At 40.3% G+C, this 60,948-nt stretch overlaps 1 protein-coding gene across 1 annotated transcript; it reads right to left on the reverse strand.

Moving 5' to 3' along the window:
- Positions 1 to 6,200: 6,200 nt before the first annotated feature.
- TSPAN31 (tetraspanin 31) lies at positions 6,201 to 39,524 on the reverse strand. The gene is made up of 7 exons (XM_039347735.1): positions 39,279 to 39,524; positions 26,792 to 26,959; positions 20,252 to 20,332; positions 18,584 to 18,724; positions 11,697 to 11,810; positions 7,955 to 10,388; positions 6,201 to 7,823 (listed from the first exon to the last, which is right to left on the reverse strand). The coding sequence occupies exons 1-6, from the start codon at positions 39,339 to 39,341 to the stop codon at positions 10,314 to 10,316; spliced, it is 642 nt and encodes a 213-aa protein (XP_039203669.1). The 5' UTR covers positions 39,342 to 39,524; the 3' UTR covers positions 6,201 to 7,823; positions 7,955 to 10,313.
- Between the last annotated feature and the right edge of the window lie 21,424 nt (positions 39,525 to 60,948).

Consider the following 60,948-nt stretch of genomic DNA (forward strand, 5'->3'; position numbering starts at 1 on the left):
TAATTGTTATAATAATTATAATAATTTATAATAAATTATAATAAATTATTATAATTTATAATTTATTATAATTTATTATAACTGATAAATTATAATAAATTATTATAATTAATTGTAATAATAATTATTATAATTTATAATTTATTATAATTAATTATAATTAATAAATTATAATAATTTAACAATTAATTATTATAATTTATAATTTATTATAATTAATTATAAATTATTAAAATTAATTATAATTAATTATAATTATAATAATTATAATAAATTATAATAATTATAATAAATTATACAGCTTCAGATCATCCATGTAAAGGAGGTGGGATAGTCTAGCAGATGTTTTTGATGTTTGATAACCATGTCCTGAGTTATTCAGTATTGTTGACAGAGGAAACAGTGCAATAACAAATAGTAATGGTGATAATGCATCTCCTTGAAATATTCCTCTGTTAATATTAACCTCTCCCAGCTTCTCACCATTGATCTGCAACTGTGTCTTCCATTGTGCCATCGATTTTTGCACAAATTTTCTGATGTTTCTACTTACTCCTGTTATTTCTAGGCACTTAATTATCATGTGGCAGAGAACCAAAAGCCTTTTTGTAGTCAATCCATGCCACATTCAGGTTGGTCTTCCTTCTCTTGCAGTTTTCCAAGATCATTTTGTCTATTAGGAGTTGATCTTTTGTTCCTCTGCTATTGGGGCGGTTTCCTTTCTGCTCAGGTGGAAAGAGATTGTTTTCAACTAGATGCTGTTGTACTGCATCAGCTACCACACCAGTTAGTAATTTGAAAGTTGTTGGTAAGCAGGTAATTGGCCTGTAGTTACCTGGTGTTGCCCCTTTTGCTGGATTTTTCATTATTAGGTAGGTTTTCCCAGTTGTTAGCCACTTTTCAATTTCTCCTCCTTGTAGTATATTGTTGAATTGCTTGGCAATGAGTGGGTGTATAACAGTTAGATGTTTCAACCAAAACCCATGCAGTTCATCTTCACCTGGTGCTGACCAATTTTTGATTTTCTTTGCTCTTTTTTCTACCATTTTTGTTGTTATTACTAGTTCTTTCATTTCAACTTCTGTTTTATTTGCATCCACCTCTTTTAACCAAGCTGCATCCTTGTTGTATTTCTTTGGGTTATCCCATATCTGCTTCCAGAACTGCACTGTTTCTTCCTTGTCAGGTACTGACTGATTCCTTGCAGTTTCTCCATTGATGGATTGGTAGAAACGTTTCTGATTGGATTGAAATTGGAGGTTCTGCCTATAGTTTGCAATTCGAGCTTCATATCTACTGATTTTCCTGGCTATAGCTGTTATTTGTTGCTTTATTATTTCCAGTGCTTCCTTGATCTTCCTTGTTTCTAAGTGGTATTTCTTGATTAGGTATTCTTTGGTCTTCTTGTTCTTCAGCTTCTTTTCTTTCATCTGTTCTAGCTTGCTTGCATGTGATCTTAACTTGCTGATCTTATTTTCTAGTCTAACCTTCCATTTTTCTGGTGCACTGTTTGTTTGTTTTTCTTTTTGTTGATTTTGCATCCCAGGTATTCTGTTATAACTGCAGCTGTGCTGTACATTAGTTGGTTTGTTTCTTGCAGTGAATTGGTGCTTATACTTGATATTGCAGTATTTGCATCTTTTAATGCTTGTGCTAGCTGTTTCTTTGGAACAAGCTTCAATGCAGGCAGCCTTATTCTGTTGTTTTTGTGCTGTTCTAGATGCTCAATTATTCTTTGTTTCAATTCTTTTATTTCTTTAGTTAGAGGGTTTTGTTCTTCCTGAGGAAGAGGTGCCTGGTTTCCAAATGAGAATAGTTGTATATCTCTACTGGATTCTTTCACTGCCAACTCCCCCTGGTTTGCCTCTACATTCTGAATTACCTCTGGTAAGGCTTTGATTTCTTTGCCCTGGGTAAACCTTTGCAGTTCGTCCAATTCTGTTTCTGTAAATACTTTATTTCGTGTTATAAATCGGCGTTGATCTGCTAGTCTCTGTTCTGTTATTTCTGATTCTGGATGTTGTTCTTTCCAGAACTGTTGCATTCGTTTTAGATATCCTCTTCTTGTTGGACTTGATCTGTAGTAACAGATCGTTGTTTCTTTGTTTTCCATCACTGTGTATCTGCGATGGGTAAACACCTTTTCTTCCAGTAGTTCTGCAGCTGCTGGCCCTGGTTGCTCAGCCAACAGTCCTGAGTCCTGTAACCCATTTTTCACCAGATATCCAGGAACTCCAATATCTAGCCACGGACCTTGTTAACCCGGGCGACGTCCGAGCCGGTATGGCATTCTGCAATTTATTTTTTATGGGAGAGACACTCTTTGTCTGACTCCTCTGATGAGACCTGTCCAGTATGGTTGAACCTCTGGCATAGCTCTCATCTTCCTCAGAGTACACAAGCCCCACAACCACATCAAGGTAGTGCCTCACTGGGGGTCAAGGTAGTGCCTCACTGGAGGTCAAGGTAGTGCCTCACTGGGGGATTATTATTATTATTATTTGTCTGACAGGCAACTTTAGATAATAAAAAAATGAATGGCTGCAGCCCATTTCTTTGTTTGAAATACAGGTGGTCCTTGACATACAACTGTTAATACAACGGCACTGAAAAAAAATGACGTATGAACATTTTTGCACACTTACGACCCTTGCAACATCCCACAGTCACGTGATCAAGCTTCAAGTACTTGGCAACCGGCATGTACTTACAATTGTTGCAGTGTCCTGAGGTCCTGGGATTGTCATTTACAATCTTCTTAGGGAATCTCTGACAAGCAAAGTCCATGGAGGGGCGGGAAACCAGATTCACGTAATGACTGCATGATTCACTTGACTTAACGATCATAGCAAAAAAGGCCATAAAATTGAGCAGGACTCACTTAACCACTGTCTTGCTTAGCTCCATTGCGGTTGTAAGTTGAGGATTACCTGTAAGCTCTCCTGCCTGGGGGGAGGGAAAAGGGAAAGAAGAAAGGTAGGAAGAAAAGGCTATATTTGTGCCATTGCCTTCTAGGAAATGGGTATGTTGTAACTGGCTATATTCAGCACCACAACAGCTATTTGGAGTTTAGGGCAGGATTGGGCCGCCCTCATGGTAAGTATTTTGGGACCAAACCCACAATAATCTTTAACATTCCCAAGGGACCCACCACCAGCCCCCCAAATGTACCTATCTTGAGTTGCCAGAAAGAAGGTGAAGCCTCTTATCCATTGGTGGAAGCCGAAGTGATCCTGACCCACTGATAACTCTGCACTTTCATGTTTAGAAGGATTATTTAAGGGAATTATTTCCCCTTGCATCATTTGCTCAAGTGTTGATTCATCTACACCTCGAAGGGCTTTCAGGAAGAGAAAGTCATATTGCCAAACCTTTTGCTTTTCAAATTGGAAATCTGATGCTTTATGTTGTGTGTTCTACGATGTGTACCGATTTTTCAGAATCTTCCGAAAGTAAGAAGAGTTATTGTAAGTCCCATCTCTTGCCTGATCTATTAATGAGATTCCTGACAATCTGACTCTGCAATAGCCTCTCTGGAACATTCTTGAGCTTTGCTTAGTGCCTTTTCCTTTCCTTTCCCCAAGTTCCTTCCCTTTCCCTTTCCCATTTTCTTTTCCTTTTCTCTTACCTCTTCTCCCTTTCCTTACATATTTTACTTTCTATTACATAGTTCTCTTTTTTTTCTTTTCACATCTCGCTTTCTTCCTGGGGGGCTACTTCGCCCTTTTGCTATTGGCCTTACGAACGATGTAATTCTACCAAATCTAACGGTCTCCTTTAGGAAGTATGTTAGATGTGGTAGAAGCTCTTGTCAACATACAGATTTGCCTTAATATCTTGGAAAAGGGTGAAAAGCCAACTCTTTCTCCTGTTGGACAGGGAAGATAGCCATGGTGAGGTGCACCTCTTTCTTTAAAAACAACAACCCCTAATTCAACTCTTAAAGCTTTGAAAGGACTTCTAGGAAAGGGCCTGAGGAATCTTGATGTGAAACCCCAAAAAACGGTTGCCAATGCTTCATGAATGTATGATTTAGCCAAGTAAAAGATACTTTGTTTATATTTTTACTTGCAGAAAATATGCCTTTGTTCTAAATAATTTGCTTTCGCTGATGGAAGTTGAAGGAAATTGTTTATACGGCAGCTCATACGTCAACTTCCAGGTAACCTCCGACAAACTGCTTTTTGTGTGTTCTAGTTTTGCCAAGATAAGCTGGAGTCTGACTACATGGGATGGCTAGCCAATTCAAACAACGTTTAGTGCATTTTGCTATTTCTTGGAGAGAAGGGAGTGACTGTTTTAGGAAAAGAAAAAAAAACCTTGACAGAAGTGCCACATCACAACCAACCTGGAATCTAAGCCATTCAAGTTTAATTTAAAACTCAATTGGGAGCTCGGTTTATTTTCACCATGCTATGAGAATATCATGTTCACCATTACTATAAGTAACAACCATCTTTTTTTGCTAATACGTTCCTCCAGTTTTAGCTAAATTTTGGAGTAAACTGCTATAATGCTTCATTTGAATAGGGTTCTGTCTCTTCCTCACTGATGTATTAATCAACTATTTCTCTAACCCGAAATATTTTTTTTAGAGAGTTTCCTCATAAAAATATATTTCCTGATTTGTGGGTACTCAAAACTGGAGAGATTTGACTTTTTTTTTTTTTTTTTTTTTAACAAATCAAAGCTATTTCTAAGTTAATAGTACGTGTGATGTATCCAAGTCTCAGAGACTCTGGGCAGCAAACTGCATGTTCACTGCATTGTAATCAATTCAGGGGCATATCTTATGTATTCTGTTCAAGGATCTGTGCTTCATAATTGATTTTGCTGTATACAGAAATGACAGTACATCATATGTATTCTTTTGAAACATACACGATTCTGGTACATGTGTGTGCTTGGGCAGCTATTGTATGTGCCTTATATATTGAACTTTATTTCCATTTGTATAGCTCAAGACACCCATCTATATGTTGCTATTTTGATAAAAGAAATATACAATCGATAGCATGGCTATCACTGAACTTTTCTTCAGTAAGGAAACGCAGAATCAAAACCAACGTATATTTTAAGCACCATACATGCAACCTGCTCTCTCGTTTTCTGTTGCTAATCTTGTCTTGATGCATGCTCTCTTGGCTCCTTTTTAACATCTAAATCAGGGATCCTCAACCTTGGCAACTTTAAGACTTGTGGACTTCAACTCCCAGAATTCCTCAGCCAGCAAAGCAAAGCTGGCTGAGGAATTCTGGGAGTTGAAGTTCACAAGTCTTAAAGTTGCCAAGACTGAGGACCCCTGATCTAAATGAAACCACTGGGTGAGATTATCCATCACCAGAGGATGAGATATCATAAGCAGGTGAATGATGATCAGTTGTACATGAACTAAGGGATGCCATGGGTGTTCTTTTGTGGTGGCTTTGGAGGTCTGAATGAAGAACAAGAGTTTCAACTATACCCTGGGAAGACAGAGTGGCTGTGGTGCTCTTCTGTATCAGGGACCTTATTATCTTTGATCCTGGATGGGATTGAACTGGCTCAGCTGGACCCAGTGCATAATCTGAGGGTCCTCCAAGACTCATAACTGCTACTCAAGGAGGTAGCAGACATGGCTAGGAGGGCCTGTGTTGAACTTCGTGCTGTATACCAGTTGTCCCTTCTCCTGGTTCTCTCACTCATTCCCTGACCATCCCCTGCAGTGAACTACTGTAATACTTGTCACAGTGCTACCGTTGTAAAGTATCTGGAAGCTGCAGCTGGCGGAGAATATATCAGTGTAGGCATTATGGATGCCTCTAAGTCCAGGAGAGGAACAGTGGAGGAGGGTTGAATTTTCAAAAGCTCCAACATTAAAAGATTCCGGTTTCTAGCAGAGCAGTCGACTTCTGTCAGGAGGCTGGTTTTTTATCTGTAGCACAACATTGAGGTAGGTATACCTTAGAGCAGAGGTATCAAACTGCCGGCCCACGGGCTGGATGCGTCATGCCGAAACCGCGCCCACCCCATTGCCGGCAATGGAAAAGTCACGATACGTCACAACATGTCATGTGACATTGTGAGTTTGACACCCCTGCCTTAGAGCAAATTTTTCTTTACCGGAATGTATCGCCACCTAACCTTTCTAACACTGCTGCCATTCCTATCCCCAAGCTAGTAAAGTAGCAAGTACTAAAGAAAAACGCTAAAGATCCGCATTTGACAGAAATGAATTTATTTAAATTGCCTGTCACAACAGGAGCAGTTCCATATGTACATGATGGGAAAAGTATGTAGATCCTAAAGCTGTAGGCAGCTCTTGAATATATCAAGATTGCTCTTTTCTAATACCGTAGGTCTTTCCCTCACCCTCTCCATCAACCATCACTGCAAGGCCAAAAAAGGTGGATTGAAAGAAATGGCCTGCAAACTCCATTTTATGTGTTTAATGCATGGCATCTATCTAGCCCTCCCTCTGAGGTAAACAGGATAAGAAAAGCATGGCTGCAGTCCAATTTTCACTTGCCACCTTATATAAAGTGCACGTTGAATTGCTTCAATCAGTTCCTGCGAGTAATGCAGCTAGGTAGACTGCCAGCACCTTCCCCAGTGTGTAAAGGCTGCTAAAAACGGTGTCCAGTTCCTGCTTAAAAATGTCTCCCCCCATGTAATGGTGACCATCATAAGATCTTTTATAGGAGAAACATGCTCTTATCCCAGGAGGCTTGTAGAATTACAGGCCGGACTCAATATTCCATTTCATGGTATAGTGATGGAGAATGTAGTGGTCCTGCAGCTCTAGATGCAGCTAAATAATATTGATTTTTTCCCCCCTGGATGAATATCAAGCTTTCAGACAGACTGTAGAATTAAAATACTCTTGGGTCGCTTGGATGTTTCACCCGTTCTGGAACGAAATGGGACAACTTGCTGCAGCTCTCTCGCTGCGGCCAATTCACCATGGTCATCTTGCCACAGCCAATTTGCCGCGATCAGCTCAGCATGGCCAACTCAGCACGGGACAACTGACCACAGCCTACTTGCCTGTGGGACAATTCAACAATTATTCAAATTCAATTACAATTATTCCATGATTTAAAAAATTATTTTAATTTTTGTCATTCACATTTCATTTCACTCCTCCTTTTGCATTCTTTCTTTAATGATTCTCTTCCACCAGTTCTTTGATATTAGTGTAACTCTTGTCCCATAGCAAATTGGCTGTGGCAAGTTGTCCCATAACAAGTTGTCCTATACCCTTCTGGAACTTTGATGGGACGAGTATAGCCCTACCAGTTCTGTACCCATTGTCACTTTTACTATCACCACTACAGCGTGTAGTGGACTATAGGGTAGACTTTCTTTAGACTATAGGATAAGATCGGAATCTCATTTTACCATGGTTCTAATTGTTCCACATCCAGAAGGTATTAATTGGGGTTGCCTCTTGGTGTCTGGTAGGCTTCCTCTTGCTCTAAGCTGTCAGGATAAAACCAGTGTGTATGTGTGTGTGTGTGTTTTGGAAGAGTATTCCCAGCTGATGTTAACCTAGCTCTATTGCTTATCATTCAATTCCGAGAAAGAAACTAGTTCCTTTGAACACTGTCAATTCAATAATGAAACTTGATGGCGAGGAACCATCTGAAATTAAATCCAGATGAGTTTTCAAATGGGAAACTGAAGATGGGAGACAGAGATCAGCCTAATTTAGATAAGGTTGCACATTCTCTGAAAGAGCAAGTTCCCAGACTGGGCGTATTCCTCAAGCCTCAAATGTCACTGGATTCTCAGGTGAGGTGAGGTGCACCCTTGCAGTTACGTCTAAACCAGTGTTTCTCAACCTTGACAATTTTAAGGCATGTGGACTTCAACTCCCAGAATTCCACAGCCAGCATTGCTGGCTGTGGAATTCTGGGAGTTGAAGTCCACATGCCTTAAAATTGTCAAGGTTGAGAAACACTGGACTCTAAACTAAATGCACCTTTCCCAGGTTGGCTAGGTTTGATGACAGTTTTCAATGTTTTGTTACTTCATATCTTAACTCCTGCAACGTTTCCATCAAGACTCTCTTAAAGACTGTACAGAAACTGCATTTACTCCTAAAAGCGGCCACTAGAAGGCTAGGATTCAAAGATCATGTGATGCCCGTACTAAAAGTTCTCTGGTTTGCCAGTTGCTTTCTGAGCATAATTTAAGGTGTTAATGTTAACCTTTACAGCTTTAAATGGCTTAGAATCTGTCTCCTGATTCACACTTTTACAGTTGTTGGGATCTAGAGGGCAGGTTCTCTTCACGATGTCTCCCTTGTGCAAATCATGCCAGCTCTTATTTTGGGGGTATGGGAGAGGGCCTTCTACTACTCTCAGACAATGCTCCTTTGGGAGCTGCAAATGGCCACTTTTCTTTCTTTCTTTTTTCTTTTTTGCATTTAGGAAATCCTTAAAGAGGCATTTCTCACCAGGTTATTTGCTTTTTAGATGATTTCGGAATTTTATCATTCGTTGGTATTTGCTTTCTGTTATCATCCATTTTTTATGATCTTCAGAAGGACAGAGTATGTAAATCAAAGTTTACAATGATCTTCTCCCACTTTTCCCCTCTCAACACTTGACTGGAGTTGTTATCTTGGCTCAAAAAGCAGTTTTGAGAGATCAATCTTTCTCAATCCACACTTGTTTCCAAAAGGCAGCAAACTGCTTTGGGGGCTTATCTGTGCGACACCCAGGATGATAACCTCAGAGGCCGCCTGTAGCTTTAGGAGTTGAGGAGAATTTGCCAAGCTATTTCCACCTGCCCTGTATAATAAGTACTTGTTTGCAAAATATGCCACTGATTATGAGACATTTCCTAATCTATAAATAAATAGTACAGGGTGCATGTAATAAGCATATAAAACATTCAAGGTTTCACTAGAAGACATTCATAACTCATCGAAGAGAAAGCAGTCCGTGTTTCCTTTCCCCATTAAAGGGAACGTGCTTCTGCTTTGCTTCTGCTTTTCGTCTTGAAGGCATGGGTCCTTCCAATCTCTGTCCTCAAAAGATCTGGCTCTGAAAGGGCGCCTCTGTAGGAGCTTCCCTAAAACCTTTCTCGACAAGAGACCGACAGCACTGCAACCATCTTTCCTAGGCTGCCATCTAGCTCAGTTAATACTATACAAAGCCCTGTGCTAATGTGTAACAACATGCTTGTGCTCAGCCGCAGCTTCCCTTGTTAAAAGTAGAACAAAAGAAATTGCATATGAGAATGATAGCGGGCTGAAACCGGAAGCAGGGGAGGGGGGGTACTACATAGGCAGGCTAGTGTTCAAACAATGGAATCCCCAATGGGGTTTAGCTAAGATCCTCACATACATTCTTACTCACAACCACTGAATATAGGGGAAACAACTGAACACATACCTATATCACCAGCATACAACAGTTTCAAGTCTTAATCCTCCACCACAGGAAAAATATTGCAAAGGAACATGGAATCCAAATCTCGGGCTGGTATCACTCAAGTCCCTTTTGTTCCAAAGGTGTGTTAAGTTTTCAGAGAAATCATTTTTAAGCCAGTTTTAAGAACTTTTAAAGATGTAATTGTGATTTCACTATGAGCAAGTGAGTTCTTCAGTTAGTTTTAGGCAGATTATGATCTTCCTCCTTAAAAAGGAGGCAGCCTAAGTATATGATTGTAAATTCTGAATTTAGATAAATTTCAATTTCGGCTTGTAAAAAAAATAATAATCCTAAAATAAGATGTCATCATGCTTGTTTAAACTAAATCTTTCCCCAGAGCTGCTTCCTATATAGCACTTGTGTCTACTGCGTTTGACCACAGGAAACACAAATTGGGAAGAGCTGACAAACCTGGCGAAAGTAATTTTATGGGACAATCGTTGCCTCTGCTGCTTAAAAGGTAACACAAACACTTTACTTTGTCAAGATGACAAAGGGGGGGGGGAACAGCTTTAGGGAAAAATCTGGTTTTTTTAAAAACACGGGTACAATAATGCAAAAATTTTAAAAACACCAAAATGATTGTAGTTATGGAGTAGCAATCACGTGAGTCAACAAAATGATTTTTCACTATCTTATGTGATACCAACTAATTGTCTGCCTTTTGCTTCCAGTACTGGATCCCTTTGCCACATGCCACCAAGGCTTCATGTCATGGATGAGATCTCCGCTTGCTGTTTCATCCAATCAGCATTTTGGCATAAAGGCAAAATTCACCCTCACAGGGCCTGCCAGAGCTGTTGGCAATCGAGTGATGGAAATGGGAAGTCTTAAATAAGCAAGAAGTGACTAACTAAAAAGGGAACCTGGAAGGTGGTAGGAGAGAAAGAACTATAAAAAGGCACTGGGGTTGGCTCTGGGATCCTTCTGGTTTCTGTAGCGCATTGCAAGCCATACTCCAAGGATCTGAAAGAGGGGGGAAAAAATCCAATTACTGTACAAAATTTCATTCCTTCATTCCAACATGCTTATCTTATGAATGGTTAGATAAATGGTTTGCCAGGATCAAAGCTGTCTCTTTCAAATATGTGGTGAGAACCCTTTTCAGAGTTAAATTCATAGAACTTCCCTGGCAACGTGATCTTTTCTGAGAATTTGGGAGTTGTGGTCCATTGCTCTAAACAGTGATGGCGAACCTTTTAGAGATTGAGTGCCCAAACTACAACCCAAAATTCACTTATGCATTGTCGAGTGCTGGGTGGGTATGGCCCATTGGCTGGGCGTGGCTGCGGTCATAACGGCAGACTGGGTGGGACTAAAAAGTTCAATCAATCAATTCCAACTTTGCAAGATCTTTTTTTTTCCACAAGAAGTTGAAATCGACTGATTGAACCTTTTTTTTTTTTCTTTTTTTTTTGCACACAGCGGTGGAGGCCTAAAGTGAAAATGTTTTATAAAACCCAGCTGAAGGCCTAGGGCTGGGGCGACAGCACGCATGCCCACAGAGAGGGCTCTGAGTGCCGCCTCTGGCACCCGTGCCATAGGTTCGCCACCACTGCTGTAAAAGAAGTCTTTTTTTGTGAGCCCTAAAATGCCCTGCCTCAACATGCCAAATCAATTCAAATACTGTTTCCATTTCAGCACTTAAATTAAAAAGTAGCTATCCAACCAAACTTTAGAGATGTGAGAACTGTAATTATCAAAGGGGTAGATTTTAATGTTACTCAGATGACTTAAGCATCTCCATCGGTTGTATCAAGAGTCAATTTGATGTAGTGGTTAAGGCACCAGACTAGCAAGCAGGAGACGGCAAGTCCCGCCTTAGCTATGAAAAGTCAGCTGGGTGACTCTGGGACAGTCACACTCTCTCAGCACAACCTACCTCACAGGATTGTTATGGGGAAAACAAGGAGGAAGAAATGTCGGATATGTTTGCTGCCTTGAGTTATTTGCAAAAAATAATAATAATAAAGGCAGGATACAAATAAGTAAATAAAATCTTTCCCTGCGATCAGGGGATATTTGAAGCACTTATTGACTGCTACCTAGGCCAGGGGTAGGCAACCTTGGCTCTTTTATGACTCGTGGACTTCAACTCCCAGAATTCCTGAGCCAGCCATGCTGAGGGGAAAGGGAGAGGTTTCCAAGCTGAGCCATGCTGGCTCAGGAATTCTGGGAGTTGAAGTCCACGAGTCATAAAAGAGCCAAGGTTGCCTACCCCTGACCTAGGCTAAGTAGCCCCTACTTTTTGTTTAGTTTCATAGACATGATTACCTCTGTGAAACTGAAGAAGAGTCCAACTCCACCAAGGATTTTCAAAGCCTCATCTGCATGTTCCATCAGCACAACGCCACATTTGAGGCATCCAATCTTTGATTTCGTGCATGGCTGCATGAGGTGACAAAATGCAGTGTAACTCTGTAATTCTCCATTTGTAAGAGACAACCAGAAATTTTACCAATTTGCAGACACCATTAGCAGCAATCAAAAATTGGACTCAATTAGGAATTGGATTGCTCTTCCTTTGAAGCTGTTAACTGGTGAAATGGCAGGTGATCCTATCCAGTTATTTCTACACAGAAGAAAGTTGCCTACTTACCAATAAAATACAACGGATAGAGCCCTGCCAAAATTGACTCTCAACTGTTAACACCCTGGCAGCATTGTCAAAAGATACAGTTCAGCCCAACTGAACAGAACCACATTGGAAGAAACGGAACACTTCAGGCACACTCATTTGCTGCATCAAAAATGCTTGCAGGAATTCACATCCCATATGTATTCTGCTTTGAATTTAATCCTTGGTAGTCTGCTCTAAATAAGATGAGCTGGTTTGAAAAATACTTTTGAAACTACAAAATGTACACTACATGGATTCATAAATAACACAGTAACATGGTTTTTGTCTTAAGAATGAACCTATTGATATTATCCAAAAAGGAATGCTGGATTACAACCTGAATTTTCAACCTAGCCCTAGGGGGCTCTTTCTCAGTCTCTTGGGGGGCTGCTTAATTTCAAGTACTGGAAGTCTGGAGAGCCTCAGATTAGGAGTTTCCTTGTTTATCTTTGGGCTGCTTGAATTTATGACAGCAGAAGCCAAGATGACTTCCAAAGAAGGTACTGTGGTAGGTGTAGGTGATCAGGGTTGGCAACTGAGGGTACAATAGTTAAGTGTGAGTTGCAAATTGGACTTTGGTTGAGAATTTGCTCTACCATCAGCGTTGCTCTGGAGGCTGGTTTGGAAGAGAATGATTCTTTAAAAGGATTTGGACCTTTTAAGAGAGACTAGAACAAGAATGTGACTTGGAACAATTTAGAAATCAGTTTTCATCAACATGAGGCTCCTGTAGAGTTGCCCCCCCCCAAGAAATGTTGAGATGTTGTTGGGTCTAGAATTTGGGTGAGGTTCATATTAGTCAATAGGGCATCTAATTTTTGAGTAGCTCCTGGCCTCCAGTGAGAATAGATTATGGGAGCAGACGGGGAGGAAGGTAGATATGTAGGTGTGCTGTGGACATGGTAGAAGATGAATGGGGTGTTGGGGAGGTTGAATCAGCTCACAATTACTGTGGTTGATTATGGTTCTGTGATAGATGGCAGAGGGGTTTTTTTTGCATCCGGATATAAGCCAGGGTGAATGTAAAGGTAGCAGTATAAGAGGGATTTTGAAAGCCTTCTACTCCAACATCCTACTCAAGCAGGAGACCCTATACCATTCTGGACAAATGGCTGTCCAATCTCTTCTTAAAAACCCTCAGTGATGGCACATCCACAACTTCTGGAGACAAGCTGCTCCACTGATTAATTGTTCTCACTGTCAGGATATTTCTCCTTAATTATAGGTTTTCCCTCTCCTTGATAAAACTCCATCTGTTACTTCTTGTTCTGCCCTCAGAGAATAGGTTGACCCCTCTTCTTTGTGACAGCCCCTTAGAGATTGGAAGACTGCTGTTAATGTCACTCCTGCTTCTTCTCTTCGTTAGTCTAGACATATCCATTTCTGCCACAGTTCAGCATCATGTTTTAGCCTCCAGTCTCGTAATCATCTTCACTGTGTATGGGAGTATTGTGGAGAAATCAGATTACAGTTGTGACAGGCAATGAGGGAGGGTGGCAGGAGGGTGAAGATGAACCACACTCAGGAAAGAAATGCTTGATATCTTCAGTCATCACTCTCCCTTTTCCAGCTTCCAACTCTCATTCTAAAAGCCAGATTGCTGGAACCAAGGCTCTGGCTGCTGCTACTGACAGGTCTGTCTATTATTATTTAATATCTATTAAAATTGGTATACGAGAGTTGGGCAGATATATAAATTAATTTAATAAATAAATAAGGATGCCTGACACTTCTCGTTTGCATTACTGAAACCTAAGTGGGAGGAGGAGGTCATGTTCTTTTCTTGGAAAGCTGCCAATCCTGGATTTTGAGTTTGCAACTAGCGAGAGTCCTGACATGCAGGAAGGTAAGTAGAGATTCTATCAGTATCAAGTGACATTACTCTGCAAATAGCCAGGCACTAATCCTTGTTTGAGCCGAATGGGTTTATTCCTCCTGTACCATTCCTTCTCCTACCAAGTAGCAACCATGTCAGAGCTAATAGACCTTATTGCTGGGGTGCAAATGGAGTACCCCAAGCTGGTAGTTTTGGGAGATTTCAGCATGCCTTTCCTTGACAAGGTTCATGGTATGGATCAGGAGTAAATGGCTGCCATGACAATTATGGACCTGACCCCGTGTATGAGGGCCTAACGCATATGAAAAAAAAATAACATGTTAGATTTGTACTTTTATCTCAATATGATCTGACCCATGACCTTTGCCTGTTGTGGAGAATCTGCTCTTTGATTGGTGGGGAGTTCTACGATGGAACCACCACCTCAGTGGGAAAAGGCCTATTAACCCAAGTGCCTAATGGATGTTGCAGAGTGTTTAAAATAAATAACAACAAATCCAGCTTGGATGCAACCTATTTTCATATTTGGTGGACTTGTAGAAATATAAAAGCTTTTTGGATTAAGATTTGGTGGAACATTCAAAAGATTTTTAAAAGAAAGATAAAGTTCACGCCACAACTATTTTTATTGGGTGTTATTGTAGATTGTGATGCTAAAGAAACTATTTTGATGTTGAATTTTATAACAGCTGCAAGGTTATTAGTAGGGCAATATTGGAAGAAAGATTCTTTGCCTACTATAGAAGATTGGATGCTTAAGGTGTCAAATTTAGCAGAAATGGCAAAAAATTCTGCTTACTTGAAGGATCACTCACAAGAAAGATATATTTCGGTTTGGAGAAGATGGATAGATTATATTCAGAATAAATATGGGATTAAAATGTTTCATTTAGCCTATGAGTAAACTTTAGAGTATTATTAATAGTTTCTTTTTTAATTTTTATTAGTTTTAGTATGGTTTAACAATATTGATTTGTTTATATTATTAACTTTATTTTTAATTTGTTTATATTTATGTTATAAGGGAGTTAAAGTGCGTTATGGACTTGGTTACTTGTATAGTTGGGTTTTTTTTTTTAGAGTTTGACTGTTTATTTGTAACCCTGTATTCAGCTCTGGAAAATGGGGGAGGGGGGTAGGGGTGGGTGGGTCTTGGGATGTATATTGTATAAAAATTTTCAATAAAAATAAATAAATAACAATAAATCTGACTTGATCCTTTTAATAGTCACAACCATTTCAATGGCTGCTATGAGGAATCCTCATGGTATTTTGTAGATAGCCAACCAGATTCCAGAGCAGTTATATTTCAGTAGAAGAATGGAGATGACTGAAGTTTTATCTTGTCATATGATCTGGGATCATTTTGAATCTTGAGGAAATATCTGGAATGTCAGCTTCACCGCTTCTTAGGTGAATGCCTATCCCTCAGGGCTGGTTAGGGCCTTCCATAAAGGGGCAGAAAGCTGGATTTGAAGAGCAATAAATTCTTCTCCAAGTGAGGACCCCTGCCTGTAACCTTTGGGGGGGAAAGGGTGCAGTACGCCCTCTGTTCAAAGAACTGTCAAGCAAGTTCAGATTCTGGCATCAAGCTTTCCTTGCTCAACCCCTCCCTTCTCATGCAGTCACAGGTCACATTATCCAATTAGTGAGAAGGTCAAACGTTTACTTCCTCTTTCTTTCCCCGGGCTTTTTCCCCCGCCCAGTCTAAGCTAAATATTAACCCAATAAATGCCAGACAGTTTTGCATATTGTCAAAGCAAGAATATACAGTATTTTCAGCATTGACAAGAACTTTGACTTGATTTGATTGCTTCGGATAATTTAGATCTATAATCTAGGAAAGATTCTAGAGAAAACAGTGGCTCTGCAAATCCAGAGAATCTAGAGAAAATGTTATTTAGACCCTTGGTAGTCAGGTTATAGGCCAGGGTACAGCATGGAAACTGCTTTGGTTGCACTTGTGAATGATATGGAGAAACTAGAATTGGGAAAGCACAACCACTCCTGTCTCTTCTGAATAAGGTGAGGATTGCAACTACATGACTTTTTATTTTCTGTTTTTTTTTATATATTTCTGATTCTGTTATTTTTGTTGATGCATAAATTGGGACTATTTTTTTCCTTTCTGGATGTCATTTTCTTTTATAATTAGACTGTTAACCACCCAGAGTCTTTGGGAATAGATAGTATGCAAATAAAGTAATTAAATGAACAAACCCATCTCTTATGGATTAGAAGGTAATGTCTTGGACAACAAGCTGCTTAGTCCTAATTAACTTTAAAACAAAGCTCCTGAAAAAGGAAGGATAGCATGTTGCAAAGGAAGGCAGCATTCTTCAGCTTCATCTTTTAGTGCAGCAATAGATTTAAGATAAGAGAAAATAACCTGTATTGACATTTTTTTTTTTTACTGTGGGCACACTGGCCCACTTTAAAAATGAAATTTTGTTGCCTGCTCTCAAAAGAGAGAATATATTTACCCATACACATAACACACATATACACATGTTACATACATATGTATATACCTATCCCAGGGATAGGCAACCATGGCTCTTTTACGACTTGTGGACTTCAACTCCCAGAATTCCTGAGCCAGCCATGCTGAGGGGAAAGGGAGAGGTTTCCAAGCTGAGCCATGCTGGCTCAGGAATTCTGGGAGTTGAAGTCCACGAGTCATAAAAGAGCCAAGGTTGCCTACCCCTGACCTATACCATGCATAAATATACATATATACAAACATACATACATACGTACGTACATACATACATACATACATACAAATCACTGTCCATTTTGAATACATAGCGGAGATGTTATATGGAACAAAACTGTGACTGAATCTGGATGTTCTGCTTTGGATACCATGGAGCCTCCTCTAAGAAAGTAACAAGGAAAACAGGTCATGAAGAGGATGTGCAGCATCCCAGACATTCCTGCAGATCCTACTCAAGCATGGCTTATATGCCATGTCCTGGATACACAGAAGTGAACTACCATCCTCACCACCATCACCATTGTCATTTGGGCCCGTGGGAAGGTCTTTCTGATAAATATATACTTTGTACTAGCAGAAATTAGTGAATACGAGGCATACTTTCAAAATTCAAAATGTCTCCAATCCTAAAATTACTGTTATATGTAACCAATCACGATTAAAAGAAACCTTGTACAACAGTTAAAATCTTGCAGTCTGAGTGCATTTAATAAACAATTGTGAGTAATAAATGATTAAGAGCACATTGGTCCTAGTTAACACAAAGTATGTAAACAATGCTGGAACTAGTTGCCAAACATATTGCCCAGCCTTGTTTTACATCTTTCTATTGAATGGAAGAATCACCTCTGCTGAAAAATTGCTGGAAAGGAAGATTGTTATTTTATATTATGCCTGGTATTTTATACAGAGCAATAACATATATAGGGACAAATGCTCACAAGTAGACAGAATGTCACGTATAGCCATTTTTTTTCACTGAATGACTAATGCTCTAATCCAGGATGTGTCAATTTGGGTTCCGAGCAGTCCTTACTAAGAAAACCTGAAAAGGCAGACAATCTTTCCTAAAACGTTTAGCGGGAAAATACTCTTAAGTCACCAACACTTGAAGCAACAGTGGGGAACAAGCAGGCCTGTTGAAATGGCATCCCTGGGTCCCTCACCATCATGAAATGAGGCAATAATGCTGGAGAGCCCCATAATCACATTCAGAGATACACAGCTGGAGATGGTAATTTAGATAATTGCTTCAACTGAAGGAGCCTAAGAACAGAAGAGATTTCTGTTTTTAAATCTAGATCACTGAAAGAGGAGGAAATGAGCCACAAGCAAAGGAACTAAAAACAAAAAACTATCAACCCTGCATCTTGTATGACTGGCTTTGCTGGGCCAAATGGGAATTGCATGGGAATATCTGGAAGGACTTGAGGTAGAAAGTCTTATCTTTAGGGTGGTAAAAAATTAGGAAGAGTAAAAATATGAAGGGTGGAAAAAAGCCAAATAGAAGAACTGTTTGGTTTTTCCATTGTTACAACCCCATACTACAGATTGTCCTCACAATTGAGTCCAAAATTTCCCTTGCTAAGCAAGACTGTTGTTAAGCGGATTTTGCCCCACTTTATGACCTTTCTTGCCACAGTTGCTAAGTGAATCACTGCAGTAAGTTTGTAACATAGCTGTTAAGTGAATCTGGCTTCCCCACTGACTTTGCTTGTCAGAAGGTCACGGAATAAATATATGGGGCTTGCTTTCATATAAGCTTCCTTAAACCAGGGCTATTTTTCTTACACATGTTTTGCTATCATCTAGAAGAATTTAATGCGAAATCTTCTTAGTTCTCTAAGTATCCTTTTCTCAAAGGAAAGGTTTTATTTGCATGCTTCATTTTTGAGTTAAAAGCATAGCTATCATACATTAGAAATTGGGGGTGGTTTATTCTTTAAAATTCCCTGTACTGAAGCATTAGATATGGCCCAATTCCAGTGCATAGGAACCTCATTTTTCAAATTATCTTGGGTGCTGTAGCTGATTTGTATCAGCCTTGGATGCTTTGGGAAATGAGCCAACAGCTCAAAGCCTCAAGTACACCTGAATCCTTACTCATCATTTCCAGCGTGTTAAACCTCTTTAATTAGAGCATATATCTTTTACAAGTTAAATATCTCATTCATAAGGCAAAGAATCCCAAAGTGTACACTTACTGCACTGCAATTGTCAACATCGCTCTTAAATAGCTCAGCAGACTCAGTGTTGTTGAATAGCCCACAGCAATTTAAGCTGTTTTCCAATGATATCCTGGTGTTGTCATTCAGCAATTTCCAAGTACCGCTTAAAAGTCTTTCCTGGAAGGAGAAAGAGAGAGAGACAGGAGGAGGAGGAGGAGGAGGAGGAGGAGGAGGAGGAGGAGGAGGAGGAGGAAGAGAGAGAGAGAGAGAGAGGGAGGGAGGGAGAGAGAGAGAGAGAGAGAGAGAGAGAGAGAGAGAGAGAGAGAGAGAGACTTGGAAAGTTTCATAAAATGGAATTTTCAGTGACATGACATAAGGGCTTCTTAATTTTTGCCCATCTAGCCAAGGAAGCTGAATTTTGATCTTCTACAGGTAGTCTTCGATTTACGACCAGTCCCTTAGCAACTGAGTTTACAGCAGATTTCCCCAGGACTATGTATGATCTGAATTCAGAGTCAAAAAAGGACGCAAAATCAGGCAGTCACATGGTGACCTGCTTAACAACTGGCCCGGCCTACAACCATAATTCTGGGCTCAATTATGGTCGTAAATTGAGGACCACCTGTATGACTTAGGTACCTTGAGGGGAAATGTTTGTGAAACAGCACCTCAGGCATATTCTCCAACCTGTCTTCCCCCTGATGCATTGCACAACCCCAGAATTTCCAAGTGGTTACAACACAAGAAATTTCGGGAACTGTCTAATAATGCATCTGAAGAACAGGAAGTTAGGGAACCCTTGCGCAAAATACAAACTTAATTGGATTAAACAGCAAAAGTGAAATTAAATGTAAAGAAAGCAAACACACTTGCTGACTGCATTTGTTCCACATGTTAGACTAAATGCGGTTCAGCAGTTTACTGTTCATAATGTTGTGGGAAGTCAGTCATTACCTTAACATGTTGCACAAACCAACAGATCTTCTGCTTAATGTGATTTGTTTGGCCACAGCACATTCCATGAATAGAACTACTATATTTCACAACCCAGGTATTGGATTCAGGGTACTGTGTGAATGCAACATGCAACAACACAATTGGGAAAGGACGAGACGAGGTTTAACCTACTGATCTTTTCAGCAATTTGAACCTTTGCTGGAAACTCAGTGGTGTGTGTGTGTGTATATATATATATATATATATATATATATTAAACTGGGTGAACAATTAAGCAGCTACACAATTGGGCTAAAGGACATGCTGAACACACGCATACACACACACAAGTACACAGAGACAAATGCAAGATTAACATGCTGCTTGGGCCAAGAAAAAAAGTCTTCCTGTTATTAAGCTTGGAAAACAAAGAGGAAATTTACCCTATAGTTATACTTTTGTTGACCTAACAAGGAATGGTTTTAACAGTTCCTTTCCTTAAAGTTGCCAAATCACAATTTCCACATTCAGTATCTCTATTTGTATCAGACGTCTAAGAGATCAAAGCAAATTGGGTGGAAGTCACAAACCTCACCCTGCTCATAGGGTTGGGATATCTTGCAAGTGGCTCCATTTTTTGTTCCTTTGTTTGTTTGTTTAAATGATGGGAATAAACACAAAGGCCATTTTCTGAAAGTAAATTTGCTTCAGTGCAGACTAAATATGACAGAAAAACTGAATGAAACTCGGACAGAAAGGCAGACTTACTTGCTTATGTGGCTTTAGTGTCAGGCATGCACAGGAAATTCCAAACTGGAAAATAAAGATTAGCCCTAGAATTATCATATACTGAAGACACAATTAAGGAACATCTCAGGGAAAATATAGAGTTTGTTAACAGCAAATAAAATGTGAGTTACAGATAAAATGATATTTACAGGAAGAAAATTAACAGGAAGCAAAATATTCTCAAAAGTAGTATAGATTCTTCCAAGAAGTTTATAAAACTGGGAATACTTTTTAAAGATTGGGAATGCCATTGTTTGACATTAGGAGTCCAGGTATACAGGATATTTTAAACCAGTGGTTCTCAACCTTTTTAATGCCGCGACCCCCAACCAGTCGTAAGTCGAGGACTACTCAACCGGTCATAAGTTGAGGACTACTCAACTGGTGCAGCACCGTTTGCAGAATGGGACTTTTGGCAGGCTCAGCAGGGCAGAGACAGCCTGGACAATTCCTATTGGCTTTTGAAAGCCAATAGAATTAGACTCTATTCAAGAGAGTCTATTCTATTGGCTTTCAAAAGCCAATAGAATAAAAGGGAGTAGCACAGCTAAGGAAAAGGGGGAAAAAATGGCGGACTGCGTTGTTTGGCGACCCCCGTGAAATGGTCGTTCGACCCCAAATGGGGTCCCGACCCACAGGTTGAGAACCACTGTTTTAAACAGTCAAAGCTGTTGTTCATGAGGATAAACTACAGTTAGTCCTCAACTTACGACCACAACTGAGCCCAAAATTTCTGCAGCTAAGTGAGACGTTTATTGAGGTTTGCCTCATTTTATGAGCTTGCTTGCCACAGTTGTTCAGTGAATCACTACAGTTGACAAATTAGGTGAATCTGGCTTCCCCATTGACTTTGCTTGACTGAAGGTCGTAAAAGGGAATCACATGATCTCAGGACGCCAACTATCATAAGTATGAGTAGTTGCCAAGCATCTGAATTTTGATCACGTGATCATGGGGATGCTGCAAAGGGCGTAACTGTTGAAAACGGTCGTAAGTCACATTTTTCAGTGCCACTGTAACTTTGACGGTCACTAAATGAACTGTGTAAGCTGAGGACTGCCTCTACTGCTCAGCTAAGAGTGCTAATCTGAATGACAGTGGTTTCTTAAGGATGACAGTAAGAGAAGGATATTTTTGCCCTGTTCATTAATAAACTCTTACCTCAATCACGGGTCTCCTATTGTAAATCAGAATCCAGAAAATCCAGAAACCAATCCAGACTTTGCAGCTGACATTTTCCTCTCCAGTATTGCAAAAGAAAAAAGGCATCAGCTTCTCTAGACCGTTTCCTGTATATCCCTTTGTTGGTTAACTATTGCTGAGCTGAACTGAAAGGTGACTATTTTTGGTTTAAAGTGTCTCAGCACACAAAGCAACACTGACTCTTATTTCCTGTTGCCTTACATCAGTATTTCTCATTTCATGTTTTCTGGGCAAATAAGGAAGTTGCTTGATACCACTTACACTGCCTCTCATTCATTCATGAGCAGCCTAATTCTGTTGAGAAATCCACAAAAAAACCCCCCCCAGAAATTGGCTGTTGGAAGTTGGGGGAGGTTGTTACGATAAAAGGTGAGTTATGCTTCCGAAGCAGATTTTGAATGGTCAACAACCAGCCACAATGTTTCAAAAGGCTTCATCTCAGATTTTTGTGGTTTTAATAATGCTGACAACCAGGCTATGCGCAGAGACACTACGACCTTGAAATACTCCGAAAGGTTGTTTTGAAGTCATTCCCCTTTTCTTAAAAACAAAAAAACAAAACCCAGCCTTTCTGAGAAACAAAACTGCACCACTCAGCTGCAGCTTAAGAGTCAGTCTGGATTTCTATGTCAATTGGCTTGGTTCGTTTCCACAAAATATAAAGACAGGAGTGAAAGAAAAAAAAAAAGCAACCTAAAATATAACGTTTACTTGTAGCCTCTTTTTGTTTTCTAAGTTTGCATACATTGTTTTATAATAGATTTTTTTGCTGTAATGTTATACAGTTGTACCCAGACACAGATTTATTCATCAACTTATATATGCAGGATTTATCTTAATGTTATAATGATCTGAGGGCTGGAAGGGACTATACCAGGGGTAGGCAACCTTGGCTCTTTTATGACTCGTGGACTTCAACTCCCAGAATTCCTGAGCCAGCATGGCTCAGCATGGAAATCTCTCCCTTTTTCCTCAGCATGGCTGGCTCAGGAATTCTGGGAGTTGAAGTCCACGAGTCATAAAAGAGCCAAGGTTGCCTACCCCTGGACTAAATCATAATCAAATTTTAATTCTTGCCTGAAGGCAGGACTTTTTAACTACTCATTTTCATTAACAGATTCACATTTTCCATAATGTGACAAAAAGAGAAGAAAGCTCCAGGAGCAGAGTCCTTAGAATTAAGGGAAGGCCAGCTATTATTTTCAATACAGAAGAAAAATATTACCTATTTGGTAGCCTCAAGTGCCCAAGTGAAAGTGAGGAAAACTTACAAATATATTTCACCAACATATCTATCTTCCTGCCACTCCCTTAAATAAACTCTCACCTAGTGATACAATGGGAATTGTAGCTCATCAAGATCTAAACAGTCGCAAGTTCTCACTTTTAACATACCGTGTTTCCCTGGGCTTATTTTTGGGGTAGGGCTTATATTAGGCCCACCCCTAAATATCAAGCTAGGGCTTATTTTGGAGATAGGTCTTACTTTCGGGGAAACACGGTAGGCAGTCCACAATATTGCTGGAATTGGGTATGTCTAGTTTAATGAACCTCTTTATGGATTACTGCCTTGTCGTGGCGAAGGGGCCTGCGTAACTCAATGAAGCTATAAGCTATGCCGTGCAGGGCCACCCAAGACGGACAGATTATAGTAGAGAGTTCTGACAAAATTGATCCACTGGAGAAGGAAATGGCAAACCACTCCAGTATCTTTGCCATGAAAACCCCATGGACAGTACTAAAAGGAAAAAAGATATGACGCTGGAAGATGAGCCCCTCAGGTCGGAAGGTGTCCAATATGCTACTGGGGAAGAGCAAAGGGCTAGTACTAGTAGCGCCAGAAAGAATGAAGCAACTGGGCCAAAGCCGAAAGGACGCTCAGCTGTGGATATATCTGGTGGTGAAAGGAAAGTCCGATGCTGTAAAGATTTTTTCTCCATAGGAACCTGGAATGTAAGATCCATGAATCAAGGCAAGCTAGACGTAGTCAAAAAAGAGATGACAAGACTGAACATCGACATCTTAGGAATCAGCGAACTAAAATGGACAGGAATGGGTGAATTTAACGCAGATGACCATCAGGTATACTACTGTGGGCAAGAATCCCTCAGAAGAAATGGAGTAGCCTTCATAGTCAATAAAAGAATAGGAAAAGCAATACTGGGATACAATCCTGAAATTGACAGAATGATCTCAATTCGAATCCAAGGCAAACCATTCAATATCACAGTAGTCCAAATCTATGCCCCAACCACTGGTGCTGAAGAGGATGAAATTGACCGGTTCTATGAAGCCCTACAGCACCTTATAGAATTAACACCAAAAAATGATGTCCTTATCATCATGGGGGATTGGAATGCTAAGGTAGGAAGCCAAAAGATAACTGGAATAACAGGCAAGTTTGGCCTTGGAGTACAAAATGAAGCAGGGCACAGGCTAATAGAATTTTGTCAAGAGAATACGATGGTCATAACAAACACTCTTTTCCAACAACCCAAGAGACGGCTCTACACATGGACATCACCAGACGGTCAACATAGAAATCAGATTGACTATGTGCTCTGCAGCCAAAGATGGAGAAGCTCTATACAGTCAGTAAAAACAAGACCAGGAGCTGACTGTGGCTCAGATCATGAGCTTCTCGTTGCAAAATTTAGGCTTAAATTGAAAAAAGTAGGGAAAAGCACTAGGCCACTCAGGTATGAACTAAATCATATTCCTGATGAATATACAGTAGAGGTGACAAATAGATTTAAGGAACTGGATCTGATAGACAGAGTGCCTGAAGAACTATGGATGGAAGTTCGCAACATTGTACAAGAGGTAGCAACTAAAACCATCCCAAAGAAAAAGAAATGCAAGAAAGCAAAATGGCTGTCTGAGGAAGCTTTGCAAATAGCTGAGGAAAGAAGGGAAGCGAAAGGCAAAGGAGAAAGAGAAAGATACACCCAATTGAATGCAGAATTCCAGAGAGTAGCTAGAAGAGATAAGAATGCCTTCTTAAATGAACAGTGCAAAGAAATAGAAGAAAACAACAGAATAGGGAGGACCAGAGATCTCTTCAAGAAAATTGGAGATATGAAGGGAACGTTTCATGCAAAGATGGGCATGATAAAGGACCAAAATGGCAGAGACCTAACAGAGGCAGAAGAGATTAAGAAGAGATGGCAAAACTACACAGAAGAACTATACAAGAATGAGCTTAACATCCCAGATAACCACAATGAGATGGTCACTGACCTCGAACCAGACATCCTAGAATGTGAAGTGAAATGGGCCTTAGAAAATCTGAGCAACAACAAAGCTAGTGGAGGTGACAGTATTCCAGCTGAGCTATTCAAAATCTTAAAAGACGATGCAGTAAAAGTGCTACACTCAATTTGCCAGCAAATTTGGAAAACTCAACAGTGGCCACAGGATTGGAAAAGGTCAGTTTACATTCCAATTCCAAAGAAAGGCAATGCCAAAGAATGTTCAAACTATCGCACCATTGCACTCATTTCACATGCTAGTAAAGTTATGCTTAAAATCCTACAAGCTAGACTCCAGCAGTATGTGGATCGAGAACTACCAGAAGTACAGGCAGGATTTCGAAGAGGCAGAGGAACTAGAGATCAAATTGCCAACATACGCTGGATCATGGAGAAAGCTAGGGAGTTCCAGAAAAACATCTACTTCTGCTTCATTGACTATGCAAAAGCCTTTGATTGTGTGGATCACAACAAATTGTGGCAAGTTCTTAAAGAGATGGGAGTACCAGACCATCTCATTTGTCTCTTGAGAAACCTATATGCGGGTCAAGAAGCAACAATGAGAACCGAACACGGAACCACTGATTGGTTCAAAATTGGAAAAGGAGTCCGGCAAGGCTGTATACTGTCGCCCTGCCTATTTAACTTATATGCAGAGCACATCATGAGAAAGGCAGGGTTAGATGAATCAAAAGTTGGAATTAAGATTGCCGGGAGAAATATCAACAACCTAAGATATGCAGATGATACCACTCTAATGGCAGAAAGTGAAGAGGAACTAAAGAGCCTCTTGATGCGGGTGAAGAAGGAGAGTGCAAAAGTTGGCTTGAAACTCAACATTAAGAAAACCAAAATCATGGCATCCGGCCCTCTCAATTCCTGGCAAATAGATGGGGAAGAAATGGAGGTAGTGACAGATTTTATTTTTCTGGGCTCCAAGATCACCTCAGATGGGGACTGCAGCCAAGAAATTAAAAGACGCTTGCTCCTGGGGAGGAAAGCTATGGCAAATCTAGACAGCATTCTAAAAAGCAGAGACATCACCCTGCCAACAAAAGTGCGTATAGTCCAGGCCATGGTTTTCCCAGTTGCAATGTATGGCTGTGAAAGTTGGACCATAAGAAAGGCTGAGCGCAAAAGAATTGAGGCCTTTGAACTATGGTGCTGGAGAAGACTCCTGCGAGTCCCTTGGACTGCAAGGCGTTCAAACCGGTCAGTCCTAGAAGAGATCAACCCCGACTGCTCTTTAGAAGGCCAGATCCTGAAGTTGAAACTCAAATACTTTGGCCACCTAATGAGAAGGAAGGACTCACTGGAGAAGGGCCTAATGCTGGGAAAGATTGAGGGCAATAGAAGAAGGGGACGACAGAGAATGAGATGGCTGGATGGAGTCACTGAAGCAGTAGGTGTGAATTTAAATGGATTCCAGAAGATGGTAGAGGACAGGAAGACCTGGAGGAACGTTGTCCATGGGGTCGCGATGGGTCGGACACGACTTCGCAATTAACAACAACAACAAGTTTAATGAAGAGAAGGACGAGGGGGGACATGATAGCAGTGTTCCAATATCTCAGGGGCTGCCAGAAAGAAGAGGGAGTCAAGCTATTCTCCAAAGCACCTGAAGGCAGGACGAGAAGCAACAGATGGAAACTAAGCAAGGAGAGAAGCAACCTAGAGCTAAGGAAAAACTTCTTGACAGTTAGAACAATTAACCAGTGGAACAACCTGCCTCCAGAAGCGGTGAATGTTCCAACACTGGAAGTTTTTAAGAAGAGACTGGACAGACATTTGTCCGAAATGGTATAAGGTTTCCTGCCTGAGAAGGGGGTTGGACTAGATGACCTCCAAGGTCCCTTCCAACTTTATATTATTATTATTATATTATTATTATTATTATTATTATTATTATTATTATTATTATTATTATTATTATTATTATATTGGCAATTTCAACTCCAGTCATGCCAACGACACATCTGGTGGAATTTTCACATATCTATTTTTGCCAGGTAGACTTCAGGAGACAGGCAATGAATTCTGCTTTGCCAATAGCACAGAAGGATACAAAGAAAAGCATAACTTGGTGATGGTTGATAGCACCAATGAGTCCCACAATGGCGATGAGAAGCAGGAAGAAACCCACAGCAATGACCCCTCCGATGATGTTCAGGCTGGGAACGATTCCAAATTCTTTACCCCAGGCAGCCACTCCAATCAGTAGTAGACCAACCAGCTGGAAAACAAGGAAGATTTGGGTTAGGAAGAAGATGCAAAAATCAGAAACACTAAAAACTATTCCAATCTATTTAGCTTTTCTTTTCTCTTCAATAATGTGCATTATTTCCATTCCCAAATGTTACATGTTGTACTGCAGTTACTGCCTTCGTTTCAGCTCAAGCATAGCATTGCAACTATTAACTAGCCTCCTTTGGATTGTAAATCATTTAACCCAATTCTAGTGAACTGGCCTGAACGTCTGCTCAGTAATCATTATCATGACAAGACTTTCTCATCCACCAGATTGTGGAAAAACTGGCCACATCATGTAAAACAGTTTTAATATATTACAAAATTGCCACAATATTCTAGGAGTTCTAAAGAGATCTGAAATGAAAACTGGGATTTGTTTTTCTCAGTTTATTGTTCATTCAAAATCTTCCATGACAAAACTAGATACTGCGTTGTCTCCCTTCTATTGCTGCTGTATTTTACATTTAATTAATCAGAATATAATTAATCAGAATAGAACTGGAAGGGACCTTGGAGGTCTTCTAGTCCAGCCCCTGCTCAAGCAGGAGACCCTATACCAGCGGTTCTCAACCTTTGTGTGACGGCGACCCCGTCACACGGACATGCCGCGCATGTGCGCCGCGCCGCGCATGTGCGCTGCGCATGCGCGCCACCGCCCCGAGGGGGAAAAATGGCGGATCGCGTTGTTTGGCGACCCCCATAAAATGGTCGTTCGACCCCAAATGGGGTCGCGACCCATAGGTTGAGAATCGCTGCCCTATACCATTTCTGACAAGTTGGCTGTCCAGTCTCTTCTTAAAAACTTCTAGTGATGAAGCACCCACACAACGTTTGAAGGTAAGCTGTTCCATGTATAAGACGCTATTTTTTTCCTGCAAACACCCTGTTCAAAAATCAGGAGCGTCTTATACACAAAAAAATAATGGTAACCTCCGCAGCCCAGGACATGCCTCTGTGGATTCTTTACATGCTGCTACCATGCCACCTGGTGCAGGTGTCAAGCCCCTGTGGGCTTAACACTAACGGGAAGATGGAGGGGGCAAGATTGTCCACCGGCCGAACTTCCGGATTTGCCAGCTCAGCTGTTCGGCACGGAGACACTCGCATGCCAGGGTATCTTAAACAAGGGTGCGTCTTATAGACGGAAAAATACGGTAATTGTCCTCACTATATTTATTGTAGAACTTCAAACTAACCCCAGAGAGAGAGAAAAAAGTAGAGTTTCTTCCAGTACCATTACAACAAAGTGATTAAGAGAGTGATTCCTCACATTAAACAATCTTAAATATATACAACAACTTTATTTGGACAGCCTTATCAACATCCATGTACCCATAAAATTATATTTTCACTGTACTACGTTATGTTTAAATGATTCAAAATGTTTCCAACAGAACATTGGAAAATTAGACAAAGGCTGTCGAGTTATTTAGACCTGTAGTAAAGTCATTGTCCTGAGAAGAAAACACTTTGTCATTTTACACTATTTGAACATTTTTAATTGCTTAATTTTTCCAGTATCTTAGCTTGCTTGGTGTTAACTTCCAAGACTGAAGGATTCCTCCACACCCTTTGGTACCCATGGGTACAGGGGTAAGAGTCTTTCCAGTGTGTGCCAAACCCAGCTCTTCTCCACAAAAGAGAGAAGAGAATTACACCCTCACTTACTGACCATTGATTCAGCAATTGTTCAAAATTATGAAGGTGTGTGTGGGGGGAAGACAACTGGTTTTTGAAGTTCCAGTGCTCATATGTCATGTGATCATGATCTGGCTTCTTGGCAACCAGCTCACTCTTACAACGTTGCAGCGTCTTGTGGTCACATGATCACTATTTCCGAAAATCCCTGCTGGCTTCCCATAAGCAAAATCAATGAGGAAGTTGGCAGGAAAACTCTCAGTTTGCTCTGATCAGTTGTTCACACTCTCCCCAATCTGCCAGCAGTCACCCCTGGCTCCATTGCACTCGTGTTGCGCAAGCCACTTGCACACCCTTTCCCATTCAGCTCCAGATGCCTGCCTTACTTGCCTGCTTGCAAACTACCCAGGACTCGCTTAACAATTTGCAATCCTCACTTAAAAGCAGCGATTAAGGAGTGATGTGGTCATGTGATATAGCTCTTTACAACCACGCTGCTTAACAATAGAAATTTCAGCCCCTATTGCTATGGTTAACTGACGACTACCTATATTTCATACTCAATTTCAAATGCTTTCCAGTATAAGCTATCTTACTGTGTAGGCCTTGGTGCTCTCTGAACATGATTGCCTTCTACTGTCTTGATTCACTTCTACTAAACTTGTTTTTAGCCACAAGAAGTTGTCCAAATAAGGGGAAAGGACACAGAACGGGAATGTGGCAAACACACTTCTCAAACAAGGTTGCCAAGTGTAAGGTCTCTTAGGTGTCTACAAAGAGAAAATATTGCTCAGACATAAAGTTCCACACTTGCCACAACAAGGACAGGGCACTGTCTAGATATAAAGATGAAGTATAACACAACAGAGTTGGAAAGGACCTTGGAGATCTTCTAGTCCAACCCCCTGCTCAAGCAGGAAACCTTATAACATTTCAGACAAATGGTTATCAAATCTTTCCTTAAAAACCTCCAGTGTTGGAGCACCCACAACTTCTGGAGGCAAGTTGCTTCACTAGTAAATTGTTCCCACTGTCAGGAATTTTTTTTTTTCTTAGTTCTAGGTTGATCCTCTCTTGATTAGTTTCCATCCATTGCTTCTTGTCCTGACTTCGGGTGCTTGGAGAATAGGTTGACCCCCTCTTCTTGGTAGCAGCCCCTCAAATTTTAGACAACTGCTGTAGAGTTATGAGCTATATAATTATTACAGTGTACTTAGATTAGAACTTACATTGAGAAACGCATTTGCAAAGAAATTAAAAGCTATTTAAAAAGGGGTGAAATTTGATTCACATTGTGGGCTGAAAAGTTATCCCATTTTTTTCTCAGCAATTCTCTCAATATTTTTTTACATTGCAGGTTTGGCAAAACTCGATATAATTAAGAGTAGGAGCTAAACAGACAAAAATATATTTTAAAATGACAGACTGCTATTTGAAGTATAAACATTATAGACTAATATTTTGAAGTTTATTTACTTTATTTATTCAACTTATTGAATAACTTACCGGTATACTTAATTCAATTTATATTGCTGCCTAACTCACCTAAGTTACTCAGGGCAGCTTACATAATTAAAAACAACAAAATTTAGAAATAACAGCCACTGAAATCAATTAAAACTGTTAATTAGAATGCTAAAAGTAATTTGTAGGCAAGTGTGAAGGTAATAGGAGCAGTAGCAACTCGGGAATTAACCATATATTAATCTAGTCTTATCTGTTTGGGTAGGGAGGTAACAAGGATAGGCAAACAAGGCCTAGCAATAAAAAGAAGAAAGCAGGTTTTGTTTAAAGTGAGGAAGCTTAAGAGACTTGTCTTCTATCCAGTCTCTTAACCTCCCTCTTTTAGGTTGGTTACAGCCTTGAGATGGCACTGGTTATGCTTGTCAATTACCTCTGCTGTGCTTGAGATGGGAGCAGTACATCCACCCTGATCCTCCTTGATCTCTCACCAGCTTTCAATACTATTGGTTATAGTTATCTTTCTGGACCAGCTCAGGGGACTGGAAGTGAGAGGCACAGTATTAAAGTGTTTTTTCCTCCTTTCTCTTGGTGTTGATGGGCTGGGGAAATTTGAGCCTGATGCCTTTGCTTTGTGATGTTCATCAGAGCTCTAACCATCTCTTGTTTCTGTTTACAATCTACATGAAGTTGCTGACACAGGGTTATACTGTGTCATACAGATGATACCAAATCATACATCTCTGCTCCAGACTGATCAAGTGATGCCACCAAGGTTCTTTCCCAATGTCTGGATCCATGGGGGATGTCTGAGCAAGAATAGGCTTCAGTTCAACCCTGGCAAGATCAAGCAGCTACAGTTAGCACCTTAACCTTCCAGATCCTGAGATTTTCCATCTTTGGCTCTGAGTGGGATTGCACTTCCCAGATGGAGCTGGTTTGTAATTTGGGATTACAAGGATTCTGCTAAAAGAGAAGGAGGCTTCTCTGACTAGGAGGGCCTTTTCACAACTCTTTGCCTTGGGTGTCAATTGCACCCATTTTTGGACTGAGATGCTCTTACAGTGATTCATGCCTTAGTTGTCCCCTGGTTCGATTACTGTAATGCACCCTATGTATGTATGGCTGCTCTTGAAGATGTTTCACAACTAGTCCAGAATGCAGCATCATGGACTTTTTGGGAGATATCACAATATGCTCATGAAAGACTTCTGTTCCATGAGCCACAATGACTTTCAGTAAATTCTGGATACAATTCAAGGTGCTGGCTATCACTTACTTTATCACCTACACAGCACAGTGCCAAGTTATTTTGAAATCACCTGTCTCACTCACCTCCCAGAACTAGCAGGATTCTGTCGGGCAGAGTAGAGTCACCTTGTGGGATCTAAGAGTGTCGTCTGTTTCAGTGCCTGTTCTAAGGAACAGCATCTCTCTAGGAAGGGGTCCCCAATCCCCAGTCTGTGGACCGGTACCAGGCCACGGCATGCCAGCAACCGATCCACACAAACAAGCAAAGCCCCATCCGCAGGATGCAGGCAGCACACAAAACCATGCATCCTCCGGTCCACGGAAAAACCTCTCTCCACAGAACCGGTCCCTGGTGCCCAAAATGTTGGAGACCTCTGCTCTAGGATACGGATGGCTCCACTCTGCTAGACTTTCACAAAACATTAAAGGCCTGGCCCCAGGTTTTTATGCACTCAGAAAGAATTAGTACAAGATGCTTTACCACTGGGGTACCACTCCAGTTTTGATTCCTAAAATGAGTAGTCACTTTTTGAAAAAACAAAATGCTGGAAATATAATGAATTATAGAGAGCAAGGATGTGGTATAGGTAGTCCTTAACTTACGACCACAATTGAGCAATTGCTAAGTGAGAAATTTGTTAAGTGAGTTTTGCCCCATTTTACGACTTTTCTTGCCACAGCTCTTAAATCAATAACACGGTTGTTAAGACAATCTGACTTTCCTATTGAGTTTGCTTGTCAGAAGTTACAAAGGAGGGAATCACGTGACCCCGGGACACTACAATCGTCATAAATACGAGTCAGTTGCTAAACATCTGAATTTTGATCACATGACCATAGGGGCGCTGAAAAATGATCATAAGTTACTTTTTTCAGTGCCATTGCAACTTCAAATGGTCACTAATCAAAATCCTGTAAAATTAAGGACTACCTGTAATGGTATGTGAGAATAAGGTGGGGAGGGGGCAGAGATGCTACCTAGGGAGCAATCAGATAAGAGAGGACAGAGCCTGCAGATACATAATTGGCAAATAAATCCAGAAGGAACTCCCTCTAACTCAGTGTTTCTCAACCTTGACAATTTTAAGGCATGTGGACTTCAATTCCCAGAATTCCACAGCCAGCATTGCTGGCTGTGGAATTCTGGGAGTTGAAGTCCACATGCCTTAAAATTGTCAAGGTTGAGAAACACTGCTAACTTCTCAAAACTTTTTAACAATAGGATAATGCAATATTTGTACTTTCAGACTTGTAAGACCTTATTATTGTAGCCTTACAAAATGTAGAATTAGCTCATGTGGTTGCCATTTCCTGTAAGACTTACCTGGCAAGACTAATAACCTTCACAGAATTAATGCAACAACTAATTGTAATTATGCAATAACCAGTAAGTGGGGGAGGGGGGGTCCGGTTATACAATGTAGCTGCAGGGATGCCCATAAAGGAAAATAATGCCTTCATCCTCAGTTAAGACGTTTGCAGCTTGTGAACTGCAACTATTTGGGGAAAGAGAAATTTAACTCTCTTCGTTCCCCCTCAGACTAGCCCTCGACTTACAACAGTTCATATAGTGACTGTTCAAAGGTACAAAGGCACTGAAAAAAAGTGACTTATAACCATTTTTCACAAGATCATTGCAGCATCCCCACAGTCGTGTGATCAAAATTCAGACGCTTGGCAACTGACTCATAGTTAAGATGGCTGCAGTGTCCCAGGGTCATGTGATCACTTTTTGCAACTTTCTTACAGAGTCAATGGAGAAACCAGATTCACTTAACAACCATGACACTAACTTAACAACTGTAACGATTCACTTAACAATTTGGGCAAGAAAGGTCATAAAATGGAGCAAAATCACTTAACAAACGTTTCACTTGGCAACAGAAATATTGGGCACAATCGTGGTCATACATTGAGGACTACCTTTAATCTCAAAGTTTTCCTATCCACCATATTGTCTGATAATTATATTTTAGGCCAGGCTACTAAGAGGGGTCAGTCTTTGTGTGAATCAGCTTGTATATTTTAAAATTTCAAAAATATGTAGATATTTGAGTAGAGATGATCCAGGAAGGAGGCTCACATATAAATAAAATGTATAAGTTGTGCTTTACCCACTTAATCAGAATAGTGGAATTATTTTTAAATCTTGCACGTTATAGTATCATTTTTGAAATGATTATATATTTATTGTATTTCTGTTTGGGGTTTTAACCCTCTGTTAATTGAGTTACTGCTGTGACATTGGGTAGCTATATGAATTATATACACAAAATGTCAACCTAGAAGGTAGTATTGAGTTTTATGGTAATTTATGGCAAATTGAAAAAGCAAATTTTGATTGAACATCATAAGAATCTTAGCAGTATATAACTTCTTTTCAATGTGGGAGATTTTCAATCTATTACTAAAACAGCCATCTTTTGAAGAATGTAACAGCTCTGTAATTTCTCCACTAAGTAGGAAGCAGAGGGGAAGAAATGTGTTAGATTTTCTCTTTTTTAATATAGTAATTTTATTAGAAGTTACAATTAAAAGATAAAAACTAGAGAAAAATTAAAGAAAAACAGAAAATACATAAATAAAAATTAAAAAAATTAAACAGAAAAAAAATAATGAAGAAAAAGAAATACATAAAGAAATTACTTCTCCCCTTCATCAGAAGTATAACCAATTTTAGCATCTTATCGCCTTTGGTTAAAAGTCAACAAATGATCTTTTCTTCCCTTATCACATATCTTTAAACAAATCCTTAAAACCTTGTCATTCTGTCCTGATCAGCAAGTCCTTTAAAGGTTACCAGAGACAAAAACTGTCTATTTTAATCATGACCAAATACACTAATTTTACATTTCTTCTTTTTCTTTTAACAGTCTTGGTCTTTAGTTCCTAATGTCCTACAACTTGATTTCTTTTTATTTTTTTCTTTGTCCCTTATGACAAATATTCCAGATATTACAAATGTCTCTTTCGTAATTCAATATAGGAAAATTATATGGGCCATTCTCTTGGTTTATTATTTGTATATCCCTTTTATTTATTAAGTCCCTTGGGACAAATATTCCAGATATCACAAAAGTCTCTTTCGTAATTCAATATAAGAAAATTATCTGGATCATTCTCTTGGTTTATTATTTGTATATCCCTTTTAGTTATTAAGACATCAACTGAAGGGATTTTTTTTTAATATGGACAGTGCAGCATCTTTTTCTATATCATGCTTACAATCTGCCATTTTTAAATCCACTTTCCGATCATGTTAATCTTGTCCAGTAAAACTTGTTCCTCTTTCATAACCTCTATAAAACTCAGTCTTATAGAGGCAGACCATCTTAAAATTAACATTCTGACTCCACTGTTCAAAAATATCCTTTAATATTCCAATATTAAAATATTTTGCTTCATTGTTATTAGATCAAATGTAAATGTTTTTCTCCTTTAACTGTAATTTTTAGTTGCTTCTAATTTCCTCTAGTGTTCAACCTTTGAAGTCTGAACCCATGTTTTTTTAAGAGAATTCAAAACAAGAGCATTTTCCTCAGGGGAAGGATTCAAATAATTAATTTCAAAATCCTATTTCAAATCCATCTAGATCAGTGGTTCTCAACCTTTCTAATGCCGTGACCCCATAATACAGTTCCGCATGTTGTGGTGACCCCCAACCACTTATACATCACCGGGTGCCAGAGGTGTGGCCAAAGAAAAGGGGGGGGGGGGAAATGGCGGACAGCCTTGTTTGGCAACCCCCGTGAAATGGTTGTTCGACCCCAAATGGGGTCCCGACCCACAGGTTGAGAACCACTGATCTAGATCTTTAGTACATTTATAACTTTCCAAAATCAAACTTCTAATCATCTTTTGCTGTTTATTCCAAAAAGATTTTTTAAAAATTCCTTAAACCTGTATTTAAAATTTCTTTTGCTAAGGATTGAAGGAAACTCACCTAGTGCTGTAAAACCTGTTAATCCAAAGATTTCCAATAACTGAAAAGTGGTTAACAAGTAATTTCTTTAAGTGGTTAGAAAAGGAAGTATGAAAACCCAGTGTCCTTGTGAAGGCACCAATTGTGGTTTGAGCAAAAGGATGACTCCTTTAGTGTCCCAGAACTCTAAATTAGCTGGTGATTCCTATCTTACATTCTCTTCACAAGGACCAACTGTCCGGAGCATTTGTGGGTGATCTCAAGTTTTCTAATCTGAAAGCAATTATAGCTTGCTGGTCTACTTGCCAGCTGTTAAACCTACTGCAGTTGTCAGATCTGCTTTTAATGGAGCCATCTTCAGTTTGCCATTTCTTTCCTGGAAATCTGAAGTGGGTTAGATATTCTATACTATTTCTTATTATATCTATTCATCTGATTTGTGGAAATGACAGCTAAATCTGCTACTTGTGGGTTTGACTGCAGCAATAAATGCTAGGAACTTGCTTTCTTAAAGCAGCAAGCAAACTGTGAAATTATGCAGGGAAATACACCAACCACATTTACTTTGATGCAGAGATATGTAAAGCCTTTGTGATAAATATTTGCAAAAATCTTAGGTGAGGCCCGTTTTAACTAATCACTGAATGCTCCCTTAGATATAGTTTTTACAACGTATCAACTTGTCCCAAGCATAGCTGTATGTGGTTGGTTACAAATAGCTTCATTTGACTGAAAAATATCAAATGCCTCTGAACTGTGTATGAAGATGATTATTTTACTCAGTATTTGTCATGAGTGTGGGACCAGAAGCCACCAGACAAATGCAGTCAATGGGGCCATCTTCTTTGACTTTTCCTTAATACAGTAATCCCATTCTCTTTATTTTAGCTTTTTTTCTGGGTAGCAGAGAGGTGGATTTCAATTTTATCATTGGACAGCAGGAAATAAATAATTGGAGAAGAGAGTATAGTTGTACAAATCGGCTGCAGAGATGCCCATATAGGAAAACGCCTTCATCTTGAGTAAGATGTTTGTGGTTTGTGAATGACAACTATTTTGGGGAAGAGAAATCTAATTCTCTCCCTTCCCCTCACACTAAAATCTCAAAGATTTCCTATTCACCATACTTTCTGATAATTATATTTCAGGCCTGCCCACTAAGATGGGTCAGTCTTTGTGTGAATCAATTTGCATATTTTAGAATTTCAAAAAAAAACCCCACATATGGACATTTGGGTAGGGGTAATCCAGGAAGGTGGCTCACATATAAATAAAATGTATGAGCTGTGCTTTATCCCACTTAATCAGAATGTGTAACTTTATGCTGAAAAATGTCTCTAGCCAAGGTCTCTAGGAACACACTCCCTATTCAAACAGTGTACAAAGCATTACTTGATTTTTTCACCCTGTCTTGCAACTTCAAGCATCTGCATCTGTACTCAACAGCATCTTACTGTATTGTATATTATATAATATACAATATTACATGATAGCAGTCTTCCAATATTTAATGGAATGTCATAAAGGAGGGGGGGGGGTTTCAACCTATTCTCCAAAGCACCTGAAGGCAGGACAAGAAGTAACAGATGGAAACTTATCAAAGAGAGATCCAAATTCCAACAAAAGAGAAATTTCCTGACAGTGAGAACAATTAATCAGTGGAATGGCTTGCCTCCAGAAGTTCCAAATGCTCCAACACTGGAGGTTTTAAAGAAGAGATTGGACAACCATTTCTCTGGATGGTATCTCCAGGGTCTCATCCTTGAGCAGTGTGTCAGATAAGAAGACCCCCAATGTCCCTTCCAACTCCGTTATTCTGTCTACCAGCTTTAGAAAAATTGTCACGCAGATACCATCCCATGGTTTTGTAATGAAGCATTAATTATAGTTAGACCCAATGTTCTGGCCATGACTTTTCATTATCTAGGTCAGTGGTGGCGAACCTATGGCATGGGTGCCGGAGGTGGCACTCAGACCCCTCTCTGTGGGCATGCGCGCTGTCGCCCCAGTCCTAGGCCTTCAGCTGGGTTTTATAAAACTTTTTCGCTTTAGGCCTCCGCCATGTGCAAAATAAAAAAGGTTCAGTCAATTTCAACTTCTCGCGGGAAAAAAAAAGATCTGGAATTGATTGGTTGAACGTTTTAGCAGAACATATTAATTCCAACAAATTCTTACTATCATACTTAATCCATTCTAGGCCTCTTGTCTTTCTCAAAGGGAGGAGAAAAGTTCATTTATTGGTTTGTTAGGTTTATGACCCACCTTTTGTGCAGCACACATAGCACTCCATTTTCTCATTTCCCTATCACCACATGAGGTAGGTTGCGTTCCAAGAGAGTGATTGGCCTAATCAGCCAATGAATTTCTGTAGCTGAGGATGTCTTAGAATCTCTGTATCCCTAATGCCAGTCTTATATTTTTAAATAGAAACTATAGTTATAAAAAATCACACATTTTCTATCATTATACAAGGAAAACTATTAAAGTTCTACTAAACCAGTCATTTTCTGTTCTGCTCTTTTTTGAGCTATGTATTGCTAATTCTTATTTTTCCAACGTTTCCCAGATGTTCCTGCAGTGTAGCCAGGGACAATCAAATGACAGATAATCTTTGTAACTTATTTACCAAATCTGACAAAACATAGGTCAATAAACAAGAAGCAAAGGTTCAGTGATTGTCAGCAGTCAAGGGAACATTTGAGACAAGATTTCAAACTTGCAGAGGCAAATTTTCTTAGATAACTATCATAAGCTTCCCATTCTATGCAACCCCGACAAGACATATGTTTTAGTCCAACTCTTCTGGGGCCAACCCATTACCCACTTATCATCTCCCCCACAATGCTTGCAAACAAAGTATGTAGGATTTATAGCTTCTCTTCTCACTGTACTATAATTTCCTGGCCCACAAAAAAGTCAGACAAAACAAATCTCTCTTTTTCCTACCATGCATTCTCTCACCGATTAATCTTAGTCTTCCTCCATCTGCTCTGCTCTAGAGCAGAGGTCCCCAACCCCTGGTACGTGGACCAGTACTGGGGGGCCATGGCATGCCAGCAACCGGTCTGCACAAACAAGCAAAGCCCCATCCGTTGGATGCTGGCAACACACAGAAAAACCTCTCTCCGTGGAACTGGTCCTTGGTGCCCAAATGGTTGGGGGCCTCTGCTCTAAAGGACAACAACCACCCTCAACATTTCCAGCCATATTAGTTATAAATTCTGGAGACTATACTATACAGGTAGTTCTCGACTTACAACAGCTCATTTAGTGACCATTCAAAGTTACAACAGCACTGAAAGTGACTTATGACCATTTTTCACGCTTATGACCATTGCAGCATCCTCATGGTCACATAGTTTACATTTGGATGCTTGACAACTGGTTCATATTTATAACAGTTGTGGTGTCCCAGAGTTACATGATCATCTTTTGCAACCTTCTGACAAGCAAAGTCAGTGGGGGAAGCCAGATTCACTTAACAACCATGTTACTAATGTAACAACTGCAGTGATTCACAACAAATGCGGCAAGAAAAGTTGTAAAATGGGGCAAAATTCGCTTAACAAATTTCTCCCTTAGCAACATAAATTTTGGGCTCAATTGTGGTCATAAATCGAGGACTACCTGCATTCCAAGCCAAACGAAGGTCACCAGATTGGGCAACTGCCACAGAAGCAGTGAGGTCATCCCTTCAGCCAGCTCTTACTTATTTTCCTCTAAAAACTACCTTCCTTCCAACCCTAACCCCCCCCCCCAGCCTCAAGAGTACAATCAGAAAAAGATCTAGCTACATCTCTTCCCCCCCCCCAATCCAAGCTCCTCCCGGGGCACCCAGCAACCCCATTATGGGTACGGTTCTCTCCCCCCCCCAACATCACGCACGCACGCACAAACACACACAGCCCAGCCTTCGCCCCCCCCTAGATCTAGCCCCCCCTTTCCCTCCATAGGAACTCCACGCTCCTCTTCTTTCCAAGCTACGTCCGGGAAGAAGCGAAACAGCCGTCCGTCCGGTTGTCATACTCACCACGTAAACGACGTTGAGCGCACACAGAGCATTGCGTGAGCAGGCGAAGCCCCCGCAAACCATGTTTCCAAACAGGAGGAACAAAGCCCACTCGCCTCTGAAAACGCCGAACAGACTCCCCCTAAGGGGCAGCACCCGTGGACACTACCCCTTTAAATCCCGGCCTGCCTCCACCGCGCTTGCGCACCAATACTTAATGCAGCCTGCCGGCTCGGTGCATTCTCTTGATAGAACGCCTACACTCATCCGCCCCAGGCGCATGCGCCCTTGGAGTAAGACGCACTGCCCCTGGGGAGTCGGTCGTCTCCATCCGGGTTCTGGAGTAAAAATACGGAAGATGCGTAACTCAGAGAGCTTTTGAAAAACAATGATGTGACGTTGTTGCTACTTCCGGTTCCAGGCTGCCATTTTCACGGGCTGGTTGTTGAGTAGTTGGGATTGTCTTTAGTGGAGAAAGGAGAATTTTATAGCGCGCCTTGCTTTATAGTATATGGAAAGAGTTTATTTTTGTTTCTTAGGTGGTATCCACACATTCAAATGGGAAAGTAGCATCTTTTTGCCTTGTAATGCTTGAATATTTTCTACGTTGATGAAGCCGTTTCCGGAAATACTCCCATGGCATCTTTTGCAGCAGAATCGAAGATGCCTTAAAACCCGAAGACATTTAGTGTTTTTGTAGGTCGTCAGCTCAGTAAACTCTATTTAATAAGTCGGTTGATAGGAAAATCTGTGCTAAAAAAGTTTCGGAAATACATGTTTGAGCTAATATTTTTAATATAAACTCTAGAGCTTTAAACATTTAAAAGATATTGGGCTTCAGATGTTCTTATAGAAAAGAAGGGAGCGTTTCGGACATACAGTTAAGAATGAAGTTGTGTAAATTTATTCCTCGAATAAATTCAATGCTGAGGGTGCACAGATATTTAAAATAAAATCCATTGCACGTGGATTTGGGAGGAAGCCACTTATCCCAAGGCAACTGGGTTTGTTTTTCTTTGAAGACATTTCACTTCACATCCAAGAAGCTTCTTTAGCTCTGACTGGATGGGGGGGGGGGGGAGAGAGGAGAGGCTTATCTGCGTCATCAGGGTCACCTGAGTAGTGCAAATGGGTGTGGAGCCTTCTTTGAACTGTTGAAAGGAGTGTTATAGACTGGAGATAGATGATATCATATCTCTCCCCTTCTGTTGAGAGAGGGCTGTTCAATTTTGACACAGATGGCCTCTTTAACTCCTCTTTCAAACTAGTGGTCCTCTCTGTCCAAAATGTGGACTTTGCTGTCTTCCAAAGAATGGACTTTGTCTTTTAAATGCAGATGGACTGCTGACTCTTGTCCTGACAGGTTTGTTCTCCTGTGTTGTGCCATGCGTTTATGAAGTGGTTGTTTTGTTTCCCCAAAGTACAGATCTGCACATGGCTCACTGCATTGTACTGCATATACCATGTTGCTCAGTTTGTGTCTGGGTATTTTATGTTTGGTGCAGACAAGCTTCTGCTTCAGTGTATTCTTGGGTTTGAAGTATGCACGTATGTTGTGTTGGCTGAAGAGCCTCCTGAGCTTTTCCAATATTCCTGCAACGTATGGAATGACAACGTTGCTTCGTTTTTGTGGTCCTCATTCTGATATTCTTCTTTAACAAGAATTGTAAAAATGACAACAGTGTCCCATCATTCTGAATGGGGAATAAAAGCTGTTATGTATGCCATAAGGCATAAGCATATCATTCGGTAGTTAAAAACACCATCCTAAGTTCTTTCCCCCAAGGAATCCTAACCACAAGTGTGATTCAGTTTTACACAGTTTGCAACTCTAAGGGTCCATTCCCAAAACATTTAGCATGGATTTTGTGCCCATGAAAATTGTCTACTGAAAGAGAGAAATAATAGTTTAGTCCAATTGTGTCATGAATTATTTTCTCTCCATCCCCTAGTATGTCCAAAATGAAAGGTACACTACTGAATTAGCGTTCCGCAATATTTGGATAATACTATTGACCTACAGTAAGAATGTAGAGATACTTTGTAGCAGTTATTATCTTTTAAAATCTATTGTTGATATTCTATCATATGTAAATCTAAGGGCTCTTGGCAAGGGATGGGCTGCATCTCACGAAAACAGAGGAAAATGTACTCAGAAAAAGATTGGCCCAACTCATCAGGAGGGCTTTAAATTAAAATTATGGGGGGAGGGTGACCTATTTTTAGGATCTCTAGAACCCAAAAACAATCATAAATCCCAAGAAAACAAATCAAACAATGAGGGAGGCAAAGACGAGAAAAAAAGAAAAACCCAAACAACAATCAGGAGATGCAGGAAACATACCCACAAACAGGCATAAAAGTCTTAAATGCTTATATACAAATGCTCAAAGCTTGGGGAACAAACAGCGAACTAGAAGCAATAGTACACGAGAGAGGGTATGACATAGGCATTACAAAAACCTGGTTGGACGAAACCCAGGAATGGAATGGACTGATGAATACAAATTGTTCAAAAGAAACAGGTCTACAAAAAGAGGAGGAGTTGTACTATATGTAAGAGAACCCTATACATCTACAGAAATGCACATGATCCAAGATAAAATCTCTCCAGAATGTATATGGGTCAATATAAAAGAGAAAAAAAGTGACATTACCATAGGTGTATATTACAGGCCACCCAGCCAATCAGAAGAAATAGATGAACTCTTTGCTAACAAATATATGTAGGAAGCATACCACAGTAGTAATGGGAGACTTCAACTATCCAGATACCAACTGGGAGACAAACTACAGTGAGCGGGAGATCAAACAGATTCCTGACCAACCTAGCTGACAACTTTGTCATCCAAAAGGTGGAAGAGGGAACTAGGCAAAAAGCCATACTGGACTTAATTCTAACTAATAGAGAAGATGTGATAGAGGGAGATGAAGTTGTCGGAACCTTGGGTGAAAGTGACCATGTCATACTGGAATTTAATATAACACAAACACTAGCAATAGAAAACAATCCAACCAATGTCTTAAACTTCATAAGAGCCAACTTTAATAAACTCAGAAAGAACCTAGGAAAGATCCCATGGATAAAAATCCTAAAGGGGAAAACAACCCAAGAAGCATGCGAAACTCTGAAAAATGCGATCATAAAAGCCCAGACCAGCACAATACCACTGAAAAAGAAAAACAAGAAATTCAAGAAGAAACCAGCATGGCTACATAAAGATCTCTCTGACAAAAAGAACAAATACAAAAAATGGAAAAAGGGGTACATAACTAAGGCTGATTAGCAGCAGACAGCCAGTACATGCAAAGATGAAGTCAGGAAAGCAAAGGCTCAGAACGAACAAAGACTTTCAAAAGAAATCATGGATAATAAAAAAAAAGTTTCTTCCAACATATTAACAACAAGAAAAAAGTCAAGGAAACTGTAGGCCCACTAAAGAGAGAAGATGGCAAGGAAATAATGCAACAGGGAGAAAACAGAGCTGCTTAACTCATACTTTGCATCAGTCTTCACACAAAAAGAAACTATAGTCCAACGTACCCAAAAAACCACTGCAAAAGCCAAATTAGAAACAAAAATTAAAATAAGCAAGAAAATGATACAAATGGTATAAATCACCAGGGCCTGATAGATTACATCCCAGAGTTCTGAAGGAGCTGGCAGATGTTATCTCAGAACCATTGCACCACATCTTTCAAAAATCCTGGAGCACCGGGGAAGTACTTGAGGATTGGAAAAGGGCTGATATGATTCCCATCTTCAAGAAAGGGGAAAAAACAGACCAGTCAGTTTAGCAATACCTGGGAAGATCCTAGAAAAGATAATCAAAAAACAGATCTGCGAACAACTAGAAACAAACAAAGTTATAACCAGTAGCCAGCACGGGTTTGTTAAAAACAGATCATGCCAAACCAATCTTATTTCATTCTTCAACAAAGTGATTAAACTAATAGACCAGCGAAATACTGTGGACATAGTATACTTAGACTTCAGTAAGGCATTTGGTAAAGTAGACCATAACCTACTCCTTGGTAAGCTAGAAAAAGGTGGAATAGACAACATCTGTAGCTGGCTGGCAAACTACTCAACGGGTAGTCCTCAATGGCACTACATTCACATGGAGAGAAGTAAGCAGTGGGGTACCACAAGGTTCTGTCTTAGGCCCAGTACTCTTCAATATCTTCATCAATGACTTAGATGAGGGAATTGAAGGGGAACTCATCAAATTTGCAGATGACACCAAACTGGCAGGAGTAGTCAACACCCCAGAAGACAAACTCAGGATCCAAAAAGATCTTGAGAAACTTGAACAATGGACCCTATCCAACAAAATGAGTTTCAGTGTGGAGAAAAGCAAAGTTTTACATTTAGGCAGGAAAAATCAAAGTTATAAGTACAGATTGGGCGAGACCTGGCTTAAAAACAGTAACTGAGAGGGATCTTGGAGTCCTAGTGGATGATCACTTAACCATGAGCCAGCAGTGTGCAGCAACAACTAAAAAAGCTAATACAATCTTGGATTGTATAAACAGAGGCATAGAATCAAAATCATGTAAGGTATTAGTACTGCTTTATAAAACCCTAGTGAGACCAGACCTGGAATACTGCAGCCAATTTTGGTCACCATATCACAAAAAAGTTGAAAAAAATTCAGAGAAGAACAACTAACATACATGATCAAAGGCCTGAAGACTAAAACATACAAAGAATGGCTGCAGAACTTGGGTTTGGTTAGTCTAAAGAAAAGAAGAAATAGGGGAGACATGATAGCAGTATTCCAGTATTTGAGGGGCTGCCACAAAGAAGGTCACGTTATTCACCAAAGTACCAGAGGGCAGGACAAGAAACAATGGTTGGAAACTGATCAAAGAGAGAAGCAACCTGGAATTAAGGAGAAACTTCTTGACAGGACAATTAACCAGTGGAATAGCTTGCCCCCAGAAATTGTGGGCACTCCATCACGGGGGATTTTTTTAAAAGAGGCTAGACCAGTGGTTCTCAACCTTTTTATAACCGCGACCCCCAACCAGTCGTAAGTCGAGGACTACTCAACCGGTTGTAAGTCGGGGACTACTCAACTGGTGCAGCACCGTTTGCAGAATGGGACTTTTGGCGGGCTCAGCAGGGCAGAGACAGCCTGGACAATTCCTATTGGCTTTTGAAAGCCAATAGAATTAGACTCTATTCAAGAGAGTCTATTCTATTGGCTTTCAAAAGCCAATAGAATAAAAAGGAGTAGCACAGCTAAGGAAAAGGGGAAAAGAAAATGGCACACTGCGTTGTTTGGCGACACCTGTGAAATGGTTGTTCGACCCCAAATGGGGTCCCGACCCACAGGTTGAGAACCACTGGGCTAGACAGTCACTTGTCTGAGATGGTATAGGTTCTCCTGCTTGAGCAGGGGGCTGGACTAGAAGGCCTCCAAGGTCCCTTCCAGCTCTATTCTATTCTAAGTTAGTATTCAGGATACTGTAAGTTTAGGCACATTGAAAATGATGAGATTTTCAGACAGAATTAAGAAATGAATTTGGCTCATTCCTCAGTAATATTCTGAAGTGCATCTTTTCCTTTTTTAACAAATCATATAAATGGTTACCATTCATTTCTGAGATTATGCGTACACACATGCATGCACATACATATATAGCGAGAATATTTATTTCACCCACCAAATATATAAGAATAGGCAAAATAACTAGGTTTGTTATTTGTTTATTGTACCATCAGTAAAATGTCCTTTCAGTGCCTGATTTCACCAATCCCTGAATTCACTGCAGCAGAGTGACTCCTTAGGAAAGAAACTGACCTCCCACTCAGATGTATCTCATTTTTCATCTCAACAGTTTATTTTAATAGCAATAGGTTTTCTGGTACTGTATTAGTCTAAAAAAGCAATTGTTGCAATAATATTCTTAAAATGAAAGAGCACAAGAAATCACTCTTTTTAGTTGATTTATGGCCCACCTTTCATGCGTTCAAAGCAGCACATATGTGCTCTCTCCTTCCTCCCCCCCGCCTCTCCCCCCCCCCCCCCCGAGATAGATTGAGCTGAGAGACAACTATAGGCCCAGAGTCACCCAGAGATTTTCTGTGGTAAATTAGGCTCCGAGTCATCCCACTTTTAGTCCTTCACCTTAACTGCTACACCACGCTTGATTGCTCTCCTTAATCAAACAACCACACCTATTCAAATAGTATTATTGTTTCTTACATAGCCTTTTATTTTGCTTCCTCAAATACACAGTGCATTGTGAATTTTGAAAATGCTCCAAATGTGTTACTTTTAATTCATATTAGGTTAACCCTTAAAAGCTTAATACAATACTGCTTAAACATTGCCTACCCCCACTTTATCCTTGGTTTCTTTTGTATCCTTGGTTTCTTTTGATCACAGAGCAATCTCTTGGGAATTACTATATATAGTGGATATGGTCAAAGTCTATAATAGGTAGTGGCAAAACCCAAAGGGAGTGGGACAACTGATGTCCCTCTGATACCAGGTTTTTTTTTTTTTTCTGTGATACTACTATCTCTCTCTAAGACCACAAGGTAGGGAAGAGCCAGATAGTTCTTATCTGAACAGAACTCTTGCAGATGGTTTTAAACTAAGGTAGAAGAGTACCCAACATTGCCCTCCCATAATTTAAACTAATAGGGTTCACTTCATAATAACTTAAGATCAGCTCCTGTGGTATAAAAGCAATCTGCCCTACCCTTTGAAGGAGGAAAGGTTAATTAGTGATTAATATGAGGACTGGAGTTCTGGCTCTTATTTTTGATACATTTTCCTGTGTAGCCCCTCTCTTCTCTATCTGCCAGGATCCTCCCCATAGATCTGCCAAGATCCCAGAATTCTATAGATTAAAAGTATGCAACAGATATGAAAGCACTAAATGCCAGTTTTAAAAGATTATTAAATTTATATGCTGCATTGATTCTGAGCACTTTACATTTTATAAAATAGTTAAAAACATTTAAAAAAAAAAGATTGCAGAGATTACAGATTTGGATGGCAACAAAGAAAAAAGAAAAGGGAACTTCAGTTACCCTCACCATAAGCCTGAGTGAAGAGCCAAGTCTTTAGGGTCCTTCAAAACACCGGAAGCACTGAACACTACTTGGGCACATTTTGTGTTTTGCTCAGTTCAGTCCAGGAGATGGCCCAGCTCTCTTTACAGAACATTTTTTGCCCACATGGATTGCTAGAATTGCAGCCCACCATCTGGGTTTCCAGATTCATGCTATTGGCACTCCATCTTCAATTGTATAGATGTATATAGAGATTCTTGACAAACTAGCAATAGGACAATTGAGTGCAGCTACTGATTTTTGCATATAACAATGCCTAGCATGTGTTCAGTCAAATGGTACTCTTTTTGGCAAATGTTGATTTCCAACCCAATGTTTCCCTTTACAACAACTAGCATTCTCTATTCTGGCCAGAAACAGGAATTACAAGCCACCAGATCTAGCTCCAAAATGCCAAAAAGTCTGCAAATGCTTTGTTGATTAGCACTGGCAGTCTGGGACTTCCCTGGCAATGGGGCACTTGGTGTGGATGTTGACAGTGCATATGACAATGCAATGGCCTTTGGTAAAAGTAGATCATTGTTTCCTATAGAGCAGGGGTCTTCAAACTTGGCCCTTTTATGACTTGTGACTTCAACTCCCAGAATTCCTCAGCCACGTGTGCCTGGCTGAGGAATTCTGGGAGTTGGTCCACAAGTCATAAAAGGGCCAAGTTTGAAGACCCCTGCTATAGAAGCTGTAATCAACACTGTGTACAGGATCAAGCTGCTTTTCATGCTGAAGATAGATTCCTGATTTCATTACTCTTGAGGCTACCTTGAGCCCATGGCCTCATGCTACACCACTTGTGCCACCTGTGTTAATTCTGGAGGCACTCAAATATGAGTTGATATACATTCTAGAGCAGTGATGGTGAACCTTTTAGAGACCGAGTGCCCAAACTGCAACCCAAAACTCACTTATGTATCGTCGGGTGCCGGGTGGGCGTGGCCCATTGGGTGGGTATGGCCCATTGGGTGGGCGTGGCCCATTGGATGGGCATGGCTGCGGTGAACGGCAGACTGGGTGGGATTAAAAAGTTCAATCAATCAATTCCAACTTTGCAAAATCTTTTTTTTTCCGTGAGAAGTTGAAATTGATTGATTGAACCTTGTTTTCTTTTTGCACACGGTGGCAGAGGCCTAAAGCGAAAAGGTTTTATAAAACCCAGCTGAAGGGCTAGGACTGGGACGACGGTGCGCCTGCTCACTGAGAGGGCTCTGCTTGCTACAGGTTCGCCACTACGGTTCTAGAGTCTAGACCAATAGTTCTCAACCTTTTTAACGCCGCAACCCCCAACCAGTCGTAAGTCGAGGACTAAACCGGTCGTAAGTCGAGGACTAAACCGGTCGTAAGTCAAGGACTACCCAACCGGTCATAAGTCGAGGACTTTCCCTGCCCGGGAGCGCCACACATGCGTGGTGCTGCCCCCTGCACCGGCCGAGGCGTAGCTGGCAAGCGGCAGAGACGGAGCAGGCCGACCACCGGCTGGGCCACCAGCTGGCCCAGCTCAAGGGAGGTAAGGCACCCGCTGGAAAATGGGAAAAAAATGGCGGATAGCCTTGCTTGGCAACCCCCATGAAATGGTCGATCGACCCCAAATGGGGTCATGACCCATAGGTTGAGAACCGCTGGTCTAGACCTTCCATCATTGGGACTGCCTACATTGGGTACTTCATAGATTGGAAGAACTACTGTAATGGTATGTGAGAATGACTCTGGGAGACAGGAGAAAATGCTGCAGACTGGACAACCGGCATGTAAAAGCTGTCTCAGCCCACAGAAGGAGGGATGGCATGGGAAATGTTCTCCTTGTATGAAAACATGGAACAAGTCTATGCCCCATGGCTGATGCAACTCTTTCATTGGCGCTCTCCCTTGAAGCCCAGGCCCTTGGTCAGGAAAGAAGGGGGGCTCTGGGGGAATTAGGAGGGGGAATAATGACAAGCCTGACTTGGTTTCTGAGGAATCTGACACTGAAGAGCCTGCTTTAGACATACTGGGTGAATTATAGCCTTGGGAAGCAGGAAGAATCAAGCACCTGAAGCAGATTCTGCCACAAATCTTTCAGCTGGTTAGACAGGCTGATGACAAGGGAACTAATCCCAGGCAATCACAGGATACACTGTGTACCATAGAGAACAAAATAGTGGCACTTGGCACACTTCCTTTCCTGGCAAGAGTGCCATTATCTCTAATTGGTTCTTCCCTGGTGGTTGCCCTAAATCAGGGTCCCAGATAGCCAGTACCTCTCCACTGAAGACAGCCATTTCACCCTGGATCTTGAGTGTGTTCATGCTTCAGAACTGGTATGTCCTCCATTTACGATCACAATAGAGCCCAAATTTTCTCTTGTTAAGCGAGACAGTTGTTAAGTGAATTTTGCTCCATTTTAAGGCCTCTCTTGCCACGGTTGTTAAGTGAACCACTGCAGTTCTTAATTTAGTAACATGGTTATTCGGTGAATCTGGCTTCCCCATTGACATTGCTTATCAGAAGGTCGCAAAAGATGATCACAGGACCCGGGACATTGCAACCGTCATAATTACATGCCAGTGGCCAAGCATCTGAATTTTGATCACATGATCATTTGGATGCTGCGACGGTTGCAAGTATGAAAAACAGTCATAAGTCACTTTTTTCAGTGCTGACTTTGAACGGTCACTAAATGAACTGTTGTAAGTCAAGGACTACCAGTATATCCAGAGGCTCTGCTACTCTGACCAGTGAATAACTACTATCCATGAGCTCCTTGACTGTTTTGACAATGCTATATGGACATAGACTTGCTGTAGGCAGTCTTGTTTGTGCCACTGTTTGGGACTTTGCTAACCATGCATGCAATTGTACAAATGTTTGTGCCGCCTGCAGATTTTTGCTTTCAAATGTATTAAATTGTTGCAGCCTAATCGTAGTCTGCATGCTTGATTAGGACAGAATATTAACCAAATGGAGTATTTCTAGTATGACTAGATCTCAGTAAACCCAGTAGTTACATTAAGAGTGTAGAAAAGGAATTGGAGCAATTGTAGCTTTTCTTCCTGTTATAATGACAGTCTGTTCTATTCAATATAACGAATTTATTTGTATCACTTCTTAATCAAGTTGTTCAATTTTTCACTACTATGAACTATATTTACAGATACAGAATTTCCAAATTTCAGTTTCTACATGGAAATCAGAAAAGAGAGTCAACACACCATCTTGTGGGTTTAAATTTTAAAAAGCTCTTATCTAAGACCAGTTATGTGATATCTGTGATTGCACACAGTGAGATAGTTATTTGGGTTGCCTAAACCCTAAAAATTAAAATTATTTTTAGGGTCTAGGCAACCCAAATATCTACTGTGCGTAATCTTCTCTATTAATTACATCATCCTGGGTTTTTTTTTTTTAAAAAAAAAAAAACTTAAAGCGTCTTTTTGTCCGTGGTAAAAGGTACTCTTATTATATGAGGTCTGAAACATTTTTTTCCATATTTCTGCCATTTCTTCCCAATTTAAAGTGTGCTCAAATGTAATAGGCATCCCTGAGATACACAGTACTACTGAGCACCCTCTCCTATACCACAATGCTGACATGTAAGTGTATGGATCTGAAAGCTTGCAAGAAAACCGGCTGCTAAGGCTACGATCTGGATGCTACTGATTCAGTAGATAAAATATATTATGTCTCTGGTTCAGATAGGTGTATTATGTGCTCCTGGCCACTTTCCTTGGTGATCAGAGGTAAGCTCACCTGACCAATAACCAGCCAAGACATAGTGAAGGCCTTTTATTTTGTTTATTGCAATAAGCGGAGAGAGAAGCTATCAAAGCTTGGTTCTCTCCAAAGTTTTAATCCAAAATGTTCCCTTCTTTATACAGCCCTGTCCCGGCCGTCACATCCCTCCTCTTTCCCCATTAGCTGAGGTATTATGAGGTTACACTCTTTCCGACTGCCTCCTACCTATTTCCTGCTACGTATTAAATCATACATCACATGTACATTAATAATATAAAATATTAGACATATTCAATTGTTGGTTTTGAGTTCTGGGCCCCTTAGAACAATAGGTTCTTTCCTGTTTTTCAGTTTAGTTAAGTTTTCCTGGCTAGCCATTTCCTCTTACAGATGTTTTTATAGCTTGTCTTCTTCCTTTCCCACTCTAGGACCCAGCTAATTTTTGCCTACGTATTTATCTTACATCCTGCCTTTATGCTACCCTTTCCTGTTTCCCAGCCATTATAGTTATTGGTAAGCTTGTTTGTCCAGGCAGTAAGTTTCCACTGCAGCAAATTCAGTTTTAAATTTCTCTTTCAATATTAAATTTTGAAGACCTTTCCTTTACTTCTACCAGGTGCTTCCTTTTGTTGTTATTAGCACATTATGAGATTCACTCCTGCCTCTGAAAACTAATCCTTCTGGCTTAGTTCTGGCATCTGAGAAGGATGATGATAGATTTAATAAGGAGAGACGAAAGGAGGAAGGACGTCCCCGCCTGCTTATGTTTGGCTGTTACTGATGAGATCTGCAGAGCAACCTCAGTCCTATCTGCTAAAAAAACCAAGTCTCATCAAATATAACTTATTCCTAGGCAGCTGCAGCACTATCCAACTATCTCACCCGAATAACCTGTTATATTGTTCACATTAACTGCACCTTGGATTTCATGCACTGTAGTAAGACTGAGTCACAGAGCACAGGATCTGTATTTACAGCCTTTTGCATTCAAATCTGCCGGCTGTCATTGTCTTTCCTCCTGCACTGCAAGTATAATTTCTTACTGCACAAATGTGGTTTGCCTGACAACAGCCAGTTCCTGCTGGCTGCTCAGAACCAGCAAGGAAACAGCCTTCTTCTGGGGAGAAGGTGATTGGCTACTTGCCTTCTGTTGCTGGACAGCCTGTCTGCCTCCCACCTGACATCTAGCGGATAATTATCAGAATTTTAGGGCCGGTGTTGGGAGGAATGCATTATGGCTAAGAAATTCTCTTTCCTTCTATACATCTTGTGTATAACAGTCAAGTTCAAGGCAGTCTGTTATCTTGGCAGATCAAGTAATTGCCTCCCCACAGCTCTCAACATCTATCCTCTCCAGGACCTGTTTTCCTTGCTACCTTCTGGGAGGAGGCTTCATGGTATCTGTAGCAGAACTTCCAGATTCAACCATAGTTTCATTCCATATAGCATTCATCTTGTGAACTTTCAAGCTTCCTCCTTCCGTTATATATTCAAGATGGACAGTATTTAATATTTATTTGCTACATATATGTAAGGGTGTGAGTCTATACCGTATATGCCAGCGTATAAGGCGACTTCCGCAAGCGCTAAAATCGGTGCCAAAGACGGGGGTCGTCTTATACGCCGAGTCGTCTTATGAGCCGGAAATACTGGTAGTTTCCGGCGTATAAGACGACGTTCTAGGAATGCGGCTCGGCGACAAAGATGGGGGTCGTCTTATACGCCGGGTCGCCTTGTATGCCGGCATATACGGTACATATGTTGTACACAATATGTTTAGGTGTGCGTCATGTATGTGTTTCACTTTGAGAGCGGGCAACTAAATTTCATTTTTGATGTGTGCTGTTGTGCCCACAGTAAAAAAAAATGACAATGAAGATTATCATCTTATCTTACCTTATCTTATCTTATCTTATCTTATCTTATCTGTTCCTTCCTTCCTTCCTTCCTTCCTTCCTTCCTTCCTTCCTTCCTTCCTTCCTTCCTTCCTTCCTTCCTTCCTCCCTCCCTCCCTCCCTCCCTCCCTCCCTCCTTCCTTTCTTCCTTTCTAAAATGAAACTCCTAAAATAGCATCCCAGGTCACTATATCATGTCATATAACCTCAAACAGTTGCCTCCAATCATTTTGCAACTTTTGTTGTTATATAAGGAAAGGACATTGGGGTGGTGGGTGGGGGGAGTTATTCCAGAGCCAGAGTCACAACCAAAAAGGCTCTGGAATTCTTCTATTATTTGTGAATGTAATCTGGGAGTGGTTTGGAATATATACAACATATATTGAAGCACGGTATATCACACTTCCTGTTTACTGTGATTGAAGATACTGCTAAGTCTCAATGGCATTCGGTGATCATATCATGATTTCTAATCTTTTAATCCTGTTTCTGGCTGTTGCATAGGCACCTTTTGTTACCTGAAATATTAGACTTCAGTACTAGCTTTTTAATCAGAGATATTAGCATTTAGCATGGCATCCTTTTGAAATTGAGGAAACCATGTTTCCTTTTAGGCCAAACCATTTTTTTTTCACATGAAAGAACTAATCTCTTCAGAAATTAAACAACAAGCAGCATATTCTGGAAGTCCTTGAATACAGAATTAAGAAATATACAAACTTGACTGGAAAATAGGGGGATGTAACCCACATATTTGCCATTTGGAGAATGTTATCCAGGATCAATGTTTTCTATTGTTTAATTCTCATATCTAATTAATGTCCCTTATTGTTTGACTTATTGCTTTTTGATGCATATTACTAAATGTATGTATCATTTGTTTCTCTATCCAGGAGTGTCAAACTGCCGGCTCACGGGCCAGTGGCATCATATGGAGGCCGTGCCCACTCCAGCTCTGGCAATGCAAAAAAATTCACTATACGTCACAACACGTCACGTGATGTGCGAGTTTGACACCCGAGCTCAATCCTATATAAAGACTTCACCCCTACTTAATCATTGCTTTTTGCTTTGTAATCAGTACAATAGCGCTGTATTTAATATTAACCTAATATTAACAACATATCTAAAAGATAGTGGCACCAGAAAAGGATTTAGAATTACATCAAGGACCCTCTGAATCAGTGGTTCTCAACCTTTTTAATGCCGTGACCCCCAACCGGTCGTAAGTCGAGGACTACCCAACTGGTCATAAGTCGAGGACTACCCAACCGGTCGTAAGTCAGGGACTTTCCCTGCCCAGGAGTGCCGCGCATGCGTGGTGCCGCCCCTGCGCCGGCCGAGGTGAGCTGGCAAGCGGCAGAGGCGGAGGAGGCCGACCACCGGCTGGGCCACCAGCTGGCCCAGCCCAAGGGAGGTAAGGCACCCGCCAGGCCCCACGTGCACCAGCAACCCTCCTTGCGCCCGCCGGCCTCCCACCTCCCACCCCTGGCCCTCTTTTACTTACATTTTTAGTAGTTGTTCAGCAGGGAGGGGTAGAAACTTCTAGACAGCTCGCCTTCGCTGCAGACAACTTGCAGCACCGTTTGCAGAATGGGACTTTTGGCAGGCTCAGCAGGGCAGAGACAGCCTGGACAATTCCTATTGGCTTTTGAAAGCCAATAGAATTAGACTGTATTCAAGAGAGTCTATTCTATTGGCTTCCAAAAGCCAGTAGAATAAAAGGGAGTAGCACAGCTAAGGAAAAGGGGGAAAAAGTGGTGGACTGCGTTGTTTGGCGACCCCCAGGAAATGGTCGTTTGACCTCAAATGGGGTCGCGACCCACAGGTTGAGAACCGCTGCTCTGAATTAATATTCCACTGTCTGCTTAAGAATGTTCACTTGTGATTAGAAAGTCATTGGCTCACTCTACCCCAGTTCAACATTAAAGAGAATAATGAAATTAGGCCAATTACTTTTTCCTTTTTTTTCAGACTGGGCTTGTTCTTTGCTAGAACACTGTAATGGAACTTCTGAAATCATGAATGCTACTGGAAAAAAATGCTATCGTTTCCCAAATGATATAATATTTTCATGTACGGTATTCTAATTTGCCATTAAAAAGCATTTCAACACAGGTCTAGGGAATGCTGTTTACACTGGCAGTTCAATTTATCTCAGTTTTCTCAAATGTTCATTTTAAAGGAGCAAAGTAGAATTGTAGAGTAGCCAGTCAGAGTTTATCACCAAAATACTTTGCTTACTGTAGGATTTTTATAGTATATTCTCAAGAAGTCCTGGGAAATTTGATACTGTAATTAGAAAAATACAACTCTCTTTTCTTAGTACTGTTACCTATCAGGAACCAAGGATGTTTGCTGATAACAAGATTAAAATTGTTTATCAAGTCGACAAGGCAGAAAACAGCCCTGACTGATATCCACTTGGAAGCTGCTTGATTTGTCATGGGACCAGGTCCATAACAAGATTGGAAGTATTACTTTTCCTTTCTTTCATAGACTTTTGTGGAAAATCTATAAATTGTATTTTTAATAGAACTGACTAAATTTATAAGCGCAATGCATCTCGTTAAAGAGCTGAATCCTGACAAATTTCAGATAAATAATTACAGTAATATTGCTTAGCTCTCTAATGTTTTTATTTTTTTTTATATAAAAGGAAAGGGCCAAAACCATGTTTGTCTGCAAAAATGAGATGCCAGTTAAAAGCACATGTTGCCTTTTCTGTGAATATACATCCTGACCAATTTCAGGCAGAGATTCAGGAGTTTTTGGGCTAGTTATAGGGTAATAAAAACAATTCCATAAATGTACCTTTGATGCGATAAGCAGTTTCTACCAAACAAATAAGCAATCTTGCACACTGGTAGTAAGATTAGCTTTCCCATAGCCATTTTCTGGTTGGGTAAGTTCCTAAATTCAGTAAGGAACACTGGTATCTGTTTTAACACTGGTCAGAAATGTATTTGCACAGTTAAGACAACTACAGCAGCTTGCTCCCATTTTTGGAAATGGAATGTGATGATCTGGGTGTCTATGTCTTAACCATATAAAGAGGCCAGAGGGAAGAGAAATGAGATTACCTATGCTATCTAAAGTCTAATAAGACCTAATAATAATAATAATAATAATAACAACATTATTGTTTTTTAGAGGATGGAATATGCTACAATTCAAAAGACAAAAATTTAGAGAAAGTACCGGGAAACAAAAACAATGGTTGTTTGGGAAAATTAGTCACAGATATAAGAATTAGGAAGCTATGCAACACAACATCTTCATCAAGCTCTTCAGAAATCCTCTTCAGATGGCAGAAATCGCATAAAGTACACCCAAGCCAATTTGAGTAAACCAGCCACTTCATTGTGCTTCAGAAGCTATGAATGGAGAACTCTTGGTGAGTTGACTTCTGGGATGTTAAGGTAGACCTATCAGTGCCATAATTTTCCTCATCTTGGTATTATAAAGGAAAAAAGTAGCAGAGATTTTTTTCCCCTTTTCTGTAGATCAGTGGTTCTCAAACTTTCTAATGCCGTGACCCCATAATACAGTTCCCCATGTTGTGGTGACCCCCAAGTGGGTGTGGCCATCAATAAGAGGGAGTAGGACAGCTAGGGAAAAGGGAAAAAAATGGCGGACAGCGTGGTTTGGCGACCCCCGTGAAATGGTCGTTCGACCCCAAATGGGGTCCCGACCCACAGGTTGAGAACCACTGCTGTAAATTAACTTTCTGTGAACGCTAATGTGTCAAATTACAAAGTTTTGAGATGGCCCAGATATATCATTTTGGAGAGAATCCCAAAGATGTACCGATAGATCTTGGATTCCAGGATTTAGTGAAATACAATGCACATCCTTATGGATAATAAAAACATCCTAATAAAAAAATCACAGCCAATGTTAGTTTCTAACTTTAACACATGAGTGTGTTGTAAGAGCTAAAAGATACAAGCTGGTTTTTGTATGTGTTTTTAACCACTGTCTATTAGACTTCATTAATTAGTTTAAACAACGTCTTATAGTCTTTGCTGTATGGTCTGTAACTTCTTTTATTTGTAGTATTAAGATAGATAAGTGTAGAGATCAAATGACAGTCATAATTCTCTGGGTTTAAATGTGAAACTTACCCAGCCATATAAAAAGAAGAGGGTGGCTCCTGATTTTTATACTGAAACGAGTGTGTGGCATCACACTCATTTATATGGCTTATGATTTGCCTGCCTGCTCTTTGTTGCTCAGCTGTTCTCAGGTAACACAAGGGAACAACATGATTCTTTAAAGATATTGGCTTGGTAATTCTTCAGTATGAGTTCTTTGCATTAAAACCGGGTTGTTCGTAGATGCCACCTGCTGGAAGATTACCAAAAGTTTGCTTTGCCTCCAGCATGCCAAACCTTATTGTCTAGCTTGCTATTGTAAAACAAACAGAAGAAAGATAGAGAGGAAAAGGTCTTCCAAGTGGAAACAAAGAGTAACACCAAGCAATACTGAGTACATACTATGCATACCAGATGGTATTGTGGGTTAAATAAAATTTTTATGAGAACTTTTTCAACTATTATAGTGTTTTTCTCCATACAGGCAGGGCTGAGGAAGGACAGTTGTTGAATTTGGAACACAACTAACAGTTGTGTTCATACTTTCTTGAACACCGAAAACTTGTGGCTAAGAAAGCAGGTGTCCTTCCAGTTTTGGGTGACATAGACGTTATAAATACCTATTTGAAACTAGCCAGTGTTTTCTCCTCACTATTTTCTTTTAGTTTCTATTTTTAAGAATGCTAAGAAGAAATTTATGCAATGCTGCAAAATGTCTTTACTGGTTGGGCTTTGAACCATCTATCTGAAATTAGTCCAAGAAACGAAGAATAGTCACCACTAATCCTTCTGTCATATTTAACAATATAAATGAATTAGACTGGATCTGCAATAATGATATTTCTTTAAATATACTGGTAATTTTTGTTCAGTGGTGAGTAAACATTTTCAAAGGACTTTGGCTATGGAAAAGGATATTACTAAGTAATACCACAGTTTCTATTTTTGTGTAGAAACTCTAAATCTAGATTCAGCAACTATTACTATAGTGCAAGATTAAATTCCTGGGTATCACCTTGACAAGAATGGCATACTTTTTTGAGATGAAGGATACATACACATTTGAGAGGAAGGATCTAAGAAGAAGCATCTTAATCTCACTGAGAGGAAGACAAAGGAGGACATTTGGAAGTTTTAAAAAAGCGTGATATTTAACAAGATTTAACAAGATTCAAGCAGATATCTTTGTTGGGGTAGAGCAGGGGGTCTTCAAACTTGGCCCTTTTATGACTTGTGGTCTTCAACTCCCAGAATTCCTCCGCCAGGCATGCTGATTGAGGAATTCTGGAAGTTGAAGTCCACAAGTCATAAAAGGGCCAAGCTTGAAGACCCCTGGGGTAGATTAATTAGAGGCAAAGTAGGATAGGCTTTTGGCCCATTTTTACAAAACTGGCTGAAATGTCTCTCTTTATATTTTTGATGTTTCAGAATGCTAGGATAAAAATATTTCCCTGGATTCTGGTGCGTGCTTTTGATTACCAAATGAGCAGCAAAAATAAATAAATAAATAAATTCACTGTATCTTTAACAACAGCATGATTTGCTTTTTTGAGTAGGAGATAAGCATGCTCATCTGCTGATTCCTGTAACAAAGAGACATTTTAAAGCACACATATTGGAGAGCTGAAAAGTTGACCCTCCTAGTTCAGCCTTGGCATGGTGGATGCTCATTTGTGTCTCTTGCCTAATATTGCTTGTTTAGTTTGACCAGCTTTCATTTGAAATACTGCAGGGACTCTGGGAAGTGCATAAATGTAGCAGATTTCTGACATTCCCCTTGCTTCTCTGTGATAAAAATATGAGACGTCTATCCTTTTGCATCTGGCCATTCCATTCTAAGAAAATTCTCTCCAATCTCAGCATTCTTTGGTTTTGGAAAGAACATCTGTTCCTCAGCAATTTTATCAATGTGCCCGCCTGTTAGCAAACTAAAAAAGTCCAAGCACAATTTTGAAAAAAAAAATGACTTAGCTTTCAGCCCCCCCCCACCTTAATATTGCAACAGTTGCCAATATTGTCACATCAGATTCTTTGTCAGATAAAGGCACATGTTTCCTTTCTAAAAGAAGAATTCAGGAAGGGCTGAGCAGTCCTAAAGAAAAAGAACAGAGAGTAGGAATAAATGCAATTTTTTGAAAATGGAGAGGAATTTAAAGTGGGTTTCCCAGGGATTGAGGTTGGAACTGGTACTTCTAAAGCAACTCACAGCCTGTGCGCTGCATGTGGCCCTAGGCGGCTAGTAATGTGGCCCCACAAGATTTATTTAAAAATAAAGGAAGTTTGTTATTTGCATACATTAATTATATGATATATATATATTTATATATACAGCCCAAGACAATTCCACTTCACTTGATGCGGCCCAGGAAAGCCGAAAGGTTGGATACCTATGTTTTAAATGTTTCATAAAATATATATTAGAAGTGAACACTGAGGTGTTTAGTTTTGTTGATGATGTTAAAGTTTACTATAAAGATTGCAATTCAACAGAGGACAACTCAGTGAAAATTCTAATATAACATCAGGCTATTCTTTAAAAAAAACAAACTATATTGGGCCTTGGAAATATTAGGAAAGTGAAAATACAACCACAAACATCAATTATAACATTAAATAAGTATTACCACTACTGCTGAACTGGACAAATCTTCTTTTAAACAAAAACTAAGTATTATTAGAAGCACAACATACAAGGCTTCTTATCTGAAGGCAAATCAGGACAATGTGAGATACATAAGTGTTTCTTCATCTTTCACAACAGAACATGATCATCCATTAAAACTAAACTCAGAGAGATGAGGACTAACAATGGGAAGTATTTCTTTGTACAATACGAGGGTGTATTATTATTATTATTATGTGCTGATCTGTATATAAGCTTGCTAACCTTAATAAATAGAATGTGTTTAATTTTGGAGTTTGCTGCCATCAAATAAGGAAGGGATGACAGAGAGATTTATTGCTTTCTTTTTTTCCGGTTTGGCTACTGGGTGACACAAAATGCTGGGTTAGATGTGCTGTGAATCTGATCCAGCAGGACTGCTCTTATGTTCTAATGCCGATTGATTAAGGAGTGCTGGGGTTGAATATTTTTGGAAGCCATGCAAAAGATCCCAGCCTGATCATCAGGCATGAGCCGGAAGCAAATTCTATTTGGGAGGCTTGTTTTGGTCTACTGCCAATAAAGCAGGACCAAACTAGATGCACTGGTCTGTCTCTCCATAAAGGAACTTCCTGTTTTTAGAAGCAAGGCAGCCTATAGAGGGGAGCCACAGACAGTCTCCTCTACATATAACTGGGCAATAAGAAAAAGTGCAATTCTGAAAGGTCTCTGTGTCCCCTAGATGCCCACAGGTACAACAGAGTAAATTGTCTTCCTGAAATTAAATTCTACTGCTGCTACTCTGCTCTAGGTGGTTTTTGTCCTGAAATGTGGGGCAGACAAACGCCATCTTATCCCTTCCCTTGAGAGGCAAATATCTTAGGCTGTTCTATTTTCAGTCCTAACGCCACTCTTAGAAGCAACAATGTCTTTAACTTTGAGCTACTTTTTGTATGAAGATCTTAAAGAAAGAAACCCACACATTTTGCCCGCACATCTTTCTTACGTGTATTTTTCTCGCTACGCTAAAGGAAAAGTGTTTCCTTTTGACTTTTTTTTTCCTTTTTCGAGATAGAATGGGAATGATTGGGCTGTGAGAAGCTGGGGGTGCCAGATCACAAGTTGTAGGAGAAAGCAATGGAAAATGGCGATTAGAAGTGAATTCACCAGAAAAGCGCAGTGACAACTTACAGGGAACCCAGGGTTTTTAACTGCTCCTGGAAGTTACTGTGGATAATATCCAATTTAGTTTTTATCCAGCACACTCTCAGAAATTTTCTGACAGTGAGAACAATTGATCAATGGAATAGCTTTCCCTTCTCAGGTTCTGGAAGCTCAATCACTGGAGGTTTTCAAAAATAGACTGGGCAGCCATTTGACCGGGATGGTATAGCAGGGGTAGTCAACCTTGGCTCTTTTATGACTCGTGGACTTCAATTCCCAGAATTCCTGAGCCAGCTGGCTCAGGAATTCTGGGAATTGAAATCCACGAGTCATAAAAGAGCCAAGGTTGACTACCCCTGGGATAAGGTCTCCTGCTTTGAGCAGGGGATTGGACTAGAAGACCTCCAAGGTCCTTTCCGGCCCTATTATCGTATGTTCAATATTCTGTGTCCAGATCAGAGTAAACACGTGCCCAGATCACAGGCCACTCAATTCAGTTATCCAAGATACAGTTCGATGTTTTAAGCAAACATCAAAACAGCTAACGGGTAAAAATGGGATAAAAAGCAGGTAAAACAGGGAGGGAGAGAGAGAGAGAGAGAGAGAGAGAGAGAGAGAGAGAGAGATGAACAAAAGGCAAGAATTAACCGTTTATATATTTCAATCCTGCTATCAAATTCTGCCACACTATCTCATTATAATGGGAGTGGGTGAGGAGTGTGAGGAAAAGTGAGTGAGGAATTCTGGGAAAGTCTGCCAATGTATATAATCTCAGCAGGGTCACTCAAGGCATGAAAGGTATCCCAGCTGCCCAACAGGCACCTATGTTGGGCAGCAGCGATATAGGAATGTGCTGGAGACAGATGATGACTTTAGTGACAATGCCAAAAGCGTTTCCTATTGCACAGGAGAAGGCAGCCAGCCCGCATTTATGGCTATTATGATATCCCTCAGTCACACAATCACGAATTATGATGGTTTTTTTTCCCCAATTGTACTTACAAGAATCTCTAGTACAACCTGTGAATGACTTTCTCTCCCTTCCTTCCTCCCCCCTTTTTTTACACTCTCAAACTACTGATAACTATTCATATTTGTTTCAGGCCTCATATTAGAAATCCCAAGACCTCCCCAGTCC

This window comes from Crotalus tigris, unplaced genomic scaffold, assembly GCF_016545835.1.
Source record: "Crotalus tigris isolate CLP2741 ecotype Arizona unplaced genomic scaffold, ASM1654583v1 scf7180000018101.4720394464:4744507, whole genome shotgun sequence".
NCBI lineage: Eukaryota > Metazoa > Chordata > Lepidosauria > Squamata > Viperidae > Crotalus > Crotalus tigris.

Bases quoted from the DNA above. Each gene is read 5' to 3' on its own strand.
- TSPAN31 (XM_039347735.1), bottom strand. From the start codon at position 39,341: ATGGTTTGCGGGGGCTTCGCCTGCTCACGCAATGCTCTGTGTGCGCTC. The intron at 26,960-39,278 runs GTGAGTATGACA...CTTGTTTTCCAG, and splicing joins CGCTCAACGTCGTTTACGTG to CTGGTTGGTCTACTACTGAT. The intron at 10,389-11,696 runs GTAATCATGTCT...CCCCTCTTTCAG, and splicing joins TCTTCTTCAGTTTCACAGAG to ATCCTTGGAGTATGGCTTGC.